At 39.0% G+C, this 57272-nt stretch overlaps 1 protein-coding gene across 2 annotated transcripts; it reads left to right on the top strand.

The window, feature by feature from the left end:
- The first annotated feature begins 16151 nt into the window (after positions 1 to 16151).
- On the top strand, positions 16152 to 56779 carry LOC122668024 (AP-4 complex subunit epsilon-like). 2 transcript variants are annotated; one of them, XM_043864548.1, is made up of 11 exons: positions 16152 to 17029; positions 19094 to 19279; positions 22664 to 22879; positions 22998 to 23111; positions 32880 to 33077; positions 33167 to 33298; positions 38565 to 38621; positions 38732 to 38848; positions 43347 to 43424; positions 52300 to 52443; positions 55301 to 56779. In XM_043864548.1, exons 1-11 carry the CDS (start codon positions 16463 to 16465, stop codon positions 56402 to 56404), a joined length of 2913 nt encoding a protein of 970 aa, XP_043720483.1. In that variant the 5' UTR covers positions 16152 to 16462; the 3' UTR covers positions 56405 to 56779. The 2 variants fall into 2 exon arrangements, with proteins under 2 accessions (XP_043720483.1, XP_043720484.1); XM_043864549.1 differs by having other exon boundaries at positions 16154 to 17029; positions 23001 to 23111.
- Positions 56780 to 57272: the final 493 nt, after the last annotated feature.

Genomic DNA, 57272 nt, shown 5'->3' with positions numbered 1-57272 from the left:
TGAACTCATTTGTCAAATTTTATAGTACCTTCAACCAAACATATTGTACAACCCATATGTAAATATACATACTAAACTACAAATGCGATTTAATGTTGATATACCCTCATTTGAACATACAATATAACGCAAATTGGAATTAAAATATAGGGCACGAGATCGTTACGTGCAATATAACACAAATTGGAATGAAAGCGTGCTTGGTCGTGTAGCCCTTGCACCAGCACAGGGGTCAATGAGGACACATGCAACGACATCATAATATGGAATTTTTTATTTCTTGAGGTACTGGGTGGTAATTCCGCATACTCCTATGTTTAGACGTATAAGCCACACGATCAAACATCTTTCTTTTTCCCTAAAATATATTATATACGTATATGAGAATGATTGTTTTGAATTTCATGAGAACCTATATGCGATTAAGCTTGTTGCTGGAGAAGAAATCAAAATTGTAGCCTAAGAGGGAGATTATTGCCAGAGGAGAAGATTATATTGCTAGAGAAGTTGTTATTCTTTCTTCTCTTAAGTAACCCAAGGCTATTTACATTTAAAAAAATATGTAACCCAAGGCTGTAATGGTGGATTTATCACACATTACAACCTCTCTCTCTCTCTTTCTCCATCTCATGCCAATACTGACTAATTATCCATGCATTGGATTCACAACATTCAACTGTGAATGAGAGAGAATTTCAATAAGGAATCCACTACTCAAACAAAAAGAATATCAAGTGAGAATCCGATGATTATGATTGGACAAAATTATGAGATTGATGGAAATTTAATAAATCGTGTATATTTGATTTTAAATATAATTAATATGTTATTTTTAAATATTTTATCAAATTTTTACGTCCAATACACGATCGAGATTCCATAATTTAATGTATCTGATAGATTAGGGTTTTGATGTTGTTAGTATTCCATGCTCATTAATCTTCTGGTGATATTGTTAAGTAGATAGATCAAGAGTGGTATTGTTGGATTATACCATGTTTATCATAAACCCTAACATAAGGGGGTGATGTGGCATTGCTGTGCCTCAATAGATTTTATCATAACACATAAAGTTGGGGTTAATATGGCATTAAATTTATAAGGCTTCAATAATTTATCATAAACAGTAAAATGAAGGACAGATGTGGGAATGTTTGTGGTCACTTTCTCCTTTAAGCTCTAAACTCCTTTTGGTTTTTATGTTTTTGAAAATCCAATCTCACCTATTCCGCACATCTCTGAGCCCTAAGGTTTATCTTCTTTTTTTTTTTTTTTTTTTTGGTGAAAAGCCCTAAGGTTTATCAAATTCCCAAAACTGAGTAATTCTGCTAGTTTTCATGCAAAAACATTTCTCTTCATTGTCTCAGTAGTCCCACTGATTTTTATTTCATTATAAACACTCGTATTGAGGTCCGCAAATCAAATAAGGAAGAAGGTATTCGTGGGTTGTTCAAGCTTTTCCTAGGAGTATGGCATGGGTTACTTCAGCGCCGTAGCTCCTGGTACTCGGACATTAGCTTGAGGCATTTTCTCTACCCCTTTTTACCCTGAAAAAGCAAGGTCACCTTGCGTCCTTGAACCGATAACCAGCTTTTGGCTAACCTAGCCTCCTCCGTCCCTTGGGGCCAACAAGGGGTAGTCCTCAACTGGATTCAGATGATTGGTGGGTGAACCCTTCATTTTATTGTGGCAAGAAGATAATGTATCACAATTTATTTTAATATTGCAACCGCATCTAATTTAAATTATTTTTGTTCCATCCTTTCAATGAAACATGTGATCTATATAATTGCCTACATGCCTGAGATTACATCCAATGTCACATGCTTATTACCGTTTGTCTTTTTAGTGCTTCGTCTTCCATAATTTGAATGCTTCATTCTAATATCTTCAAACTCGTCCCAATATTAAGAAATACAAGTCTTCTTTCGTAGTACATGTCTGGTATTTTTTTTTTGGTAAAGGTACATGTCTGGTATTAGGAGCTATGCATTTGTTAAGAAATTTTTAGAAGATGGATTTATTATTCTTTTACTTTATGTTGATGACATGTTGATCGTTGGACAGGATATCAAAAAAATTGATAGGTTAAAGAAAGAATTAAGCAAGTCTTTTGCCATGGACTTGGGACTAGTGCAACAAATTTTAGGCAAGAAGATCTCTCATGATAGGAAAGTAGGAAAAAATTGGCTATCACAAGAAAGGTACACAGAGAAGGTGCTTCAGAGGTTCAATATGCATAAAGCAAAGTCAGACAGTTCCCACTTGCAAGTCACTTCAAACTGAGTAGTGAGAAGAACCTTTCAACTGAGCAAGGAAGAACAGAGATGAAGAAAATTCCTTATGCATCAGCTGTATGAAGTTTGATGTATGTTATGGTGTGTACAAGGCCCGACATTGCACATGCAGTTGGAATTGTGAGTAGATTTCTTGTCAATCCTGACAAAAAACACTGAGAAGCAGTCAAGTGGATTATAAAATATCTCATAAGTTCATCCAATGCATGTTTGTGTTTTGAAGGTGATAAACTTGTGTTTCAATGATACACAGATGCAGACATGGCATGTGACACTGATTTAAGGATGTCTATATTAGGGTACCTATTTACTTTTGCAGGGTAGCAGTATCATGACAGTCCAAGTTGTAGAGGTGTGTGGCATTATCAACTAAAGAAGCTGAGTATATTATTGTAGTAGAAGCTTGTAAGGAGATGTTGCGGAAGGAGTGGTTCCTTCAAGAACTAAGTTTGAAGCAAGACAAGTACATTGTTCATTGTGACAATCAGAGTGCCATCCACTCGAGTAAGAGTCCAAGTTTCCATTACCAAACCAAGCATGTTGATGTAAATATCACTGGATTAGGGATGTTTAGAAACAGAAGCTTATGGAACTTGAGAATATCCATAGTGACAAGAATAGTGTAAATATAATGACAAAAGCATTACCCAAGGTGAAGCATGGCAGGTTTGGGTGTGGCAGATCCCTCATCGTGAGTCGGAGGGGGTGTTTGTTGGGTACTTATTCACGTGGAGACAGGGACCCACTTACCTTTTGTTTTGTGAAGGTGGTTTGACAAAATTGACTTCACGTTATCTTCTCAAATGACTATAAAAGGGGTAAAAGGCAGTGAGAAATATAACTCTTTCATTCTCTCTTTTTTGTTTTCCAAATTGTGAGACTATGATTCTGCGAGAAATTAAAAAAAATAGTATTATGGGTGCCCAATTACTCCTATACAAATTGTATCGTACAATGTAACGATGTGACAACGTTCTCCTGGTTCAAGGAAGTAGGAAAAGTGACAATTCTTCATATATTTGTCATTGCCAGTATTGAGGAGAGAGTACTGTACATCCACTTGTTATTTTCTATATCCAAGAGTGGGTTATTTCATTTGGTGCTTGGTAGTCTCTGATGTAACTAAAGAGGAATATTGTAACCTCATAATAATTTAATAGTGGAAGTTTTATCTAGACCGGGTCTCGTGGTTTTTGTCTTTTATCTTGAAATCATTTTCAACATAAAAACCGGAGTCGCCTTTTGTGATTTGGCTGCATATTCTTTGGTGGTGTTGTGTATCTCCATAAATTTACACACAAGTGATGAAGGGATAGTTTTACCCAACACTTTGCCCTATCAAAACTCAAAATCCATATTAATGGTTATTCCTCCATTCAGATTCTAGAGGAAAAGGTTCAGTACTGATGTCTCATACTGGATCATATAATTTTAAAAGGATGTCCCTGGTTTGATTCACTTTGAGAGCTCATTAATACTATAATAGTCAAACTAGAGTATGAGGAGAATTTTCCTTACCTTTTCCTCTCTACTATTAAATGGATCTTAGCTTTTTGGGTTCTCTTCCCAACTAAGAAGGTTGAGAAAAAGACACCCCAGAATCCATTCCATACTTAAAAATTCTATTAACATTAGATTAGTGGAAAGCAAGGATTTCCAAAAGAAAAACTAAAACTAAGGCCCAAAAACCTTTGCCTTTGGCAGTTACTCTCCTTCTACTAATCAAAATAACCTCTACTCATAAGAAGAGGGAGAAAGAGAACCAAACAACTCCGCAATAAAGGGATTATACTTTTTCAAACAGTCATCATTATTACCAACAGCCCAAATCTTTGCATTATGATGTAGGTGAATCTTTAGATGGTTCGACTCCATCAAGATTCTCATGTTGACTATTTTAATGATTTTTCTTTCAAATTCTGGCCTTGGAATTGCTATTTTCCTTTCAGAGTTACTTATTTTTTGTTTTTTGTTTTTAAGTGTGGGTGATGGCTTTGGAATTGCTTTTTTATTATTATTATTTTATTTTAAGTATTATCAGTGCTTGTGGAGAAAACAGATAAGGGTTATGCTCATCAATCCATGTTCTTAATCCTTCATGCTAAGCTTGAATTAGTTTTACCTTACATTCAGCGAACTAAATAGTGAGTACCACTTGAATTGTTCATTTTATGGAGGTATGGAACCTAAGAGAGTCCAATCTTATCATTGTTTGGCAACTGAGTATCTACTCTGTACAACAAATTTTCTTATTTTTACAGACTTTATATTTCATCTGCTTCGTAAATTATTAGTTTATTAAAGATTTTCTTTTGAGAGATAGAATTGTAATGTAAAGTTAGCAAGTTTTGCTCTTTTCTAATAAAAGACTTGTGCTGCCTGGCTTCTTGGCTGCTTATTGAATGATCATTCTCAACTAATCAATTTTGCAAACTTTCTTTTTTTTTTTCCCCTATTTAGATTTTCAGTCACTCTATTTTTGACAATTCCTATTTGGAACAAAAACTGTTTTGTTAATTTTGCTGGAGAAGTCAAGGAAAGTTTCTATTCAAAATGGATGGCCAATCTGCCCAATAAGAAGTAACTGTACAAGACATGCAAAAAATGATCCAGTGGCTAATAAAATATTAAGTATCACCAGTCATTTAGAACAAAAGCTTATGTTATCATATTTTTGAAGTGATCAAAGGATTATTCCTTCAAAACAATAACAAGTGCTTACAATGTTTAGAATTATTTAAGTAACTCATTTATTGTTTACTATGGTATTCCAAGAACTTGGCAATCTGATGATCATCAAAGTTTCCAGCTCTGGTGCTGACTGCTGATCAGTCTTACTATTGAAACCTTGAAGCTTTTCTATATGAAAAGAAAGAAGAAAGATCCTCTTTGATGAAATGAACACTTGATATTTAAGCTCATATTTCCTATCCACATTTCTTAGTTTATTACTGTAAGCAACATAAAGATGCAGCTGCCCAGGGTTTCTATTTTTGTCCCAACGATATACTATTATTTTCATTTTTTGGAATAAGCCTTCTATAGCTTCCTCTACCAAACTAGTGTTTGTGTTGTTTTCTTGCATACACTCTCTTTTCTGCATAAAGATCCCAACACTTAAAAAACTTACATCTTAATCAAGAACACTACAGTTAGGCCCTCTAACTTGGACTCGGCTACTGTGCAGCACCCTGCCCGGGCTGCACGTGCAGCGCCAGACACAGCGAAGTGTGAAGAGACCGCCTTACCCCTGCCTGAGCGCCTTGCCCGAGCAGGGGTGGGGCGGTCTTTTCATGCCTCGCTGTGTTCGGTGCTGCACAGGATCCTTTTGGCTCTAACTTGCCAAACTTTAACATAACTACTCTTTTTTTATTTTAGTATTCTGCCTCAGTGATTCCAATAAAAGAATGAAACAGTGAAAATACAAAGTCAAGGGTTTTGCAATATCATCTGGTATAAGGGTTGGATCATATCAATATAAAGTTCAGACACAAATATCAGGAAAAGGGATACAAACCTTGACTTTCTGAAATCCAGTCACACTAGTGATATCTATCAGTATCCAAAACCATCAAATACCCAACTTACAGTCTCAGTTTTTCCAGTAAGTATGAAAATTTAGTCTTTATGACATGAGTAGATCTCCAAAACAGTTCATGACACTATCATCAAGTACGCATTTCTATGTATTTATAAGCCATAATATACAGGTCCTCCGTTTGAATTCAAATGCACGTTTTTAAAACCAGATGATATTGCAAAACAGCATTCTTCATGATTTGTTTTAGATGTTCAATAATACTAAATTAAAAAAAAAATAGAAAGATAAAATCACTAATGGTCTCAAATCAGTATTAATTTACACAGATAGAGCATGATAAAGTGTTTCTTCTTTTCTTCCCCTCTGGTTGCAGCATAATACTAACAATTTTTAAAAAATTTAAAAAAAAAAAAGCAATTCCAAGGCCATCACCCAAACTTTTTTTAAAAAAAAAGGTAACTTTGAATGAAAAACAGTTCTTCCAAGGCCAAAAAAAAGGTATTAATCAAGAATCGATTTTTTAATTAATAGACCAACTACCTTCTTACCAATCAAATAACATTTTTTCTTTTTTCTTTATTCTTGTGATTTGGATGTCAGACAATGTTTCATTTGAAGTTTCATTCCCTTGTCAAAATTTTGGATCCACATACTAGCTTAATTTAGCTTTGTTCATTATAACATGCATCTAGTTTGTACATTCATTGATTCTCTCTTCTTCTTCTTCTTCTTCTTTTTTTTTGGGGGGGGTTGGGGTGGGGGGAAATGGGGGCAGAAGAGCTTGTTTCTTGTGACAAAACATGCATAGAGCAATCACAATTCCCAGAGACATCAGCACAGAGAGCCATATATAACCAGTGACTGAGAGAGCAAAATGTCCCTAAGAAAACATTCTGATCTGAATAAACATCGCTTTCTATGACAACTCCAACATTCAAGACATAAACACAGAATCTGCTTCTGATTTAGAACAAAAGGAGTTAGCATCATTTGGAGGATATCTTTATGATGTAGCCTAGGTGAAATAAACCTCACTTAGGACCAGGTTCTGTTTTAGGATTGGCCGAATGGGCAGTTTAGGGTAACTAGGGCAAAATTAGGGTTAGGAATGAGAGATTGAGTTAGGGTTTTATTGGGTAATGGTCTGCAGATTTTTAGGAGTCTATTAGAATAGGTTTTAATGAGGTTTGAATAAGAAATAGAAATTCAGAAATATTAGGGTTAGGGTTTTGGGTTTTCAGATTTAGGATCTAAGCTGAAACTAGGGTTTAGGAGCAGATTTAGGGGCTGGGCTTTAGGTCGAGTTTTCCTAGCAGGGAGGGTGTGGTTCGGCTGGACTTTGGTGGGGTTTTGACGGCTGGTTAGGTCTAGGCAGATTTTAGGGTTTCTGGGTTTTTATGTTGAGGGAGGGATTTAGGGTTTGTAGTGGATAGGTGAGGCTGCAACTGAGATCGAGTGGGAGGGTTACTGTGATGGACCTGTGGTTAGGTTTTGAGTGTAATCTGATGAGGGAATAGGGCTGTGATGAATGTAGATGAAGCTAGGGTTTGGGGAAGTCGATTAGGTTAGATGGAAGTAAGAAGAAGAGATGATAAAGTTGCAGGAAATTGTAACTCTTACTGGAATTGCAAAATTTCAGCAGCAGCAACCTTGAAGAAGTTGAAGGAAGAAGAAGACGAACCTCCCGATCTGCAAGATGCAAAGAGTCGCCGGATTACTCCAGCCCTAGCCCTTGATATTACTCACAAGGGGTCTTGATATGACACACAAGACAGAGAAGCAGCAGCAGTCATGGTGGCAGCAACAAGAAGAAACAAAATTTCAAAACATAATAGGTGGGGGAGCCTCCCACGAAATATCTATTTATAATAAAAGGGGGGGGGCCAAAAGGCCTTACAAATAATCAACCTAAAAGCAAATCCTAGTCAGATTAGGAATGGGAATTCCTAATCTGAATCCTAATCACAAACATAAAACATAATAGACTTATACTCTAAATAGGAGTATAAGCTTAAACAAATAAAATAAAAAAAACACCTATCCCTCTAAAATCGTGGAGGGAGAACTTAAGAAACTAAATATAAAAAGACTGTTTTAACCCTATCATAAGAACAGTAAAAAGGCTCCAACGAAAATCAAAGAACAGCCAATTAAATCATGGTTTCGGCTTCTGCATCACTTTATTGGGGGAATGGCTCAGCAGATTACTTCGAACGTGGAACATGTAAGTCCATAAATGCAGATTGATTTGGAAACAAAGAAATCAGAGGGTTTATGACGATTTCAAGTCATCAATGATTCCCTTGTTGTGTCTTCTGATAAAATGGGCATCAATTCATACTGCTTTTGGAGACAACAAACACTTTAGTAAAACGGAAATCAATAATCCATGAGCAGAAGGTTGGCTGAGGAAGGATCGTATTTGCATAGTGTTGTATCTAAGTTTTGGGGGTCAAGTGGTTCTTACTTCTCAACACATACCCAGGATAACCCCTGTACCTTTACCCATGTGACATGCCTTTTGAGTTGATGAAATTCACTTATAAAGTACCTCAACTGAAAGATTTGAGTTAATGAAATTCACATACTGCATTTCTATCTGTTGGTGAAGAAGCAGCAAGCATCAGAACAGAAATTCCAAAGACTTAAGACTGATAGTGAGTTAGCAGAGGTCATGTTACAAGTTGCTATGAAGGAGCTTGAAGTGGTCAAAGCATCAAAAGCTATACTTCTTGAGAGCTTAAAAACTTATACATAGAAAATCATGAAGGCAAGAGCTTTAGCATCTCAACATACCTGTTCAATAACCATCACAAATTTTGAATACCAGTACTTGACTAGCTATGCCAAAGGTGCTAAAGAAATTGCACATAAGAAGGTTGATGCAGCTCAAGCATGGATTATGAGAAGAATTCATAAGCTAAAAACATGAAGCTCGAGAAAGCATTGTTTACCAATTTAGAATTCAACTCCAAATTATTATATTACTTTTACCATGTCAATAATCCATCAAAAAAAATATATTAAATTTACCATGTCAATTAGAAAACGAATACAGCAATTCCAAGGTCAATAATAAAGTTAAACAGGATATAACAGAATTGGAGAATACCATAAACTATTTTGGAGTATCACCCAAACTATGTCATAACAGTTTTTAACAACAACAATCTGCTAGATATATGGGGGGGAAAAAAACCAGGATAAAAGAGCCAAGTATGAGTACAATTTCAGATAATATCACACTCCATAAATCAAGAGTAAACCCATATCAACAACAAATTTTGTTTAAGCAACTTAAAACAGGTCATAAATAAGGAGGAAATCAAGGTGTGAGGTTGCCGTTGAAAGCATAACAACCCAACGGTTACAAGATCACTCACACAAAGAGTCCTCAACCGAGAAATCCTCACAACAACTATCTCCTAAGTTGTAGCTAATCGCTCCTTATGTGCTTATCTCTTATCTCGTGTAACAATCAAGTTACTATATGAAACCTTTACATATCACCTCGATATGAATGATATGATACCGATACCTCAAACCATGGCGATACCGATACGTATCGCAGACAATGCAATAATACCTTAGACCATGATAAATAGTCTTGTCAAAGCTTTCAAATAAATCTTTAACGATTTGTATGTAAAGTTTTAAAGCGGTTGGGACATGATTTAAAGATTCCTATCTTAATTACCAATTTTTTCCGGTAATAATATCGGGCTCACAAAATTTGGGGTTGGGATAGACTTTTTAAGTTGCTTAAAGCCTTAAACAACATTTGCATGACCTGTACGTACCACCCATTCTACATGGGACGTGTGCTTGCCCAAAAGCCTACAAGAAACCGTGATCATCTTTGACGTGAAGCAGTGAGCCCAATATCCCACAAGAAATCCGTGAACACCCAAACCACTAACGATGATCACCTTTGTCTTGAAGCAGTGAAGTAGTGAAACAGTTTATTCTCAGTCAATACTCAAAGCATCTATATCTCGTCCCTCCCTTGTCAACCAAATGACTTTGAAATCACCCAACACCATGTATGCATCCTCCTTCACACCAACCTCGAGTGATTATGACTATATCCCATTTAATATTCAACTCAATCCGTCGTTACTCATCGATACTAATTAACTCTACTTCTTTATCAATGAGGAGTTTGAGGGTGGAAATGCAAAAGTATACAAAAGAAAGTAAGTTTGGAGGTAATTTTCATTTTGTCCAGTGCAATTTCTTCTTTTTCTGCCTTAATTTTTTCTCTACGCGTGTTTCTCTGTTTATGCAAAAGTTATAAATTCTATTTAAATTGTTATTCTAACTTCATTCTTTCACCCACTACTTCTTATGAGTTATTTGATAAAGTTGAGAGCTGACACTTTAAACTGCAGTGATTTTGCTTCCTCGATCAAGGATTCATTCATTCACTCACTACTAGTAGAAAAGACAAGAATAAAATCTTAGATCGAGGAAACAAAGCCATTGCAGTTTAAAGTATCAGCTCTCAACTTTAACAAATAACTCACAAGAAGTAATGGGTGAATGAATGAAGTTAGAATAACAGTTTAAATAAATTTTCTAAGTCTGACACGCATAGAGAAAAAACCAAGACAAAAAAATAAGAAATTTCACGAGACAAAACTAAAATCATAGTTAGCTTCGAACTTACTCTTCTTTGTATACTTTTGCATTCCCACCCTCATACTCCTCATTGATAAAAAAATAGAGTTCATCTGTATCGATGAGTAACGACGGATCAAGTTGAATATTAAATGAGATATTGCCATGATCACTCGAGGCTGTTGTGAATGAGGATGCATACATGACATTAAATGATTTCAAAGTCATTCAATAGACAAGGGCGCGACAAGGATGTTTTGGGTATTGATGAGAATGAACTGTTTCATTACTTCACTGCTTCAAGATAAAGGTGATCCTCATTAATGGTATGGGTGATCACAGATTTCTTAAGATCTGGCTCCTTCCTCTTGTTTGTTTGACTTAACCCGACCCGAGTGGTTTCAAAATGCATCTTCCTCTCCTCAAAACCCTCGTTTCTGTGCAACTTTCATCTTCTTCAAGAGATCCAAAGATTCATTCAGAAGTTTAAACATAAAAAAGAGAATCATACATTGGACAGAGCGTCAAACAACTTGAATCCTGCTTCAGTAGCTTCATGGTACTGGCCTCTGTCGACTAGTTCTCTGACCTACCATAGTGCTTTCGGAGGGCCAGGGTTCGTTTAGTTTCCAGGCACCCCAGTCCAGAGAATGTCATCTATAAAAAATTATTGAATCAACAAACCATCAGTTTCGCTTCCAAATCAAATAAAACTAGAGATAAAGAGAGAGAGCATATATTACATTTGTTGTCCCAATTCTTATCCAAACTCCAAAGTCACTCATTTCAAGTTCGCAAATCTCAAGAAGAGTATCGTTTTCTTTTAATATTATATATTTTACAAAGTAGTGTAGCATGACCTGAAGGCTCAAACCCAACGTACTCAAACATTGAATCAAACTAAGACCTGAATAAATCTCTGAATAGGCATTTCCAGTAGGCATAACAGAAAGGCCATATTTGGTCAAAAAATCGTAGGCGCAGAGGGAGGGAGAGAGAGGGCATGGGTTTGTTTGTCAAGTAACAGGGAGAAAACGAGAATGTGGTCACTGGTTAGTACCACTTACCATTGAGCTGCAACAACTCGGAGGGAAAGCCACCTAAGACCATTGCACCAAGGCGTCCGTTTTCGATGAAGATGAGTCTCATTTTACGTGGTTAGCCTCGCCATCATCGCCGTCGTCGGATCCCTCGTAGAAGATGAAAGTTGCAGAGAAACAATGGTTTTGAGGAGGGGAAGGGGAAAGAGAAAGAGAAACGAGGGTTTAGGTTTCGTCAAGAGAGTGAGATGGTAAGATGGGTTGAAGGGAGACTTTCTCATTTCTGACATTTGGATGTATTGAAGGCCATGTGTCTCCATCTTAAAGGGGTGTTGGACAGTCTAGCTCCCACCACAGCTGGATACGAATCATGAGGATGAAATGTTGAATAAAAGAATTGAAGAAAAAAAAACAAAAAAAATCCGTAAAATTTGGGAGAGAATAAACGGGTGGGTGTTTAAATTTTTAGCTATTTTAATGACAAAAGTACGAAAAAAAAATATAAGAAGAATGGTTGGTTAAATAGATTGGGTTACTAGTTGTAAAGGAAGGGTCATCTGGGTATTTAAAAACATGAGGGTATAAGGAGACGTAAAAGTTTAGAAGCATAGGAGTATCTTTAAAGTAGTTTTAGTAGATATAGGCTAAGTGTTGGAGAGTGATAGTAATTGTCCCATTAAACAATTGGATTTATGGTTTTCAAGTGGGTGAGTGAAAGACTGATGCAAGTAAAAGCTTAGGTGAAGATCAAATCTTATTTATGGGACCCGGTTTCATCTTTCTCCATCTTATCTTCTTCTAATATTAATCGATCGTGATGGTTTCAGAAGAAATTGCATCTATTTCATCCTTTATCCATGGTTCGTCTAGTGCTCAAAGCTCCCATGTACCATCTACATCTGCCTCAACTCACTACATAGGGGCACACCTTATTTTTATTTTTATTTTTTGATAAATATAATTTATTATCGAAGGAACAACGTTCCAGAAACATCAGCATACAAAGGATTTAGAATACAAGAAGGAAGAACATCTTGCCAGAAACAAAAGGACTGAGAAGAAGAGCCTAAGGTGGCTAAATAGTCAACGATGGCATTGGCTTCTTTGAGGATGTGAATAAAAATGATCTCCTCAAACAACTGAGACAGGAACCCATAGTCATTCATAATAGCTGAAAATTTCCACGGAATGGCTGAGGTGGAACCCTTTAAAATGTTTATAACCAAGAGATTATCACTTTCAATGATCACATTCTTGAACCTCATATGCGCAACAATTGTTAGAGCATGACGAATCGCTAAAGGTTCAACGACCAGTGCAAAGTTCCTACCAATGCCCAAGGAAAAAATCAGATGGAGGAAGGAGACGATCTCAAAACCCCACCAATTCCTGGTAGACCTTGGTTACTGGAGCTAGCACCATCCAAGTTGAACTTGTATAAATGTTGAGGAGGAGCGAGCCATCTCACCAACCTAGGAGAATATTGAGAGCGAGATGGAAATAACTGAGCGGAATCTTTGACATTGGAGATAGCTATAAGTAAAATCGCTCGAGGATTAAACGGAATCTGTCTGAAGATGAGATCCCAATATCTGCTCAAGATATGCCTGATGATATTGTAGAAAATAGATGCTTTAATACGACAATCCCTGGAGATGTGATCAACACTTCTTATTAGGCGTGCAAGTTTGGCCCTGTTGGCCCAAAACTGCCCTGAGCCCGAATAGGGTCTAGGCTGAGATATTTGGCCCTGAGGGTCAAGGCTGGAAATTTCTGGCCCTGAGTCAGGGTCGAGTCGGGTTAGGGTTGAGACCTCGGACTAAGCTTGGTCCGGCTTGGCCCGACCTTGATTTAAGTTATACAAGAAAATATATATTGATATAATATATACATTATAAACTTTAAATGTCACCCACAATTTTGTATATAATATATTATATATGAAGACAATAAGTGATATAATATTTTTTATTATAGTGTTATTTTATGTAAAATTTATAATATTCTCCCTGGCCATTCCAGCCCATGCTTTTCTTTCTCCTTCCCCCCATGATCAGGGCCAATCAGGGTCAGCCTAGCCCGACCCTGAGGGCGAGTCAGGGTTGGATTTTTTTGGCCCTGAGTCAAGGTTGGGTCGGGCCTGGGCCCAGCTAAGGGGACTTAGGGTTGGGCTAGGGTTCTATAAAGCCCGGCCCAACCCGATCCTGTTGCAGCCCTACTTCTTATAGCCTCAGTAATCCCAAATCTAATATCAAAGTTCGTAAAAAAATGGAGCAAATCCACGCTCTGCCAAATGCTTCTGATAATGGCACAATCTAGGAAGAGATGGTTAGTAGTTTGAGAGTGTTGATTACAAATAAAACAAAGAGGATTAAGATTGAAGCCTTGGTGGTTGAGAAGATCAGGTAAGGGAAGTTTTTGATGTAGCATTTTCCACAGAAGATGTTGAATTTTTTGAGTTGTGGGAAGATGCCAAATTTTGAGGCAAACAAGGTTAGAGGAATGCTCAATACCATTAATAGCAATGTTATAAGCCCAAGCAACAGTAAAACTTTCTGTAAAAGTACCCTTCCAAACAAGACGATCTTCACAATGGAAAAAAGGAATAGAAATAGAAAGAATTACCAAAGCTACTTCCGGAGGCCACTAGTACAAGATGAAATCCTGAATCCAGGATCTGGAACTTTGATCAATGAGAAGATCAACAAACAATGGTGCACCCAAAGGGAGGGGATAAGGAGCCTCAAGAGGAGGGAGATTAGGAATCCAGAAACCAGTCCAAGGATTAATCAATCTACCATTACCACTTGGTAAAAAGACCCTTTATGTAGAAGATCCCTTGAAGAGTAGATAGATTTCCAACCCCAAGAAGACGAAACATGGCATTTGGCTTGAAAAAATAGAACAAGAGGGAAAATACTTCTCTTTCATCAATCTCGACCAAAGGGACACAGGCAGCTGAAGCATTTCCCAACCTTTCTTTGATAAGAGAGCAAGATTCATAGGAGCTAATAACTTCACATTGAGACCCCCAGCACGCTTGGGAAGACAAATATTGTTCCATGAAATTGTAGGAATGAGAGAGTTGCAACCATTCGACTAGAAAAAACTTTTTACTGATACTATCCAGGGATATTTGAATTGCATTCGGGATTTTGAAACAAGACATGGTATAGAGGGACATAGCTGAGAGAGTGGACTGCACCAGGGTCAATTTTCCAGCTGGGCTAAGATTTTGAGTTTTCCAATGTTGAAGCCTCTTAGTGACTCTTGATATAAGATTACAGTGATTCTTGGAAAGTTTTCCACCAACTTACGGGGTCCCCAAATATGTATCCAGTGAAGAAGTAGGGACTATTTGGAAAAATTCTCTAATCTGCCTCTTCACGGCGGAGTTCACATTAGGACTAAACTGAGCTCTAGTTTTGTTGAGGTTTAGAGCTTGATTAGAGAATCTGCAATATGTTTAAATGACCTTGTTAAGGGCTCTAGCTTCCACCATCGTAGCTTCTTCAGCAAAATGAGATCATCTGCAAAAGCCATAAGAGTGACTCTTCCCTTTCTACAGATCTGAATCCCTTTGATTTTATCATCTTGAAGAGCAACGACCAATTTAGTGGAAATAACTTCCGCACACAACACAAAAAGGTACGATGACAAAGGATCTCCTTGCCTGAGTCCACGGGTAGGTTTGAAGAAGGATAGAGGAGTACCATTAAGAAGAATGCTCAAAGAGGCACACCTTATCTTAATAGATGCAATTTTGTCCTCTAGGCCAAAGGCGATGGTATTAGGGTGTCTCATTCTAAATGACAGACAAACTTTTTTTGAATGAAATTGACAACATATATGTTTCTCTACTTCAATGGTTGTTGGGGTGAAGCCCTTGTACATCAGTTGGATCTTCATATCACCTTTCATGTTGCCCTTCGTCACATTGTCTTCCATTTTTACTACCATGTATATACTAAATAGATGACGCTCTCTCTCAATTACCTATTGAGCTGTCCACTGTTAGAGTCGTAATTTAAGAATTTTGAATTAACGGGTAAGGGACTCGGCATCTTGGCCAAGTCTCTTCCAACTTCAACACATACTCCTTGGCCTTGGCCAATTCTCAAAGAATTTGTGTATATAAATACCATAAGACAAGACATCACGTTTAATACTGAAGGGGACCCTTTTTGTTTTGTGATGACTTATAACCTAGCTAAAAATACTCAAGCAAGGAACTACATCTCTGTATCTTTTGCCTAATTGTAATATATTTTATGTTTTCATCAAAAAGAAAAAAAAAATTTAACGGGTAAGGCAAAAAGAGGTGAAAATTTAATTTTGTGGGAATTGGAAAAGAAGTTTGGAATAAAGAAGTTTCAGCAAGTATAAGCCAATTAAAGGTAGTGATTTTAATTAACATCGTTACCAAAAAAAGATATATTAATTAACCTGTGTATTTGTGATACTAATTAACCCTTTGTGTATGAGTAAAAATTTATTGAAATGAAAATTACATGGGTATACCAAATTTTGGATAATTGGGTTAGTTTCTCTTTATCTTTTTGGCCGGTGGGGAAGAAAATAAAGAAGGGAGGAACCAATTTGACAACCAGCAGAACTCAGAGCTGAGGGAAGATTAAGCAACATCGAAACCACGTATTTAATACTTCTAATGCTCAAACAAAGAACTGTGATAGTGAAATCTCCTTTAATTTATCATTGCAGTCCAATCGTCCTTTACAATCAGTCTCTTTCTCTCTCTCTCTCTTAGATCATAATCTCGTTCTCCTGATCTCCTTCGTTCAAAGAATCGATTTTGGGACTTGGGTTGGTTTTGTATTGCAGATCGAGCTCTGCAATTCAATACTAGCGGAGGCTATTGTAGCTTTCGATGCTGTTTTTTGCTGCTCTGGAACCCTAAACTCGTCAAGCTGGAGCAGTTGAAAACAATCGGTAGGGAGCTCGCTATGGGCTCCCAAGGTGGCTGGGGCCAATCTAAAGACTTCTTGGATCTCGTCAAGTCGATTGGCGAAACTCGATCTAAAGCCGAAGAGGATCGAATTGTCATGAACGAGATCGAAATTCTGAAGAGGCGAATCACGGAGCCAGACATCCCGAAGCGTAAGATGAAGGAGTATATCATCCGTCTCGTCTATGTTGAGATGTTAGGGCATGATGCGTCGTTTGGTTACATCCATGCTGTGAAGATGACACACGATGATTCTCTGCTGCTCAAGAGGACTGGATACTTGGCTGTCACGCTGTTCCTCAATGATGATCACGATCTCATTATTCTTATTGTCAATACTATTCAGAAGGATTTGAAATCCGATAATTATCTTGTTGTTTGTACTGCATTGACGGCAGTGTGCAAGCTGATCAATGAAGAGACTATTCCTGCGGTGCTTCCACAGGTGGTCGAGCTTCTTGGGCACCCCAAGGAGTCTGTTAGAAAGAAGGCTATAATGGCTCTTCATCGGTTTTATCAACGGGCACCTTCTTCTGTTGCTCATCTCCTCTCCAATTTCCGGAAGGTATGCCTACACTTGTACAAAACTGTGAAATTGAGTAATTAGGTTTATTTGGTAATTTAAAAGGTGCATTTTGCATAAAGATGACAACTTGTGTAGGAGCCCATTGTCTGTCTTAATCGGAACAGATTTTTGTAATCCAAATATTCCCTTGAAAAAAATTTGAATACAAGTTGTTGCAGAGAGAAATTCAACGCTTAGAGGCAAATGTACACTGTTAAACTAGGAAAAAAGATGCTGAGCTTATGTGCTACTGTGGAGTTTGTGGATTGAATAGGTAATTGCGGTACCCCTGTGATGTACACATATCTTGATGGTGACCATGATTTTAAAACAAAGTCGCACAAGTATTGGTTGGATCTCCGAGAGAGATGCTTCATTCTTAGGTGATTGGGACTAATGTGATTTGGGAACCCATAGAGTCGGAGGTTGCGAATTTAATCCCTAAAACTGCAAGTGGTTTAAGACACTACGGTAAGGGTTCGATTAGCCGCTTCAATGGGATCATCCTGGTCAGGGGAGAAATTACCAAACGACTAGCATTCCCTCACGCTTGGTGCCAATTAGTTTTTTTATTGTTTTTGAGGGGGTGGGGGATGCCTTCGCCATATGGAATAATAAGATATAATAGCATGGCACTTCGAGTTTGATAGAAGCAAACTTTTTTTGTTTTTCAGAACATGAGATTATGTATCGAGAGAGTAGTATGAGACGAGGGCGGACTTCGGCGCAACGGTAAGGTTGCTCCTGTCGCAGGTTTGAGTTAGGAAAACAGCCTCTCCGCAAAGTGGGAGTAAGGCTGTGTACATTAAGCCTTCCCAGACCCTGTGCAATGGCGGGGGCCTCGTGCATTGGGTACACCCTTTTTTTAGAGTAGTATGAGACAAAGGTTATTTCCGACTCTATTGGGGTCTATTTTGACATCACAGACAGCCTCTCAGCAAAGCGGGGGTAAGGCTGTGTACATTAAGCCTCCCCAAACCTTGCGCAATGGCAGGAGCCTCTTGTCGTTAATTGTTCGAACCAGAAAGAAACTTCGGCATTGCTGAATCATAGACGGAATAAATCTATAAAGAAACGGAACCATCATTGTATTTCTGGAACTCCTCTCTCTGAAAAGAAGGGTGGTATATGGTATGGATTATCTCTTATTAACTACTGGATAATGTACCTATTAGTTTCTTTTTCCACCTGGATAAATTATAATGTGAGGAATAAAATGGAAAAAATGTACCTTCTGTGTAAAGTGCCAAAAAATTCGAATGTTAACAACAAAAATTCCCAATTGAGTTGTATTGGTTAGAAAAGTTGGAAATTGCAGTTTTTCTATTCCAATGTTTGTTTCAATGGCTATTTTCGAAAGATAGAGGATTTTTAAAGAGTTCTGTTTGTCTCACACTAGCTCTCAAATTCTTGACTCATATAACTGAAAATCTGATATTGTGTTATCTATTGACAGCGAACAGTCAGAAAAGGTCGATCCAGACTGCAAACACTTCTACTATTCTTTTCATAATTCTTATTTAACATCATCACCATCAGATTCAAGGAAGAGTGATATGATGCAAATAGACTGATACTATGTTTTACCATTATATGTTGAATTCCATGGTCGGTTGTGTAATTTTACTTAATTGCTGCATGCATTTCTAGAAGATACTTGTATGTATGATATTATGCTTAAACTTTGATTTATTGGAACCTGCCACTATGGATTGAATGAAAGTGACTATGATAGACATGAGTTTGTGGAGTAGTACAGTCCCTATTACTATCATATCCAGTTGATTTTTATACTTGAATTATCTGCGGTGGCGAATCTTTATGCCACTAAAATGATTATTGATGCTGTTTCATCAGTGTGGGAGCTTAATATTTCACATTTACACTTTTATTTTATTGTTTCACAAAAATAATAAGACTGTTTTATAAACTCAAGTGATTTCCAAACTTAGTTAAGCAAAATGTATTGTTCTGAACTAGTAGAGATTCGGTCTCTAATTCTTATTTCTTCAACCAATCTTTCCTAGTTCACATCTTTGCTGAAAATTAATGCCTGTGTTGCAGAAGCTCAGTGATAATGATCCTGGGGTCATGGGTGCAACACTTTGCCCTCTTTTTGATCTTATCATAGCTGATGCAAATTCTTACAAGGATTTAGTTATCAGCTTCGTAAGCATTCTTAAGCAAGTAGCAGAACGCAGATTGCCGAAGAGTTATGATTACCATCAGATGCCAGCCCCATTCATCCAGGTAACTACTACTCATCAATTACGTTTCAGTCAATGAAATTTTGAAGAGGTTTTGTTGCTTGAATTTACAAGCAATCTCTAGCTAGTTTCTCTACAAGCCAGACATTGTTATTGTAAGCTTAGTACATCTTCGTTAGAAACAACTATTCTATGGTTTGCTGACTGCAAGGGAAAGATCATAGGATGCCTTTTTCCCCTGCCTCTCACAAGTTACCGCCCCATTTCTGTTGCTTCAAGATGTTTGCTGCAGGTTGGTGGTCGTGGATGCTGAGAGTAAACAGAAAATTCTATGTATATATAGGAAACTTTCTAGCATTTCAATTGGTTGGAAGAAATAGGAAACTTGCTATAGTATAGACTGATTTAATAAATTATCATAAATATTTGTTTTAAAAATAGTGCACCTTGCATGCCTCAGGCGCATGCTTTGCCTTGCACCTTAAACCTCATTAACACAGTACAAGGCTTGAAGCATAAGGCTGCTAATCGTTGCCTGATGTCCAAGGTGAATGCCTCAAACATTGTAATGCAGAATCGGTCTCGAACTAGTGAAGAACCAGTGGGAGATCAATCACAACAAGATTGCAATATGGTACACATAAATCAATAATGGATTTTTAAAATTTTTTTTTACATATAAAAGAAGAAACAATAGAGAATATAAACAAAGGGTTACCACCTGGCCTGTGGGAATGGAATCACCCCCATACCCAACCTATTGAATCACCAATCAGGCTCTTGGAATCACCACCAAGAGAGGGCTGGAACTGCATCACCACTGCACCAACAAGGCTGAAGCCAAAACTCACTCTTTTTTTTCCCAATTGCTAGAGGGTCTAAGCCCCTTCTCCTTTATTTATAACTTCATTAAAAAAACCAACAAAATAGGAAACCTCTAGTATGGTTGGAGGATCCCTTAGAACCAAGGATAAAGAATTCGGTGCCAAGCTAGGTTTCGACCAGCCAGAAACCAAAATTTGGTTGAAACTGGTTCAAACCAGGTTGAAACCTGGTATTTTTTGGGTAAAACTCGACATGTGATGGGCTGGTGAAAACTGGTTGAAACTACCGAAACTGGGTTGATTGAAATTGGTCAAAACTAGTCCAAACTTGGTATTTTTTAAACTCCCCTAAGGTTTTGTCTCAGTCAAAACCTGCAGTTTCAACTGAGATTTGTTTCCATGCTTGCAACGTAGGTTTTCATTTAAAATAGAAACTATTTAGAACATTACAAAACAGAAACTATGGCTGTATTGCAGCATATCTATCCAACCCGACAAAATAGAAAGTAAGAATCTATGAAGTGAAATCCATAATCCCCATAGTAGCTGAAATATCTTTAACAGAATATTCCTACTCAAATCTCCTCTAGATTTTCTAAAATATCCTCCAAATCTCCTCCCTATGATCTGTATCACATTGCACCTATAGAACTGTGCAAAGACATCATAGTTTAAAGTCCGAGACCTATTTTAACCTTGGATTTTTCAGAACTGTGCACCATCAAACCCTAATGGGATCCTACATTAGGTTGTAACCCATGTGGCCTGACTATGGAAGATACACCAAGAAAGTAATGTAGATCTAGATTGGTAGGAGACCAACTAGAAGCCGATGACCAGGATCTGCTATGAACTAGGTAATTCGGCTAGGTCAAAATAGGTGAAAATTGTGATGGGACCTAGAGTTTGATGGTAGGGTTAGGTCAAGTGGGTGTAGGAGAGTTTATCAGTGAAGCTTACGTTAAGTTTTAATGGTTGGAAGTGTGCTGGAATGGAATGGGAGCAGGTTAGGTTTAGGGTTCTGGGTTTTTGAAAAGAAGAAGATGAGGGAATCTAGGGTTTAAAGTGGTCAACTGGGGCTGGGGCTTGGATTGAGTTTCCCTTAGGGTGAGGGGAGAATTTGATCCATATTTGGAGGGGTTTTGATGGTTGAATTGGTCTGGACAGAATTTGGGATATGGGAAAAAGGTTTGGAGGTGGAGGGGATACTAGGGTTTGGTGGTTTAGAGGGTTAGAAGAAGAAAGGTTGGGGTTGGGGATGATTCAAACTTACTTTACTTGCAGATTTCCTTGGCAGCAGCTTGCTTGATTGTAAAACTTGAATAAAAATCAAAACTTGAACTAAAACTTGAATGAGAACTTCAAAAAACCACCCGGGCTTCACACCGCAAGGTGTCGATTGGATCAAACACCAATCCCACCAGAGCCTTGATCAAACACAAGACAAGAATCTTCAATGGAGAAGAAGAGCAGCAAAAAGCTTTTCATTAATCAAAATTCGTGTTCAATGCTTGCCCCCCTTACAACTTTATATAAAATACTCAAAAATAGACACATATACTAAAAAAGAAAGGCCTAACCCAATCCTTAACCTATTGGGTAATTTAAACTGATTAGGATACTGAAATAGACTCAAAACAGAGTCCTAATCCTGTCCCACTAAACACTTAAAAGAAAACTACTAAAATCACTTAATTGAACCATTTGTTGAACTGGTTCAATTCATGAACAAAAACACCAAAATAAAACTAAGTATGGAACTAAATCAACTAATCTCATATGCAATCCTATTACCCATACTTTAGATCCATAAAAGTGACTTACATAGAAAACTCATGGGATTAAAGGCCCAACATGTATAGAACCCAACCCTAGACTTTTTCCTAATAAAACAAGCCTATTTCGGTGATGAATCTGCATCAAAAAGTCTATACAAAGTGCATAGACAGCCTAGACAGTGCCTACTTTTCCCCTTTGGACTTGTGGCTAGTCATTAGAACTCCATCACTGTTTCACCCATGAGGAGAATAATTTGGAGGATTCTTTTTTATTATGGGATATTTGGAAATACCTTCATTGGAGAATCTTTGATGAGGTCTTTCATCATTATTATGGAAGTGTGTTGATATGAATACATGGGATACTGCAGAATAGGATTTTCAATCCTAAATTCCTCTTGGTTGTAATAAAAGTAATTGCAAACAGAAAGCTTAAGAATGTCATTTTAATTTTAAGTTGCTGATTACTTTTCTTTTTCCAAAATTTCCTCTAGTCACTGATTTCATAACCAAAGATTTCCTATAGATCTAGAGGTAGGAAATGGTTCTAATCTCAATCAATCATTCAGTGAAGCTTTATTCCTACATGTTCTTCCATGCTACACTACCATTTCAACAAATTCACCTGTTTCAGAGTTTGGATGCAGATTCCTTTATTACTGAACCTCCCAGAACCAAAAATGTCTATTGCTGAGTGCTCTGTTACTTTGATTTCTTTTCTCTATGGGCTGTGACAAGTTCCTGCTCCGTTTAAATGCTTCAAGCATTAATGGAGTTGCACCTTAGATGGTTTTTCATACATCGGTTCCACTTTGTATCTTGCAGATCAGATTGTTGAAAATTTTGGCATTGCTGGGTAATGGTGACAAACAAGCAAGTGAACACATGTTTACTGTTCTGGGTGACATATTTAGGAGGTGTGATCCATCAAGCAACATAGGGAATGCTGTTCTGTATGAGTGCATATGTTGTGTTTCCTCCATACATTCTAGCCCCAAATTGCTAGAATCTGCTGCAGAAGTAACTTCTCGATTTCTGAAGGTTCGCTTCCCACTGTTTACACTTGGTTTCTTGAAACATAAAAAAATTATTATTTTGTATGTGTGTTAGCTGTCTTTCATGATAATAACCCATGTTTAATACATTTTTCTCACTTTAGCAGAGTGATAGTCATAATCTAAAGTACATGGGCATTGATGCCCTTGGTAGACTTATAAAGATAAGCCCAGAGATCGCTGAGGATCACCAGCTTGCTGTGATTGACTGCTTGGAGGTGAGAGACTAATACAATTGTACTAATTAGATGTCGTGTTAAGGATTAGAAAGGCATTGGAATTCCATATAGGTCCTCAATGGTAGTAACTGTAATGCTTTCCTCTTTACATATTTTGGAATTCCATAAAGGTCCTCAGTGGTAGTAGCTGTAATCCCGTCCTTTCTACATATGATTGTATTCTAATTACCTGCTTGTATTGCATTGTGTACCATAATTTATGATGTCACCAGAAGCTCAGGCCTTCTGTCTTGTGTTCTATATGGAATTTCATTTGGTGAATTTAATAAGATATCTTCCATGTTCGGACCTGTGGTATAGAACTTCTGGAGGAGGCTTCTTGTATGACTTCAAGGAAGATGCTTGTTTGCCTTTTTTACTTTGTACTCTGCTTTTTTTCCTTCTTCCTTTCTTTGGCCTTGGATCAGCAACAAATATGGCATCAAATAGAGTGCAATGGTGAAGCAGGGTTTGGGATCTGTGTAGCTGACCCCATTTAGTTGGGATGACAGGGTGGGATGAGTTGGGGGAGGTGGTGGTGGTTGTCTTTTCTAAAAAACTACAATTATTTGGGCAATGCTAGGAGGTCCACCGGGTCAGCTACATAAAGGATCCCTGCTTGTGATTGGACTACCTCGTTATGTGGATATGGGCTCTCTGTTCTTCCAGATTCTTTACAAGAATGAAGCAAAACAAAATCCAAGTGTCACCATCAACTCGGTGGTCAGCTATTTATTTATTTTCTTTTTTCAATCTATGTAATATTTTTCCATTTATCTTCCATACTCTGGTCTACATTCTTAATTACTCATGTTGCTGGATTTATGATTTTTGGAACTTTGGCATATACATCAAAAGATTCATAATTAGAGTTTTGGAATTGGAACTAGAAAAAAAGACTGATTTCTTTTGGGTCCATGCACGAGCTTCTTTAGATCATGCGACTCATGTAGCATTGAAATGGGTAAAACAGTTGTATGAGTGGTGTAGGATAGGTTTGGGAAACCTATAAAATTATCCTAACTGAAAGGTGGAAGACTGGGAAGGGTATCCAACTCATATATCTCAGCATACATGTTGATATTCTTAACAAGGACAACCACAAATAAAGAAACAAACAAATCATATGTGCAGAAATTTATACTAAGTATGCAAAGGAGAATTTAATAAAAGAAACATGATAGATCGGTACCTTCCTTTGCTGTCCCATGGGTTAGAATGCTGTGAATAAGTGCTCAATCACTACCCAACTCCAAAGATTGTGTCCTCAAGGCCTCCTTCTTGTTGGTAGAAGAATATCCAAAGGTATCTAGGGGCTGAAGATGAGACAATTGGAAAACTTGGGACTGATACACGATCCGGTAAGAAATTTAACAATAATCAAGTCTAGCAAGAAGGGAAATTTGGGTTTCTAGGAGGTTTGGCTTAGGTCAAGGGAAATTTTGGATACCACATCTTTCATCAGAACCAGTCCTATTCCAGCCAAAAAGGTATGATTTATTGGGGTTTATGGGATGCTGTAGTTAAAAGAACAAATGGAAGGTTTTTAAGAAATGAAAATGGAGGTTGGGAGTAATATGATGGAACAAACAACAACGGATTTGGGAAATCAAATAAGGATGGTTTGCTATAGATGTAGAGTTAGAAAGAGAAGATTGGATAGAAGAAGAAGAAGAAGAAGAATCTTGGCTTCACACCATACTTATGCTGCAGAAAGAGAGTAATCTCTCTAGTTCCCAAAAGATTCCATTCATTCATTGTCTTCTCATGATGATTACAACGAGCCTCATAACATTACGCAACCAAAAAAAAAGTTATTTCCTAAAATAAGTACACCCATATAACTTACTACATATCAAACCTCGAGCTTAGGTTCCTTTTCTTTGAATGGTGCTCTCTAATCTTCCTTTGGAGGTAAAACTTTGACATCAGCCTGTTCTTTAACATTATTAGTGCCAGATTTCCAACGCTCTCCGTCTTGTGTACTGAATTTCATAGATGGCTCCTTCAAGTTCTCTTTAGTTGAAGACTAATGTAGTCCTAGAATAGGAGATAATCCTACTAGGAGCCAGGTGAAATCAGATTCCGATAAAGTCTGCTGTTTGGGGCAGATTTGGGGCTGTTTGGGCAAATCTAGGGTTTAGGCTAGGGTTATGGATGAAAGTAATATAGGGTAATGATCAGCAGGCCTAGGGGACTATTATGATATTAAAAAAAAAAAAGGATTTGGTTCAATTTAAAATTCCTACAGAATTAGGGTAAGGGTTTTGGGTTTTTAGAAATTAGGGAAATCACTAAAGCTAGGGTTTAGATGGATGGATAGGGCTGGGCTTGGGATCGAGTTTAGGGGACTGTGAGAGGGAGGTTCGATCCAAATATGGGAGGGTTTTGATGGTTAGAAGTGTGGAATCTGTAATTTTTAGGGTTTAATGGTTAATGGAGTTTTTACAGAAATTAGGGTTTTAACTAGGGATGGGGGTAAAAATTTAGGGAACTCTTCCACCTTCGGCAACATCTCATCTCGTGTCTCCTCTTGTCGGGACAACCTCTCCTCCATCCAGCTCCGTCTTCAGTCTGACCCCCTTAATGCTTCCCTTGCTGAGGAAGAAGTCCTTGCCGCCTCTGAGCTTTCCTCCTCTCTTTCCCTTGAGGAAAGTTTCCTTAAGCAGAAATCTCGAATCAAGTGGCTTGAGCTTGGAGATTCGAACACCGCCTTCTTTCACCGCTCCCTAAAAGCGCGATCCAACTCCAACTCCATTCTCTCTCTTACCTCCTCTGATGGCTCGGTCCTCTCCTCTGTCAATACCATCAAAGCTGAAGCTGTGAACTACTTTACTGGTATCTTTTGCCCCCCTTCCTCCTCCCATCCCCCCTTTCCTGACGGCCTCCTCAACAAATTCATCCCCCCTCACCTCATCAGCTCCCTTAGTTCCATCCCCTCTGACTCGGAAATCTCCTCCGCTGTTCGCTCCCATAAGGCTAGCAAAGCTCCGGGCCCTGATGGGTTTAGCATGGGGTTCTTCACCACTTGCTGGGACATCATAGGCACCGATCTTATCGCTGCCATTAAGAGCTTCTTCTTCAATCCTAATCAAATTCATGGCATCAACCAGTCCTTCCTCTGCCTCATTCCTAAGTTCTTCAGAGCCTCGGCCATGTCTGATTTTAGACCCATCTCCGTCTGTAATCTCCTGTACAAGTTCATCGCTAAAATTCTTGCCAACCGGCTCAGCCTTGTCATCGACTCCCTTGTCAGTTCCAACCAATCCGCTTTCATAGCCGGCTGAAGTATCTTGGATAACATCATCCTTTGCCAGGAAATCGTCCGAGGATTCGACCGCAAATCCCTCCCCCCGTCAGCTCTTTTGAAAATCGACATTCATAAGGCTTTCGATTCCATCCGGTGGGACTTCATCTCCCAAGTCCTCCTCAAGATGTCCTTCCCCCCTATCTCTGTTAACTGGATCTATCTCTGCATCTCCACCCCTCGCTTCTCTGTGCTTCCTAATGGCAGTCCGGTTGGTTTTTTCCCCTCCTCTGTTGGTATTCGTCAAGGTTGTCCCCTCTCCCCTTTTCTCTTTTGCTTTTCCCTTGAAGTCCTCTCCCGTAGCATCCAAACCAAAACTGGCCTCCACCTCATCACCCCCATTCCTAAATGCAAGCCTACCAACCTGACTCACCTTGCCCTCGCTAATGATCTCATGATCTTCTCCAAGGCTGACCCTCTCTCCATTGAGTCCATCTTGTCCTCCCTTCAACTTTTTCAGGGTCTTTCTGGGCTTCGCATAAACCTCCACAAGTCCCAAATTTTCCTTGCTGGTGTTCTTGATACCACCAAAGCCTTCCTTTCCTCCCTCTCTGGCTTCACCATTGGCACTTTACCTGTCCGCTACCTTGGTCTCCCCCTCATCCCTGCCAGACTTTCAGCTCACCACTGCTCCCCCATCTTGGATCTCCTTCGCAAGAGGCTTCAGCTTTGGAAAGCCAAGCTCTTATCCTATGCAGGGCGGCTCGAGCTGATTAGATCAGTGCTCCAGTCTTGTTACATCTATTGGAGTGGTGTTTTTGGCCTCCCGAAGGCGACTATCAAGGTGGCTGAATCTATTATGTGTGCTTTCCTTTGGAAAGGAGTGGACTCTGCCAGGTTCCTTCATCCCATGAGCTGGGCCTCTCTCTGTGTCCCTAAATCTGAAGGACGCCTTAGGCTCAGGAGAATTAAAGATGTCAGCATTGCTGGATCCATCAAGCTTATCTGGAAGCTTCTCACCAACAAAACCAGCATTTGGACTTCTTGGGTTTATGCAGGACCCCTCCGTAGGGACTCCATTTGGTCTATTAGCCCAGGGGCTGACTCCTCCTTGGTTTGGCGCAGGATTCTCCAGGTGAGGCATTTAGCCAGGGACGCCATTACTTGCAGGGTCGATGATGGCTCGGCTACCTTGCTTTGGATTGATAAGTGGCACCCTTTTGGTGTCCTCTCTTCCATTGTGAGCCCCAAGGAGATCTACTCCTCTGGCCTAGACAGATCTGCCCTTGTTGCCTCTATCATCTCCAATGGCTCCTGGTCCCCCCCCCCCCCATCTCCCCTCCCCCCCTTGCTGACCTCTGGAGTTCCCTCCCCCCCATCCCCCTGGGGCACCGTGGTAGAGGTGACACCACCCTTTGGCTCCACTCCCCCTCAGGCAGATTCTCCTCTCACTCCGCTTGGGACTTGGTTAGACATAGAGGGACCCCCTCTCCTTGGCACAGAGTTGTCTAGTTTAGAGGCCCCATCCCCCGCCATAGTCTCACCGCCTGGCGCGCCCTTGCAAATTGCCTTCCCACCCAAGGCTTCCTTATCTATCGACACATTCAGGTCCACCCCAGTTGCTGTCTTTGTTGGAATGGGGCTGAGGATGCAGATCACCTGTTTTTCACCTGTCCCTTTGCTTCTTCCATTTGGTCCCGTGTTCTTCGTCACTGCTGGCCAGGTCGGCGCACCCCCCTCTCCCTCAGCAGGGAATGGATATGGATTGACATGACGTTTGGTGGGAAGACGATTTGTGATTCGGTTGGCAAGATTGCCTTTTGTGCCACTATCTCCCATATCTGGATGGAACGCAACCTCAGAAGATGGGCGTCCAAATCCCACTCTTTCGACTCGATTTGGAAGGCCATCTTCTTTGATGTTTCTTCTAAGATCAGATCCCTCCCCCCCTCAGATGTGAATGACACCCCAAGGAACAGGCTCATTGTTGTCTCTTGGGGTCTACCTCTTTCCATTTTGCGCCCTAGCTAGTTCCTAGCTTTGGCTTGCCTTTGGGCTTGTATATTCCTTCTTTTTTCTTCGTAATTTAATATTTATTCATCCAAAAAAAAAAAAACTAGGGATGGGGGCAGCAGTCAGGATTGAGTATAGACAATGGTGAGGGGAGGCTGTGGTCAAAGTTTGGATGATTTCTGATGGGTAAACAGATCTGGACAGAACTGAGATCCTCCTAGGGTTTATGAAAATAAAATAGAAAAAGAAAAGGGGATCGAATGGGGAAGGGAAGGAAAGATAAAAACAGAAAATTAAAATTCAAACTCACACTGGAATCCACCGGCAGTAGCTTGAATGTTTGAAGGATGAAACCACCTTCGAAGAGAGATCCTCCCTGCCGTCACGGCATAAAGAGTCGCAGGAATCCACCCACCCTTCCACCTTGAAATCCACAAGGATGCATACACTCATAAGGGAGCAAGGAACAGCAGCAAGCAGCCACGATATCTGTCTTTTTTTAAATTCAAAATTCTGTGCGGGAGCCCTTCACGATCTACTTTATTTATAATAAAGGCCTAAGCCAAATCCTAGTACAAATTAATGTCTCTTCCTTCTAAAATCGTGGAAGGGAGAGATCTAATCTAACTTAATTAAATTAAAACAGTAAATGCCCTAACTACCCTTACTAACTTAAAATAAAAGAATCTAACTTAAAAACAACTAATTTAAAGTAGATTCCATATTAGCCAATAAGATATAAGTACCTATTAACCAATAGGAACACTTCACTTAAAATTAGACCCATTGAACCAATTGGATGCAACCAATTCTAAACCGGTTCAATCTAAAAACAAGAAAATAAACTAAGTATGGAAAATAATAACCCTAATCTAAGGCTCCCTGCTCAAACCCTAAGTTCAGGGCCTCTTCTTCTTCTTCTTCCTTCTTGGAGCTGCATCAACGACCTTTTGGTGGTATTCTTGTCGAAGGGAGAGCTTCCTTTGGTTATTTTGTCGAGATGCTTGTTCGTCAACTCGTCTTTCATCTCTGCCCATGGGGTCATTACTGTACCACATGCTTATAACCTGTTCTCATGATTTTCCCGCCACTCTCTGGCTGGTCCTATCAGCTTACCTCGTGCAAGCCTCATTTTCCTGTCCTCTGTCAAAGTAAACTAATCAAAGTAGTCATCTAGACAAGCAAGTCAGTCATAAAATACGTGGGGATTGAGCTTCCCGTAGTACTCTTTCAACTCGAGCGTTACCTTCTGGGTATCATCATTAGGTCTACGATTCAAACCATTCTCAAATATACCATTCAAATTGTAAGGTATCCCCAAAAGAGGGTTGGCTTGTAGGAACTTTCTGGGGTCCTCTCTGAACTCTCATGGTATTATTGCCAGTTGAATTTGCAGGCAATTCATCCCTTTGTACTAGGATTTTCAGGAATGTCAGGTGAGGGGGATGGATTCGAACCATCACGATATTGTTCCTTGATCGCAAGTCTTTCAGACACTAGACGGGTGTCTTCAGAGATCTTTTGGACACTTTCAGCCAATTGGTTGATAGTTTCCATCAGGCTGGCCATATCAAAAGTCCTTGGCTCACTGCTAGCCATAGCTCTAGTACCTCTTGATGGGTTTTTAATAGCCTACATGACTAGGATCAGAAACTCAATTGAAACCAGAACCGCAGTGAAGAAAATAAAGAACCAGATTCTAGAAAAATTGAATAAATTTATATCAAAGGGATCAAATGTGGTCCAAAACTGATCAAATACTCTATTCAGATGAAAGAACAGAATATCAAAACCTGAAGTTAACCCAAATTAAAGTTACAGAAAAATCCTATTTGAGATGGGACTTTCCAGAAATAAGAACTGATACCAGTCACTGGGGTGACTACAGGACAGTAAGTAAACATAACTAGATTAAGCCATAACAGTAGAACTCGGACTTAATATCAGATTGATTATCTGAGTTATGAAGTAAAAGTGTAAAACAGAATTCTATATTAGCAACTGGATATTACATAAACAAACCTGAGAAATCAGGAATCCTCTTAGTGATAGGATTCTAATGTTCTGAAGTTGGATTCAGATTTTAAAACTGGAGGTAGGTTCAAAACAGGGTTCGATTGTGATATACGGGGTCAGAATTGAATTCTTAGCAGTATTAACTAAGAAACAGGGGTGTCGAGTAAATATGTTATAGTGAAGAGAGGGGTGTCGAGTAAATATGTGGTGGTAATTAAAGATACGCATGAGGATGTGGTGACTAGTGTGAGATCTATGGGAGGTCAGGAGAAGGGGGGATTCCCAATTACGATTGGGTTACATCAGGGATCAGCCTTAAGTCCTTATCTTTTTGCGCTAATCATGGACGACCTAACCAAGAGCATTCAAGACGAGGTCCCGTGGTGTATGCTCTTCGCCAATGATATCGTTTGGGTGGATGAGTCAAAAGTAAGGATTAACGCTAAGTTAGAGTTATAGAGATCAACCTTGGAAACAAGAGGTTTTAAGATTAGTAGAACAAAGACGGATGGATACTGACATGGTCCGAATTGAGGAACGAGAGATACCGCAAAGTGACTAATTTAAATATCTGGGGTCAATCATAAATAAAAAGGTGGCATAGAGGATGATGTTTCACAAAGAATTAAAGTGGGATGGATGAAGTGGAGAAGTGTGTCCGGAGTGCTGTGTGACCGACATATTCCTGTAAAGCCTAAAGGAAAGTTCTACAGGACTGTTGTACGACCGGCTATGGGGCAGAATGTTGGGCAGTTAAGAAGTGTCGTATTGAAATGCTATGTGTAGGAGAGATGAGGATGTTAAGATGAATGTGCGGAAAAACTAGGAAGGATAAAGTAAGGAATGAACGTATTAGAGTTGATTTGGGAGTTGCCTCGATCAATGACAAGCTCCGAAAGAGTCGTTTGAGGTGGTATGGTCATGTTCAACGGAGGCCTAGAGACGCCCCAATAAAGAGGAGTGATATGATTCCAATTGAAGGGGCTAAAAGAGCTAGGGACAGGCCTAAAATGACCATAGGAGAAGTTGTGAGGAAGGACATGCATAGTCTAGATCTTGTACCGAGTATGACATCAGATAGAGCCTATTGGAGGGCAAGGATCCATGTAGCAGACCCCATTTAGCTGAGATTCTCCTGACTTGCTGGGCTGTGCCTCTTTCCTCTCACTTTCATCTTTCATTTTCCTTTTTGTTTTCCACCTTTCATTTGTCATTTTCCATTTTTCATTTCTCATCTCATTTCCCATCCCTCTTTTCCCATCTCTTCATTCCCCTTTTTTGTTGGGACCTCAGTTTTACCTACTTTGTGTTGTGTGGATCCATGTAGCCGACCCCATTAAGTTGGGATAAGGATGATTTGTTGTTGTTGTATGAACTAAGAAACAGGGATTTCCATCTGCAAAATATAAAGTATATCTGAACAGAAACAAAGAGTTATTGACCTGATTGATGGAGTGAAACATTGAAGAAGAAAATTAGAAGAATGGACAAGGAGAAGAAAGATATGGACTGAGCATCTCACCTGGAACTAGACTGAAATCCCATCAACCCTACCATAGTATCTCACCAAGGTTTCCCTGCATCTCATAGAGAAGGAGAAGAAAGATATGGACCGAGCATCTCACCTGGAACTAGACTGAAATCCCATCAACCCTACCATAGTATCTCACCAAGGTTTCCCTGCATCTCATAGCACCGTTCTGAATCTCACAAAACGTTGGAAGCAAAGTCAATTTTATTCAACTAAAAGACTGTGGGACTATGAAGCCTTACAATGCTTATATAGAAACTGAAATAGGAAAGAAGGAAGTAGGAAACTCTATCTGAATTAGGAATAGGTATTCCACAAGACAAAATCTCTATCTTAGCTAGAATAGGTGTCCCACTAGGAAACTCTATCAGAAGTAGGAATAGGTATCCCACAAGACAAAATCTCTATCTTAGCTAGAATAAGTATCCCACTAGATTAAAACTCTTTTATAATCAGACAAGACTCTATCCAACCTTTACAAGTAAAGAGATAAATAATAAAATAATGAAAACAATTCAAACTAAACTAAGAAAGTAAATTCCGTATTCCTACCTTCTACCCGTATTTTAGGCCATTAAAGTGGCCTATTACAAAGAAAACCCACTAGACCAAAGGCCCAACACATATATAACCCAACCAAAGCTTATTTCCAGCAAAATAAGCCCAATTCTGTGTTTTATCTGCATCTGGAGTCCTATCATAAGTTTGTCATGAAGCTCATTAAGGAATAAGCAAATAGAGTGAGTTAAGATGTAAATATATCTAATGGTGTGTTATTTATGTGTTGATTAAAAAAATATTTACTTATCTTTCTGAATATTGGACATTTTCTAGTGGCATTCATCAAACACTGTACAATGTAATTTTTTGTTACTTTTTGCTGTTGAAAGTACCTATTTTTCATGTTCAATACTATCCATAAGAAGCTGTGTTTAGGCTAATCCATTCTTTCCTGCCACAGGATCCAGATGATACCTTGAAGAGGAAGACTTTTGAACTTCTTTATAAAATGACCAAGCCTTCTAATGTGGAAGTGATAGCGGATCGCATGATTGATTACATGATAAGCATTAATGATAATCACTACAAAACAGAAATAGCATCTCGATGTGTTGAACTTGCAGAGCAGTTTGCGCCTAGTAACCAATGGTTTATTCAGGTGTCTTTATTGTTGCTTTTGCTGTTCCAGCTTGTTCATCTGTTTAAATCGTGTTTGTTTCTGTAGGCATCTAACATGTTTCTTCACAGACTATGAATAAGGTCTTTGAGCATGCAGGCGATCTTGTCAATGTTAAGGTGGCACATAATTTAATGCGGCTAATTGCTGAAGGTTTTGGAGGGGATGATGAAGGTGCAGATAGTCAACTGAGATCCTCTGCTGTATGTAAATCCACTTGATTCATCTAGGCACCAAATGGTTTACTTTTTGCTACTACAAATCTTAAATCTGCATTGTGATTTACTACGCTTTGGTTGCCAAGACATCTGTCTCGCGACAAGGCACCTGGCCCCCGCCTTGGCTTGCGTTGGTGCCTTGACAACTACACATAAAACTGTCTTATTATCACCAAGGTTTCAAAATTTGACAAAAATTATGAGATTTTTTGAACTTCAAGCTATCTAAAATTCTCTCTATATCTCATAGTACTAAGATTGGTGCGAAAACAGGGTCTGAAACCTGGCTTACCACCTTTTAACATGGTTTGTGACCAAAACTCAAGTTCCAGCACTCAACCCATTGAAGTTCCCTATATGATTTCCGCGTAATAGTGATTTTGGTGGTAAGATTTCTAAGGTGAAATTATTGCATGTTGCAAAATCATATGACTATGAGGTACCTCTGTTCATTTATCCCTCTCTACTTTCTTCTCCCTGAGGTGCTGTACATAAGCATTTATCCGTCTACTTGCTTCTGAGCCCTATCCTCATCCATTTGTTTGGACTGCTATATCAGTATTGATTTCTCATCTATCGGCCTAAAATTAGGCACTGTCCTTGCATAAGCCTACACTTTAGCAGCCAAATGTTGAACGCTGATGCAGAGCATTATTGTGACTGGACTGGCATGACCTAATCTGGAAACTCAGACTGAGGCAAACCTGGCTCAAACAGGGATCTTGGTCTAATATGTGCTGTTAGAGAATGATATCGTAGTCCTTTATTTTATTTTATTGGGAGATAGATACATAGCAGTTAGTTTTCCAGTTTCCTGTGAGTTTCTATTTTAAATTGAGATTTCCTCTTATGTATACGCATGTAATCCATCGTTTGAGATAAGAGTTGAATATTGGAATGAGTTGATTGTGGAGCCAAGACTTGCTTATCCATTGATGGAGTACACTAACCTGTAGATAGATTAATGGATAGCAAAACCACAGGACAGAATCACAGTGATCAGAAGAGTTGAATAAACACAACACAATATAGAAATTCAAATAAATTGACAACCAGCACTTGGGTGGCTGGAAATCAGGTCGAATAGTGGGAGGATCCTGCTGAATATATGCTCCAAAGATGGGGCTGATCCAACGGACTTATCTGTAGAAAACTCACTAGAACTGTAACGACCCAAACCCTGATAGGGTTTTAGACTCCGGTCTCAAGAGTGTCGACCCATAAGGTCACAATCTTACATATAAAAGTAATAAATAAATCCCAGTCTCGTATACAACACAGCAGAAGCATTAGATATTGGATAACCGTTCAAGTCAAATATATACACTGGTAGCAATTAACTACGAAAATTTACAACAAAAATCCTGTTTATGCCATCCATACAGTTATATACATCTCAGAAACACTGCTTTCAGTCCAAAAACTCCAGAGCTGTATAAGCCTCCACACCTGTCTCTTCATCTGAAAACATCAACATATAGGGGATGACATAATGCCCAGTGAGGTGTACATGTTCATATACATACAAGCAATCAGAAATACTATAAATGAGATGAAAGCATAAATGACAAATCATAGAATTTCATTCTTTATTTAACTAGGTCAAGTCTTGGCCAGTTAGTGAACTACCAAAGTGCACAAAATAGTTGAGGGTGGTAGTCGACCTTGTATTATTATTCTACTCGAGTCCTCGGTGCTGCAGCCCTGGGAAGGATGATACGGTGAGCATCATAGATGCACTCCATGTATCTAGACACCAGGAGCACTGGGGAGGACAAGCTCTAGCTCAAAACATCTTTCTAGTCTTGCCTACTCCATGTATCCAGACGCTAGGAGCACTGGGGAAGGCAAGCTCTTGCTTCATGTAAGCCGTGTCTTCACCTTATTCCAAGCACTAGGAGCACTGGGATGGACACAAACCTACTCTCTTTCTCTTTAAGGCTGCCCTCATCCAGTACATAACCCCTTACTGGAGAGGGGCGGTAGCCACAGGGTTTCTAACTTCATTATCATTAACCTTACTATCAACCATTTCATAATTTCCTTTTCTTATATTCATTTCTTTCATTATCTTTCTTTCTCTTTCATTCCATGTTCCTTTCATACTTTCATTTAACATCATATAACAAGTCATTCTCATAACAATCATAAATCATCCATGTTATATACTAAGAGGTCAACATACATTCTAACATACTTGACATTTCAACATTACATATTCGTCATTACATATCTTGCATAACCAAGCGTCCAAGTACTATCATTTTAACCATTCAAAACATTGCATTCATGAATATCTTTCATTCTTTTGCACAATATGAGTATATTTCCATTCAAGCATACCATGCATTTCTTTCAACCTAGGATACCATACATCATAAGCATTTACATTGTCTCATACCATACATTCCTAACCATTGATTACATATACCACATCAACCAAACATCATGTAATACAATACCTTAATACACATAGTATATAAACATGTTCCCTCACCTTGATTCTAATGTGTTCTGTTAGTGTTCGCGTATCTTCAACAATGGCAGTGTCGAAATGACAACCTACCACCTATAAAAAGAAAAGAACATATCATATTTAATAGCCTTTCAAGGCTACATAAGGTCTGTACACAAACCCCAAGAGAAATCCCTTAAACAGCCCCTACAGAGTCATTTTTTTTTACTTGATGGTCGAAGCTTATGGTTGCTACAGGATCCTGGGTTTCAGCTCAGGTCCAAGCTCTGCTCGGTTCCCCTTTTTCAGCAGGGTATGTCTAGGTTCTGCCCTTCAGGCTGTCTGGTCTGGGAAGGCCTAGTTATTGTTGGTGACAACTCATTGGGAGAGCCAGCTGTAGTAGGTGAAGAAGCAGCTGTGGGTGAATATGTTGGGAATGCAACAAATGGTCTTTCGGAATGTGAGACTGGCATTTCCAATCTTGTGTAATTGCTCAAGTTTGGTGTCTCTAGATAATGACCAACAAGGTCAAAATCACGTGGAAGGGAGGGAGTGTCATGGGGCAGAATCCAATGAAGGTGGCCAGGTGTGTAGGAGTAGAAGTCTGAGAAATTTGAAATTGCCCAACCCTGATGCTGAGGCGGTCAAGTCCACAACTGAGTTAGAAAGTGGAATTTTGGCAGGGAAATGCCTTGCCGGGGTGAGCACCACCTTGATATTGGAAGTGGAGTTGTTCCTAACACTCTTCTAGATTCAAACGTAGGTGGCATTGTGGCTGTCAATGGCCAGACTTCAACTAAGGGAAAGAAAAGAAAGGGTAAGAAAGGGAAAAACAACAAGTAACCATTGAGGAGGGACTAGGTGGCAATTTGTTGGCTTCTAATGGAGAGGGAGGCACCATCTATATTGATCTTAATGGCGACCACGTTGTGTTGGATGAAGTCGAATCGATGGATGCTGAGATGGCCATGTTGGACGGTCCGTTGCCAACTTCGTTGTCTCATCTGGATCCCCAATCCGAGTTGACTCAGGATGTTCCAATTGATAAACCGAATGGGGATGTTCTGACCACTCCTATTGCTGATGATAGTGCTTTTGACGTCAATGGTAGAGGAATTTTTGGATCTAATGGTACCTTTTTGGGCCGAGAGAGTCTTTCCTTAGCTTCTAAGAATCAAAGCGGGAGCTGGGTGATTCCTCCCTGTAATCCTAATGGGAAGAAGGTCAACTTTATATACAGGTGATTGGTTGTTCGAGTCTGATTTGGTCTTTTGTTCGTCTTTGTGTGGTTTCTTTTCAGCTTGATTAGGCTGTAGGTTAGTCTGTTGTTTTGTTGTGGAGCTTTCTCCTTGTATTCTTCCTTGTTCTTCCTGCTTTTTTTTCGGGGGGAGTGTTTCTCTGTGCTTCTTTAATATATTTTCATTCATCCAAAAAAAAAAAATTAAATAGCAGTAAAGCATACCCACTATAATGCAAATATTATTAAAATATTCAGACATCTAATATAATAATAAAAAAACATGACATGCATGTGAGGTGTTACAAGAACAAAATTAGGAAGTAAGAAACCGGAAAGTGAAAGGAGAACTCAAATAACTCCAGATCCAGGCATCATATGGAATCCAAACTCAGGTCAAAGGAAGGTCATATGTGGGGGAATAAACCCTCAAAACATGAGTCCCATCCAATGGTTGAATGACCAGAAAACAGAGACTGAAGTTTGAGACAGAACAGGGCCTTTGCTAGAATCACAGGGTTCTGTACTTCAGAATAAATTGGACAAATAAGAAAGAGTTAGCAAACCATCTGCAGATCTCAGAGGGTGGCCTCAAGAAGACGACTGGTAAACTGTTTAAGACTTTAAGCTTTCACATGCCCGTAACTGTGAGAGGAAGATTGGTTGTTTTGGTCAAATGACCATTTTCCCCTGATTTAATTTGATTCGTTAAATAAGAAATGATAACTAAAGTGAGGTTACAATGGCCAAGGTTCACCTATAGAGGTGTTAATCAGACAGTCCCTTGCATAAATGCCCTTACTTTCATAGTTTAACTCCATTCTCTTCCATTCTTAATTAAATTCCAGTTCTATCCTCTTCTAAGTGTATTACTTTTTTTTGTGCTTGATTCTATTTTCCTCTTCCAAGGGGATCCTTGAATGCTCCAGATATTTACAGAATTGCCACTGCTTTCTTATTTTTTGGACCCCGAAGGCAGGGTTTGTGACTCGGGGTTGCACCAGACCCACTACAATGTGCCGCATTACTACCCCTGCAGCTTTTCCATGTTAGTTGATTGAGTCATTTAAGAATTCTATTTTTTTGTAGGAATTGTAGACCTCTTTCTTCTTCTTATTTTGGGGGGGGGGGGGTGTGTGTGTGTGTGTGTGGAAGTAATGGAAACTAATAGATGTACCATGTACTCCAACACGATTTATTTGAAAGTCTTTTGCATAGGAAGGTAATAGTATTTTCCTTTCCTTTAATTAATAAGAAATGTTGAAAGTCTATTTCTTCTATTTTTGTGGTTATAAACTAAAATCTGATATCATCTGTGGTAAATAATCGTGTGTCACCTGCTCTTATTAGTTAATTATAGGACTATAACCAAGAATTGTAAATGCCTCAATACTATTATTTGAAGGATCAATATCAGCTTTATGCCATTTCTCTTCTCCTTCTTTGATTTGTTAACTCCTTTAATGAGAGTGCTTCTCTAATTCACTATGTTTCATGTGTTCTCCCCCCTTTTCAATTTTTGTTATCTAACTATTACATTTTTATTTTTGGGGGTACAGGTAGAGTCATATCTCCGCATTATTGGAGAGCCAAAACTGCCATCTTTGTTGTTGCAAGTACGTCAATTTGTTTTATTTAAGGTTCATTTTAGTCTTCCTTTCCTTACATACAAGCAACTCTGCAAGCATACGTCTTTGTCCTTTCTGTTAATAGAGCTGAGTTACAGGTAATTTGTTGGGTCTTGGGTGAATATGGAACTGCAGACGGAAAGTTTTCTGCTTCCTATATCACTGGGAAGCTATGTGATGTGGCAGAGGCCCATCCAAGTGATGACATTGTCAAGGTATTTTTTTAACTTTTCTGAGATCTTCTCTATATGTTGTACTGCTCTTTGTTTTTAAAAAACTGCTTGTCATATTGTGTTTTTTTTTTTTGGGGGGGGGGAGGGGGATGTGTGATATGCAAATTAAATTTAGAGAATAGAGATTGGAATTTTTTTTTAATTAGCGAACAAAACTTGTACAGAGCTAGAGCTTAAAAAAGAAAAACGTGTGAGAAAAATATTCTTATGCTTCCCAAATCATGTTGTGCCAATTGTCACAAACCTTAAATGTGGTCATCCTTTAATGTCTCTTTGGCTGCAGCCCATTCTAGTAGATAGCATCCAATTTTAGACCACAATTTTGTAACCCCCTTAATTTTCTAAAATTTTTTTTCAATCTTTCGAGTCCGGATAATCCAAAATGATAGCATGTAGCAGTGGCTTCATAAGATGTGACCTTTCCTTCAAAATTAGATTCTAGGCCCCATGAGAAGGTATCTGTTGGTCACACCAGTATGCGATGTTGTCATTGTTGCCAACAGTCAACACACTGAGTAAGCTGAGTAAAAGGAGCTGTGGTGAACATAGTTTAAAATCTCGTCTCGGCAGGCCATTTGGCCTGACTGAAATGGCCAAGGTACCAAAATTTTGATGAGATTTTGCCAAAATGTGGTATATTTCAGGCCCAATTTCGGTAGGTCATTTTGGTGATTTTAGGCGAAATCAAGGCTTGATACTTCATGGAAACCCTATTTTAAGCTATATAAACATATTTAAATGTTCATATTGCAAAAATAGTTACTCAAAGTGGTGTTTTGGATTTGCACCCTTGATTGACAGTATACGGTCGGATCCAGTTGTATAAATAGTTAAATACACATTGCCTAAGTACTAGAAGAAATAATAAGCAATTTAAACAAGTAAATCATACAAAGATAAAGTGAATGGTAGCCTTTAAACTTATAAAGTCATAATCTTAGAACTAAGTACATAGCCAAGATTACAATAGTCAATACACCTATTTCTTAGTGTCAATCACTTGGGGGTCTCATTTTTGGAACTTTTGCACTCATTCTGGGTTGAAGCTGAAAACATGAAATTTCTAGCTCTTCGAGTCAGTTTTAATTTGGCGAAAGAATCAAGTCAATCAGACTTTGGATTAGAGCGTTTGGCCGTTTAGTGAGTAGAGGTTGACCCAATCAATGTTGGCAGTATGACTTGATCTTGTGCAGGTCCGACTGGGAGCAGAACCTTTCCGATTGACAACAGCCTGAAAATCATATTTTCATGATTTCTTAGTGTCAATCATTTGGGGTTCTTATAAATGGCCTATGGCTCCATGAAAAAGTATGTGGGGAGGGGTTTTGAGCCACATATAGAAGTGTGTGAAGTGGCTTATGCTAGGAGAGAACATCCTCACTCAAAAGAGAAGAAAAGAGGAGAAACTCCAAGGAGAAAAGCTGAAGAAGATTGCCCTACACCATCCATTGATTGTGAGCTATTGGGAGGGACTCTTCAAGCATTGCAAGGTTTCGTCAAGGGTTTGAGAAGAGAAAAGAAGAGAAGAAGAAGAGAAAGAACAACCCTAGGGATTGTGACCTTGTGAGAAGCTTCAAGAACCTCCAAGTGACGAGTTGGTTGAAGCTTTGGCGCCAAAGAAGAATCAGAGAAAGTTAGCCGCACAAATGGGAAACAACATTGGTTAGAGGTAACCTGTCTTGTTTGTATTCCCACATATATGTGTACTAATGAGTAGGCAATATGTTTGATGAAATGCCTAGACTAGTCTGAGCTTGTAATTTGGACATTTTCATTGCCCATTTGATTGTTAATCACTGAGACTACCGAGAAGGTGCTTGGTAGAGAGGTTGTAGCTCCTTTGTGGTGGATGCCACCTAAAGTGGGGGGGGGGGGGTGAGTGCTCCCTTGTAGTTTAGCTTCATAAATCAGGGGCTGTAGCTCCTTGCAGTGGGTGCTGCTAAATGTTGTATTGTATATTGGGGTAGGATTTGGGTTGTAGCCTAAGCTACCATTTGCACTGTGGACGTAAGCAAACTACCGAACCACGTAAGACTTGTCTCCTGTATAGTTTTGTGGATATGTTTGGAATGTTGTGCAGGATGGAATGGATGGTTATGAGTACATGTGGTTGCAAGGTATGTGCTTGTGAATGGGTGATTGTGTCGTGGATATGTGCTTGAGTGTTTTTGACACAAACGAGTTGGGATTATTTTTGAACCCACTGATTCACCCCCTTCTCAGTGGGCATCTTAGTTCAACAGTATCATATTCGGACCCCTTTTAATAGTGCCATCAATCTCAAGATGGAGAAAGAAAGGGACAAAGTAACTGTTGCTGTCACTGAAGATGAATAAATCAGATGATGTATATTAAAAAAAAGAGCGTCCCAGTGCACGAGGCTCCCACTACTATAGGCTCTGGGAGGGGCAAATTAACCGTTGAGCCAAGGCTCGCCTGCTACTGCAGGGTCTGGCATGCGCAAATTAATCAGATGATGTATCCTCTTCTTTTTTATACACATGATACATCTGCTTGCCAAGTGGATTTCCTTTCAAGTGACTTAAATCTCAATGTCCAAATCTTATCATCAATAGCTGCATGCTAAGATATTTACCTTTGTGGGTGCTGTTGATTATCAAAGATTGTCATGTTGCTAAATCCTTCTAGATTGTATGTCTATTGGTGTTACTATTCATATCAAGATTTGACATGAAATTAATTCTAAACCATTGAAATAAATATGCTGTATACTCTAGTCTGTGAATCCTCCCTAGGTCTTAGCTGAATGATGTAGGACACTCTTGGATTCACTCCAAGAATTGCAGTCACTCATGCTTTCATGCTTTCCCTTGCTTGTCTTCCATCTCCGAATACAGTTTTTTTAGACCCAAAATAAAAAAAAAAGAAGGAATTAACTCCCTAATAACTATTTTTCCAGCAATAACTACTCCCTAATAACTATTTCTCCAACAATAACTCCCTTACAATATTAACAACAACTGCCTAGCGCAGTCGGTGATGCTGTGGTGTGTTAAGCCCACGCTCACCAGGAGGTCTCGAGTTTGAACCTACTGGCTGTTACCTTCCCCCTCCCCCCCCCCCACTTCTTTAAAGTAGGTACCTATCATAAATAAAAAAAAAAATCTCCCTTGCAATATTAGTACATAACAATTCTGGTCCCAAATAAATGTACAAAAAATTAATAAAAGAACTACACATGCTGGTCATGTAGCCATAATGAAGTGACATATGGCTGCATAAATCCTTGAGTGATGTCCTCATCAATTCTCCCTGGGTAGAAAGAAATTATCTCCAGTGAAAATAATCTCTGGTATCTCTCTAATAAATCAGGTTTACGGCACTGGAGCTCGTCCTCGATGATCCACGTACAAGCTGTGTACTAACCTGTCTCTGATACCAAATTTGATGCAAGACAGGTTTGGGAATTCTAATACAAGTCTAACGATTAAATGAATTTGGGTTTGGAAAGCTCTACTGACCCAAAACTTACAACATACATGTAGAAATCAGATTTAACAGCAACCTTAAATAATGAATTTTTTAAAATACAAGTGCAGAAAATTCATTTTAGGATTCATGGAAATTGAATAAAAGTTGCATGACAGGCAGTACCTTCCTTTGCTGTCCCGCGAGTTGGAATGCTGTGATCAAATGCTTAGTCACTACCAAACTCCAAGAATGTAACCTTAGTGCTTCCTTGCTATTAATTGATGAATCTTCACTGTGTTTGAGGTTATAACTTAAAGCAAAAGTGGAAAATTGGGACTGGTGGAAAAGGAATAGGGGAGAGAATGAGGGTGGTAGCCTAAGAGTGAAGAGTTAGAAAAGAGAAAGGGATTTTGGCTTCACACCGACTTGGATTCACTCCAAGGTCTGCAGGGAATCACTCATGCTGCAGAGAACGGAGAAAATCTCACAAGTTCCATCATCATTCATTCCTTCTTTGCTTGTCTTCCATCTCCAAATACAGTCTTTTTAAACCCAAAATGAAAAAAAGAATGAAACAACTCCCTAATAACTACTTTTCCAGCAATAACTACCCCCTAATAACTATTTCTCCAGCAATAACTCCATAATAACTCCTTTACAACATTAGTACATAACAATTCTGTCCCCAAATAAAAATACAACAAAATAATAAAAAGAACTACACATAATGCCTGGTCATCTAGCCATAATGAAGTGACACGTGGCTGCATAAATCCTTGAGTGATGTCCTCATCACTGAGTCTGGCACCTTGTTAGTGTCAGATTCTGACAACCTCACCCATATCTGTGTGACAAAATATGCTGTTGAGTTTATTTATTTCTTTGTGATGCATGAGACGATGAATATCTGCTTTTTACTTTTCTTTTTGAAACAGCTAATGGGTGCTAAGAGTGAGCTTTTGCTAATTCCAATTGCATAGCTGCCTTAAAGAGTCATATTTCTGCTGAAGTTCTTGAAACTTATGTAACTTCTTTCCCATTTTGGAAGGCATATGCAGTGACAGCAATTATGAAGATATGCGCATTTGAAATTGCAACAGGAAGGAAAGTGGAGTTGTTGCCTGAGGTATGCTGTTTAATACTATATCATTTGCATATCTCTTTCTCTCTCTAATGAACTGTTTGGAAGTATGTGGTTAATTATATATCAAAACCTCTCAATTCTGATGAGATGGTGTTATTACCATAGTACTATATCTCGCGATATATCGGTATCTCGGGCCTACCGAGATATCCGAAATATCCGAGATATCGCGAAATATTCCCGAAATATTGCATTTTTTCTGCAATATTTCGGGGGTCCATCTCGGGGGGTATTTGGCCATATTTAGGCCTGAAACTTCATGGACAGCCTTATTTAAGCTTAATAAACACATTTAAACCATAAAATTGTAAAAATGTGAATTCAAATTGGTGTTTTGGGCTTGCACCCTTGATTGACATACGGTCGCCGACCTTAATGTATAAATAGTTAAATACACATAGATTAATGAAATCACAACTTAAGTTACAAATTACAAGTGCTAAATCGCTAATAGTAGTTCTGTGCCTCCCGGATCAATCCCACTCATGCCTCGCCGAGTCGACGTCCATTGCTCTCTGTTTGAATGACATATGTGGACCACGGTATAGAATCGGAGAAGAAACGAGTGTAGTCATCCACAAGTGTCACGTAAATGGAATCATCAACAGTCTGTAGGTAACCTATCCTAGGATATAAACTAGGGTTACCAATCGATCCAGTCCGTGAAGAAGATGATCCACTGTGATATGATGTTGGCGCCGGCAGAGGCGATGGCATTGGCTGCATGTATGGTGGTGAGGTTGGTATCTAGGTCCGCTAGGGTATGCAAAGATGTTATCTACAAAAGATGATCCAAGATGTCCCCGGGATCGGGATGTAGTCATAGTCCCTACCCCACTAAATCGCCCATATGATGATGATCCATATCCATATCCACCGTAAGGTTGTGATGCACCATAATCCGATGCCAATGGAGTGGCATGTGCGTCAAAAGATGGGGCACGCCAATGTCCTCGGTCCTCCCTCCCTATCACCCATACTCAAACCACCAACAGAGCTAGATAGGTTATCAATGTCCATGTGATCAGTTAATCGTGTGTTTGTCGACCCTACGCTTCTGTTGTATGTATGTAGGGGGCCTCTCGAGGTGGGGGTGCGGGGGCACGTGCTCCGTGGTCCGTATCTTGTGTGGCATGATCAAACTGTGTCTCTCCAGGTGAATCGGAGTGGGTCTACAGTGCCGAATCCTCGGGCCTCCTGGCCTACCACATAACGCTCTCGCATGCCGTCATATTCTTCACCAAAGATCACCACCACCAACATCACCACCACCAAGATCACCATCACCACCACCAAAGATCACCATCATCACCATCATCATCATTTGAGGACTTAGACAGTCTTCATCATCGCAACATTGCCACCAGTGGGCGAATGGTATGGGTGAGGCTTCCTCGCATGTATCGACCCTCGTCGCCATATACTCGTCCACATCAGCACCAATCTCGGAAGCTATCATGGGGTCGGGCCTACCTCCCTCCTCATCCAAGACTGGCTCACCTCTATCCCTCACCCAATCCACAATAGGGTCCTCATCGTCTGAGTCAACTTGAAAGATGTCAGCTAGATCAATGGTGCCCCTCTGTCCCTCATGTCCCATGCGTATGTGTTGCAATTTCAGCCTCAAGTTGTAGTGCACATACACCATGTCAGATAAACGTTGAGACCCCAATCTGTTGCGCCTCTTGGAGTGGATGAGTGCAAAGGTACTCCAGTTCCTCTCACAACCAGATGCAGAACATGTTTGGGCAAGGACTTTAATTGCTATTCTTCTTAAGTTTTCAGCCGATTCCCCATACAACACCCACCATTCAGCTGCATTATAAGTTTACAACAAAAAAGACATGTGTCAAATGTTGTTTCAACTTTCAACTTTCAAATTTCAATACATATGTAATTTAAAACTTAAAAGAATTACCAGCATCACCACGTGCTCTGCCTTGTATCGCAGCCTCAGTTCCAAAACTTCCCAATGCATCCCTAAATACCTTGATCTATACCCATGTGGAAAATTAGTAAGTACTTCTTCACTACTTATTTGAAAGCATCAATAAGTTGAGTTTCCAAATGAACTCACTTCATTGTTGCAAATTGCTTGTAGTGCACCATCTGGCTCCAACTTCTTCACTACTTGTTTCACAGCATCAATAAGTTGAGTTTCCAACCCAAGCCTATTGTTATATTGATACTTAGGGTTGAAGTAGTATGCTGAAATATGACATATAGAATAGAGGTATTGTCAAATGCATAGGTAATTAGTAAATAATAATACTATGAATTAGTAAACATAAAACAAATTTACTCACCAGACCTTATGCGGTGGATGCATAAGTTGATTCTCCCAATGAGCATTTATGATATCTAAGAAGTGTTTGCTCATGCGAGGACCCACACTATAGACACTATCTTTCATCAAGTCTATTGCGCATATAGGACTGGCATGGTTGGGCCCTTCGAGCGGAGTCGACAACATGTAGAACTTGAATCATCGGCTCTAAAACTTTCACCACTTTGCTTAGTTTGGTCAGAAGTCCTCGGATGACATCGTTGTTTGTGCTTCCCTCCCATTTGCGAGTCTTGGAACCCTTCCATTGAAACCACTCCTCGAAGCAAACATGCTTCTCGGCCGCCTTCTTTGTCTCAATGCTTTTGAGGGCAATGTAGTTGGTGGCAAATCTTGTGATGCCAGGCCTAACCAAGTCACCCCCACATTTTTCCCTCAATAGATTGAGTGCATAGGAGTGGTTGTATACAAAGTTGGTGACTTGTCTTGCACTTTCAACCACAGTCTTCACCAACTTTAACTTTCCCATATCTTTTAGCATTAAGTCAATGCAATGGGCTGCACAAGGAGTCGAAGAGCGGTACTTATTATTGTTCATCATCTTCTCACCGGCCAGACTTGAAGTTACTTCCATTGTCAGTTACAATCGGACAACATTCTCAATACCCACATCTTTTTCCACTACTTCCTTTAACAATCAGTAAATATATTTTGCATCCTTTATCTCTTTGGATGCATCCACAGTTGAGGAACACTGTCCTCCCATCACAATAAATCATGAAATTGATGATGGACTTTCTTGTAGGCCCAGTCCATCCATCTGCCATTATAGTTACCCCATATGTCTCCCACATATTCTTCATCTCACTAATGTACTCATCAATCTCACTCTTTTGTTGAGGTAGATAAACATTCATTACCTCATATGGGGTGGGGCCCTTGAATCCTGGGCCAGCCTCTGCAATGGTATCTATCATGGTATCATAATGGGGGCCTTGTGCAGTGTTTGCTGGGATGGTATGGTATAGCATCCACTTAGCTATTGATTCTTTAACCAATCCCTTCATCCCCTTCCATGCTCCTTTGATTCTGGGTTGACTGCTTCCTTTCTTCTTATGCAATTTAGGATCAGATGTTGATGGTGGTACTGGTACTGGTAGAGGTGTTGGGGTTGCCCTCACACTTTGTGATCTTTTAAAAGGATTCAAAGTTTTAGGACCTCCGAAGCGCCGACTCCTCCACTACCCCTACTCTTTGTCTCTCTGATCATCTTGAAAACTTCCTCTACTCCTTGAAACAGTCCGCCTAAAATCCCTAGCCTCCTCTGCTTGTTTGTATGTCATCGTGCTGCGCAATGTCATCATCGAGGAGGAGGAGGAGTCATCATCATCATTGTATCGTCTTCCTCCTCCCATCGAACTCCTCACTGTATCCTCAAGTTGTTCTCTTATCCTTTGCTTGTCAGCCTTCCTCTTCTTTCTTCCCCTCAAACTATCACCAATCTCCCTGGCTACTTCAGTAGGGACCATATGACAACCTACAACATCTTTAGATCCTCCAGTCAGATGTTGTTTAAGTCTACTGGACCCACCTCCCATAAATTGCATGTGACAATAATTACATATAGATTTTCTCTTATCCCCATCAATGGGAGTACCATGTAACCATGCAATGTCACCCCTATCTTGGCTGGTTGGTCTCTCTTGTTCCCTCTGTTCTCTTTGTTCCGTCCGCCCCTTTGTTGACTACTTTCCCCACCTTTTGCTTGCCCCTCGCACGTTGTCTATCACGATCCGCCATAATGATACTTGTTTCTTGCAATGTAAGTAACACAAATAATTAAAAAACTTAATGTAGATGCACTTCAATTGACACTTTTAGATTACTAATACACTTGTATAGTTATTTAATATTTTTCCCCTAACCCTTATATTTTTCACAAAATTAAAACCAATTTTTTATATATAATGTTAATATAAGTATTGACCTAACACAACAAAACTATGAATTAGTAAACATAATATACATGTAATGCATCTCAAAACATATAGAAATAACTTTCATATTTTTTCATTATTTTTTAAACTTAAAACTCATATTTTTCCTTATTTATTTCTGTTTTTTTAATTTTTTATATATTTTTCTTAATTTTCGAAAATTAAAAGAATTATTTAAGAGCAGAAAAATAAATCCGACACTGTGAAGCCGTAGATCGGCCATTGGTGTCTAACATATATTTAATTCATTACCATCTAAGTCATATTACCCCTAATTATTTCCTATTTTAGTTGTAGGAAAATGAATTTTTAAAACCAGAAAAAAAATAAAAAAAATACATATGGGAAAAAAATTTCGACACCGTGAGGCTGTAGATCGGCCTCCGGTGTCTAACATATATTAATATCATCAACATCCAACAACATTTGTACAAAGTTTTTTTAAAAAAAATAGTTTTAGAGAAATATAATTTACCTTAAATAATGAAAATAGGCTTGGATGATGAGCTTAGATGACCCTCCGACGTCTTCCCGGCGACAAGGAGCTTCAATGAGGCTTGGAAGGGAGGAAGAAGAGAGAAAATTTCATTTTCAGCAGCTCTCGGTCGAAATATCGACCAAGAGCTGCGAAATATGAAATTTATAAGGATTTTGAATGTGACACTATTGTCACTTTACAATATCTCGCGATATATCGTGATATCTCGCGATATATCGTGAGTTCCACGATATATCGTCGAAATATCTCGATATATCGACGAGTTATTGTACTTTTTTATTTCGACCTTGTTTCGTATCTCGGTCATGTCGAGATTCACGAAATATCGCGATATATCGCCGATATTTCGCGAGATTTTATACCATGGTTATTACTCATAACATTAGTTTCAATATTTAAAAGCGTCTAGGTATTTTGGTTACTGGCAGAGCTGATGGATTTGTTGAGCTGGTGGTGTTATATATATATATATATATATGTATGTATGTAGACTGCCAGTTATCATTAGTTTCTCTGAAACCATTTTTTCCTGCCCTTCTTTCAACTTTTTAATTTTTGTATTACTGTGAATCAGAAAAACCAGTTATCAGGAATAACTTCCAACTCTGATACTGTGAATCAGAAAAAACCAGAAAAAATGTTGGGTTTATCAGGAATAATTCCAACTCTGGTATCGGATTGCTCTTATTCAAGTCTCATGTGAAAGCTAACTCAGAGATATACGTTTCTCATGTTTTGAGCTTCCACAAATTCCAAATGAAGGACAGCTCAAAACTTCCATAAAGTCACTGCCTGTGCAGAAACAGTATTCTGAACTGTATTGTCCAACCCATAACTTCCTTGTCCGACCTGGGATTTGCCTGATTTTTCCACTACGTTAAAGATACCTTAAAGGGCTACAACTTTCATTCTTTGGGGATCAACCCAGAATGTCTGTAAGAAGTCTGAAACTGGGCTTGAAGTCGCTGGATGAGCAAAAACAGAGTTCTGAACTCCCATGTCATCCCTGATGTCGAACCATAATTTTCAACCCAAATATCCGATAAACACATTCCAGTTGTTGTAACTTCCAACTCCGATATCAGATTGATCTAATTCAAGTTGCATGTGAATCATGTTGAAGTGTGAAGCTCTTGGTGTCTTATTATGGAGTAACCTGTTTTGTTCGTAATATATTATGGTAAACTTTTGGCCTGTGAAGGTTTGTGGAACTATTCATGGGGTCGAAGGAAGTCTAAGATAAGTGCTAGCTTATCAGAACAAAAGGATTTTTTTTTTAATGGAAGGCAAAGGAAGGAGGGCAAGAGTAGACTCTGGGGGATTCACTTGCCACAAAAACTGTGTGTTACTGAGTTTTTCTCCCTTCCATGGCATTGAGTGAAAATTGAAAGATGAAATTAATATTTCAGTCACGACTTGTTGATGCAATGGAGGAAGAGGAAATACAAATTATTCTCAAATGAGGGTCCTACCGTCCTAAAGAGATGGGATCTTGTATATGACTTTCCTATAGTAGCCAAATGCAATAAAATAGGCTGTGTATGGCAATGTTTCTGTTCCAAATTAGTATTTCTGAGTCAGAAATACTTTTCTGTATTTCTTTTAATTTGGAATACTTCTATACCAAAAAATGTTGTATGGTAAAACTTGAAAAGAAAGTATTTCTGCCACTGAAAAAGAACGAAAACACGTATGGAATGCATATGAAATGAACCCCAACTGTAACCAAGCATATGAAATGAACTAGCTAGCTAAGATCTTGTTTAGATAAAGTTAGCCACAAATTTCACCCAAATCAGGTAAAAGAGCTTCCAGTGCCTAAATTGAGGTGAACCAGAATATAAAGTTCCACCAGCTTGGTTTACAACCGTTGAGGTAGGGCTTTCTCTTTCCTCGTCGCCCAAGATAAATAGGGGCAGAGAAGAAAGGGGTTTTTGTCAAGCTCGCGCCTGAGAGACAGAGGAGTCTAGAGTGGCGACCGTGGGTTGCAAGTGCTGGTGCCGGCAAAATCAGCAGCTGTGGAAAGCTTCCTTGAATGTATGGAGAGAGCACAGAGAGAAGAAAGGGGTTTCCGTCGAGCTCGCGCCTGAGTGAAAGATGAGCCTGGAGTGGTGACCGTGGCTTGCAAGCATTGGCGCTGGCGAAATCAGCAGCAGTGGGGAGCTTCCTTCAGGGAAATGTTGGGAGAGCGCAGAGAAAAGGATGGAGGTTAACAAGCGTGAGTGGAGAGTCGAGAGTCGAGACTCGTTATACGTTAAGTCTTTTTTGTTACCCAATATTGTTTCTGTTTTTTTAAAAATCACTTTCAATCTGTTTTTCCAATGACCAAGAAAGGTGTTTTTTACCCGGTTCATTTAAATAAAGCAAAAAAGCAGACCAGACGTCACATACATGTTCTGTTCCAAATGTATTCCAAAAAAACACAAAAACACTACTAGTTTTTTTTTTTTTTAAAAAAAAAAGCGTTGCCATACACAGACTTAATCCCTCATCCTAGGGAGATTGGTGCTTGAAGTTTTCACTGCGGCTGCAACTTTCAAGTCAAAGGTGGAGCACCTGTTGTTCCCCTCTCGTCTCTATAATGGATAAAGCAGGCATTTGGTCCTTCTTATTGTGATATATTAGATTTTAAAAGTTTCTTTACATCCCTGCCCTTGAAATTGTTCTTATTTACATGTTCCTAAATTTATTTACATTATGTCCTCCCCCTTCCCACTCCTATACGTTTACATACTACCATGTTATGCGGGTGTCCCTTATATGAAAACATGGTGCCTGGTCACCGCCTTGGCTCACATGGGTGCCATGACAACAAGCTTAAAATGGAATTTATGTGAGCAGTAGTAGATAAAGAGGATTATTAACAAAGCAAACACTGGGATGGTTGGTGATTACAGAAGCAAAATTGTATCTACAGAATGCAAATATCACTACGTCATGACCCTGGAAGAGTCACACGAAAAGTTCCATGACCATACTTCTCACTTCCGTTAAAAAAAATGCAGATGCAACTCTGTGCAGCAATATGTAATTATAAGAAAAGTAAGCTAAAGCTACTAATTAACTTAGACTAGTTAATGGTTGATTTGGACTTGAATAATTAATCCTATTGCAATTCTAACCTCTTTTGACATGTAAAGAAATATATAATAGCCAAAGGAAAATGAACTAAAATTCGTTTCTCCAAAGTCCACCCAAGATATTGTCTTAATACGTTAAACACCATACATACAACATAAACCCTTTTTATCCAAATGCCCAACTCTTGTGTAACCCAACCAAAACCAACAACAACAACATAGCGTTATCCCAACTAAAAGGGGTCGGCTACATGGACCCTTGCTCTCCAATCAGCTCTATTCGAAGTCATACATGTGACAAGGCCTATGTTATGGATGTCTTTCCTTACTACTGCTCCAATGGTTATTCTAGGCCTGCCCGTAGCTCTTTTAGATCCTTCAATCTGGATCAAATCGCTCCTCTGTATGCTAGCATGTGGATCAGAGAAGTCTGTCCTTCTCTTCTGAGGTGGCAGGTAGAGCCCACCTAGTCTCCTTATGTTCAATTTGATTAATGATGTTTGATGTGCATCACTTGTCTGCAAGTAGCGACCTGTGTCCTACTGTCCATGTATATTGATACATTTGGACATAGAAGGTCAAAATGTGAAGTTCCTTAATTATATATTTGCAAGACTTGCTCTCCCTGAAGTTACTTTTATTTATATTTGTTGATGTATTCTTTATGAAGCACATTCTAGGTCAAATTTCTGTACGATGCAGATATTGTCTGAATCTTTAGATATTTGGGCTGTGGCTCTGTTCTTTTGTACTGGTCCTGTTTGTGGCATTTTGAACCTTTAGTGATGGAACATGCCACTGTTTTATTGCATTGATATGTTCCTTCAGCATCCATCCACTATGGTTTCTAATTATTATTCCTCCAAGAGTTAAAAGTTGGCTTTCGCTCATTCTTGAGTCTTCAAAATGACTCTCTGGATTAGTAATGTTTCCTTCTTCTTGTTTCAGTGTCAGTCACATATAGAGAAAAACTAACATATACTTCTACTTGTTGCAGTGTCAGTCACTGATTGATGAATTATCAGCATCTCATTCAACAGACTTACAGCAGCGTGCATATGAACTTCAAACTGTCTTGGGCTTAGATGCTCTTGCTGTTGAGACTATAATGCCATCTGATGCAAGTTGTGAAGACATTGAGGTCAATATTTATTACTCTTCTCTCTCACTGTGTTGGCATGTTGAATAGGAAAGTGAAATGTATTTAGTGGCTGTTTATGTGATTTCTTACTTTAGCCTGAGAAAGGTTCTCTGTCTATGGTCTATTGCATTTCCTTTGGTGGTCCTGTGTTAATTATGATTTGTTACGGTGTTTTGTTGGTGTCGTATTTCAATTTGCTTTTAGTTCTATCGCTCTATGCATACAAGGGTTTCTTGCCCTATTCTTATCTCATCTCTTACATGAATCATAAGTTGTTGTACAATCTCATTTTTCCGTCTTGGTTTGCAGTTGACTGTAATGAAGATGCAAAGGTCTTTTGTGATGGAATCATGTTCAACATTAGCTCTTGAAATTTAGTGCCTCAATCCATTTGTAGAAAGTAGGTAAAACATTTGTTGCTGTTGACTGTTTAGGCATCTATCACTTTGCTAGAAGAATGCTGTTTAGGAATACAAATCTCTAGGACTTATTAGGGCGATGTATAAAGTAAATGGGCATAAAAAAATGAAAACAAGATGACATGAAGCCTCAAATTTTATTTTACTAGAGATTCTAGTGGGCAACCGAATATTGATGAAACAGTGCTCAAATTTTTCTCTTTTTTGGTAGAAAGAAAATCTTGACAGAAAGATCAATGAATATTTTATCTTGGTGGTGTGTGTATTTTGTACGCTGAATAGGGGCATTTTATAAAAAGATATAAGAGGAAGAACAAAAAGGTGATCCGCTTGAAAAAAAACAATGAAGTTTCCTCTTTTTTTTTGAGGGGGTGGGGGTGGGGGGGGGACACCCAGATGAAGAAAAAGTAGGGGAGGAGGCTATGTTTTTTTTGGGGTGTAAAAATAGAAGCCCCTGATGCAACCTGCAAGTACCCAAGTTTGTGTTGAAACCCATTGTCAAGTTTTGGAGAAGCGTTAATTTTTGAGGTTTTTACATTTGTTTATCTTTGCATTTACCAGTTTAATTTTATGGTTTATTTATTGCTCAAATTTACACCCAAGACAAAAGCCTGTTTTCAACATTCTGATTGACTTAAAGTTCCCTGAGACATACTTAACGGCACTTAACGCATTTTAGCAACTGACAGCCAAATGCATATGCCAATTTGGTTACTTTATCTGCGTACCTGTGTCAAAATTTCAATGGGTTGTTGTGTCAGACACCCCTTATCTCTGTCCAAAGATTGTAGCCACAGAGAGATCCATATGGGGCTTTCCCTGGACGACATTCATATTTCTGCTTGTTGACTACTGAATTTATCTTGTTTTGTCACTTTTCACGATGTTTGTATAGGCTATAGATCTTATTCTGCTTGTTGACTACTGAATTTATCTTGTTTTGTCAATTTTCATGATGTTTGTATAGACTATAGATATTCAGTCTTTCTTCCTAAGCCATCAGGTCTATTCTCCATAGAAGGGGGAAAAGAATTCTAGCGTATGGAGGAGATCTCCTTTGGGAAACACCTTTTGAGCTGAAGTGAGAACTGTGAGACACTGATCCTAACTCTGGCACATAAATATCACAGAGATTTGGATTCCTAGTTAGTAGTGTGATCGATTGTTATTCTGAAAGTATGGAGCCAACAAAGCTGGCAAATTGACACTGAGGATTGGATCAACAGTAAAAACTTGATTACAGAAAACTCGGTCCCAAAAAAATATTGATATATCAATCGATAATAGTCACGAGGAAAATGAAGAAGAGAGCACATTAGTTCAGTCCTCACGAGAAATCTCGTCATTTGTAGAAGACTAATTATTGTAGGGGAAGGAAGACTGCTGTTGTCTCTTCAATTATTATCTCCATCTCTGCTGCCTCTATCCCTGTGTGCACCTCTGCCATTGGTCTTGGATCTCTATTGTAACAAAAACGCAACACCTTTTGCACACCTCAATAGAAAAAAGATCGATTGAATAGATGAAAAAACTGGATCTATAAAAAAAGTCGGATTATCTTCAATCGGTGGTTTGGGACTCCACCAACAAAACAACAAACAGGGTTGAGCTTGCTTATTTTTAATTAATGCAAAATAAGGTTCTGCACTCATGTTTGGCATTTTTTATGGGCTCACAAGTTTGTTGGCTCCTGTACCAAAAAAAAAAAAGAAGTCAATTAAAGCAAAAATTATTGGTAGATAACCCAGTTAGATTTACAGCTGTTTCCACTTTTTGACAAATCCTATTTGAAAAGAGATTAAACCATTTTTGACTTTATCAAGCACCAGTGTTAGATTAGGGCGAGATGTGAGTGTCCATGCTTTTCGTAATTAGCCGTGTATGTACATTGTACACCACCAAACCACTTAAAAAAATTAAAAAAGTGCTACTTTACGTTCTCGTCTCTTTCATTGGATTGAAAACAAGTGGTGCATATTTGGGGGCACCCCACCAACAGATGGGTCAAAGTTTAAGTCAATATGGTCTTATTTTATTTTTAAAGCACCCAAAAACTATAGGCAGAAGACAGTCTTTACTTAGCTGAGAATCTGTTATATGTAATTGTAACTTGTATTGGTTGTTTTCAGTTTTTCCAGTATTAGTGAGTATTCTTTGTTTTTTTGGTTTATTGTAATAAGGTGTATTGTTTGCACCATATCATGGTTTAGGATGAATTTTTATATTAATTAGGTTAGCTTGATTTAGTTTTTATCTTTCTCTATAAAAACCTTGTTACGGTTGAATGTAATGTTGTTACAGTCTCAACCTTGGTTTCTGTCGGCCGGACATTTCTTTTACCTTCTTACCTCTGGATTCTTTTTTGTTATTTGTTCTTGTTTAAACATTCTTAAATTTCAGGTTCTCCCTAACTTAACATGTTCATATCCTTCCTGCAGGTTGATAAAAGCCTTTCGTTCCTTAATGGTTATGTTCAGGAGTCATTGGTAAAGGGAGCTCGGCCTTACATTCCTGAGAGTGAGCGATCTGGAATGGCTGATATTAGTAATTTTAGGAGTCGAGGCCATCATGACTCTTCCACCCATGGTCTGAAGTTTGAGGCTTATGAACTTCCAAAACCTTCTGTGGCATCAAGAATTCAACCAGTTCCACTCGCAACCTCCAAGGAACTTGTTCCTGTGTCTCAGCCAACTTATCCTCAAGAAATGTCCCAGGCTGCATCAATGCCATCTGTCCCTGAAACTGGACCAAGTGAGCTAAAGCTTCAACTTGATGGAGTTCAAAAGAAGTGGGGTAGGCCAACTTATTCCCCAACTGTGCCATCAAACTCAAATTCTAGTTCCCAGAAAGCGGTGAACGGGGTTGCGCAACTTGTTGTACAGGGAACAGTTGGCCCAAAAACTCGTGATGTGTCTTATGATTCAAGGAAACCACAGGTTGAAGTTTCTCCTGAAAAGCAGAAACTTGCTGCGTCCTTATTTGGGGGTTCGTCATCAAAGACAGGGAAAAGACCAACATCTACTAGCTATAAGACCACTAGAGTCCACAGCCATGCTGCAGAGAAGTCACAAATACCAACTGCAACAGTTGCATCTACTGAACATGCTGCAGAGAAGGCTCCTCAACCACCTCCCCCGGATTTGCTTGATTTGGGCGAGCCAACTCCAGGGTATACAGTAATTGACCCATTTAAACAATTGGAAGGACTTCTTCCTTCTGATGCCTCTTCAGTAGCCAATTCTGGGGTTAGTGCTTCCAAGTCTTCTGATATTATGTCACTTCATGCAGAGAGCCCCATGAGTGGGCTGATTGGTACTGTAGCAAATATGGGACCGACTAATTTGGATTCTGCAAACCTCTTGTCTAGTTTGTCCAATTTAGCCAATAGAAATGTTCATGGAGGACCTGCAGCTATGCAGGTGGCACCTGTGAAAAAGGGCCCAAATCCCCAAGACTCCCTGGAAAAGGATGCAGTTGCAAGGCAGGTTGGTGTAACACCTTCAGGTACAAACCCAAACTTGTTCAGGGACCTGCTTGGCTAGAGCACATGGAATTTATCATGCAGTGCATCACACGGTTTTGAGTTTAGAAGCTTTCGTTCGAGTAATTGCTTCCTGCTTCTGGTACGGATTGTTTATGTTGCTCAGTGCAGGCAAAGCAATTATTCCAGTCACTAGAGCTACTGGAGCGTGGGCACAAGTGCAGAAATGCCTAATGGATTTGGTTCAAATGTAGATGGGGGGAGGCAGTGAAGGCAAGCTGGCTTTTTGTATTTTTATGTAGTTTTGTAGCAATAGCAATATAGTGATGATGGGTGGCTGTACATTGTTTTTTTTTTTAGCAAATCAATTGCAATGAGATTATGTGAAACTCTGTATGCATATCTTAACAGTAGAGCTTTTGCAGCATTCCGGGAACAAGAAGGTAGAATGAGATTTTTTACCGCTGAGTGTAACATTTCATTGTCACAATAATTGTTTAGTAGTAATTTAGTACATCTTTATATTCACTGAAAATCTTACCTTCACAATTTTCTATCTGGTTAAGCCGCCTCTCTTTGGTAGAATGAGCTTTTTACCTCTGAGTGTAAAATTTCATTGTCGCAATAATTGTTTAGTATTTTTTTTTATTTGATCAGAATTGTTTAGTAGTAATTTAGTACATCTTTATATTCATTGAAAATCTTACCTTCACAGTTTTCTATCCGGCGAAGCTACCTCTGTTCTTCTCCTCCTGGCATAGGTGTACCCAAGATCCTGAATTTGGAATGACTTAACTGTTACCTTGAATTCCAAATTTCAACTATTCTTTGAACTGAATTAAGCTGCACCACCAATGTAGGTTAGATTATTTGTAATATAATGTATTTCATGGGATTGAATCAACATTATTGATCACTCAAGTAACTCA

The sequence above is a fragment of the Telopea speciosissima genome, chromosome 7, assembly GCF_018873765.1.
Source record: "Telopea speciosissima isolate NSW1024214 ecotype Mountain lineage chromosome 7, Tspe_v1, whole genome shotgun sequence".
Taxonomy (NCBI): Eukaryota; Viridiplantae; Streptophyta; class Magnoliopsida; order Proteales; family Proteaceae; genus Telopea; species Telopea speciosissima.
This window is presented reverse-complemented; position numbering and strand designations above follow the sequence as displayed.

Coding starts and splice junctions, on each gene's coding strand:
- LOC122668024 (XM_043864548.1), top strand. CDS start 16,463: ATGGGCTCCCAAGGTGGCTGGGGCCAATCTAAAGACTTCTTGGATCTC. Junction 17,030..19,093: donor TCCTCTCCAATTTCCGGAAG/GTATGCCTACAC, acceptor CCTGTGTTGCAG/AAGCTCAGTGATAATGATCC. Junction 38,622..38,731: donor TGCCATCTTTGTTGTTGCAA/GTACGTCAATTT, acceptor GCTGAGTTACAG/GTAATTTGTTGGGTCTTGGG.